This window comes from Cyprinus carpio, chromosome A18, assembly GCF_018340385.1.
Source record: "Cyprinus carpio isolate SPL01 chromosome A18, ASM1834038v1, whole genome shotgun sequence".
NCBI lineage: Eukaryota > Metazoa > Chordata > Actinopteri > Cypriniformes > Cyprinidae > Cyprinus > Cyprinus carpio.
In genome coordinates, this window is record NC_056589.1 from 14,401,680 (window position 1) to 14,473,768 (window position 72,089).

The 72,089-nt window shown below is 37.3% G+C and overlaps 2 long non-coding RNA genes across 2 annotated transcripts; both read left to right on the forward strand.

The window, feature by feature from the left end:
• Positions 1-4,865: 4,865 nt before the first annotated feature.
• LOC122148578 lies at positions 4,866-29,228 on the forward strand. Its single transcript, XR_006162465.1, has 3 exons — positions 4,866-5,589; positions 14,522-14,679; positions 28,733-29,228. It is a non-coding gene; the product is annotated as an uncharacterized LOC122148578 (long non-coding RNA).
• A 3,599-nt stretch (positions 29,229-32,827) lies between these two features.
• Positions 32,828-45,209, forward strand: LOC122148671. Its single transcript, XR_006162545.1, has 4 exons — positions 32,828-33,580; positions 41,365-41,430; positions 44,620-44,741; positions 44,903-45,209. It is a non-coding gene; the product is annotated as an uncharacterized LOC122148671 (long non-coding RNA).
• Positions 45,210-72,089: the final 26,880 nt, after the last annotated feature.

Consider the following 72,089-nt stretch of genomic DNA (forward strand, 5'->3'; position numbering starts at 1 on the left):
TTACCGATGATGCACCAGACTGTTGCACGACAGACAGCACAGTCTGCACTAAAGCTTAATGTATGGATTTATATTCTGATTTAATTCTCTTTAAGCTGCTCATTTCTGTGGTAATGAGAATCCAAAGCCTTCTAAATAGTCATGACCCCCGTGTGGATGGTGGGAAAGCATAATGGAAATAACAGAGACATCTGAAGTTGAATTTAATGTTTCGTGCTGCTCTCTCAATGCCCTTAAATAAGTGATGAAGATTCTGGAACAGGTCTCTCATGTCCTAACAAGATTGTAGCATGTGTAATTTCACAGACAGTATTGGGTACAGTGCATTCTGAAGCCAACTGTGGCTGCACCATATTTCAGCATGGCTGGTTCGTCTGACAACACAAGTGAGAACAGTACATTCTCACTCTTGCATCTCTGTGTTCAGCTGTGGCTCTGAGATTTTTTAAGGGATAAAGAATCAAAACAGCCTCATCTTTTGTTTCCTTTGTGGGGTGTTTGAAATCCTTTTTTCACAGTATGAGCAGAGACTCTTTAAGTATTTATGCTGAAAGGGTCGTATATCAGACATGTCAAGCTAAGAATGTTGATCTGGAAGCAGTTTTTGCCCCTTACACACTTACTTTCCCCATACACCCCATAAACTGTTCTGGCAATAGAGTTCTTTTAACATTATCCACCTAATTATCATCATCACCCCATCCCTTAATCGCTGCCCTTCACCAGGCTCCCCAGGCACACGTGAAGTGAATGGAGCCTCGTTACCGCCACTGTTAAATGCCGAGTGCGCCTCTCCTCGAGAGACCGGTCTCTTCCCCATGTGCATGTATGCTAGTGTCCTCGTGGGTCCAGGAGGGGAGTGTAGAGGGACTCCCATGTTGCCAGAGATGCGAGCTCCCAGACCTGCTGTCCAGAATGGATCCGCAACCATGACGCGGTCAATGGGCCAGGATGCCGGGCCGATATTCCCCTAATGCGTTGAGGACCAGAGAAGATGAGCCGCTGTGACGAAGCTGCCACCCCTCACGCCCCGATTAAAGAGGAGAGTGCGTGTGTCTGCTGGACTCCGCCCCCTACCTGCACCCTAGTGATTTTACATTTATGAACGAATCGTTCTTTTTAAACTAATCTTTTAGGTGAACAAACCATTCACATTTATGTAATCTATTGACTCATATTTCTTGTTCATGGAAACCTCTCCCTCCAGAGCAGCGCAACGCTATTAGCAGTACATGAGCAGCTCAGTGAACCGGGTTGCTCTGTGGACTGTTTCATCCTGTCAGTGAATGACTAAACCTCGAGCCAATAGCCTTCGAGTATGAGATGTGACAGAGCATGTGATTTGTTGAATGTAGTGAATGAATACGCCCTTCACTGAAGGAGTTTCTTTTGAGTCTGAACGAGACGAGAGAGATCTTCTCGTTCGTGAACGAGTTGAACGAACTGGTACATGTCGTTTGTGAACGAAATTACTTAACTGGTACATGTCGTCCGTGAATGAGCTGAATAAACTGGTACATGTCATTCATGAACAAAATGACTGAACTGGTACATCTCGTTCGTGAATGAAATGACTGAACTGGTACATATGTCCTTTGTGAATGAAATGAATGAGAGTGTAGGTCAGCCATTTAGCTTGTGAGTCAATCTCATTCAGCAATAAGCAGAAAACGGATGCAAAGCGCAGTTATAGGTACTGTGCACATACACTTATTTATATATTCATATTTAGTATATGGAACATAACTACACATTTAATCCCAGATTTATGAATGTGTAAATGTCTGACCAAACAATCAAAATGTTAATTATGCAAGAAAACCTTGTGCTTTTGTCATCTAAACCACTTATTTAGACTTGATTTATTTTTTTATTTATTTGAGTAGATTAGGCACACATTTTAATAAAGCAAAATCAGTTTTTTGTAACAATTAAATACATTCATCGGGCCTCATTCATGAAACTTGCGTAAATATATGAGTAAATTCTGAGTAATTTGTGCAGACCTTCCTGAAAACTCTCCTCCGGATTCACAAATGCTTTGTAAACGTCCGATTTGATAGTTAAACATGCGTATGTTAATGAATTCCAATCATTCGTAAATGTGCTTGTGCATGCACATTCACAATTAGCATAATCCCCGCCTATCAATTAACGTTACAGCTACGCAAAGTGCCTGTCCACCAGGAGTGGAATATTCTGGTCTATTTTCTCAGGTTTGGCTCCAGTATATTGCACGAATGCAGAAATACATGCATAAAAAAAAGACTAGGCCATATAGGGGAAGTATGGCCTAATGGTTAGAGAGTCGGGACTCCCAATCGAAGGGTTGTTGTGAGTTCGAGTCTCGGGCCGGCAGGAATTGTGGGTGGGGGGGAGTGCATTTTCTCTCTCCACCTTCAATACCAACTTAGGTGCCCTTGAGCAAGGCATCGAACCCCCAACTGCTCCCCGGGCGCCGCAGCATAAAATGGCTGCCCCCTCTGCTCCGGGGGTTGTGTGTTCACAGTGTGTGTGTGTGTTCATGCTCTGTGTGTGTGCACTTCGGATGGGTTAAATGCAGAGCACTAATTCTGAGTATGGGTCACCATACTTGGCTGAATGTCACGTCACTCACTTCACTTTTTTTTCACGTCACTATCAATAAATATTCAATAATGTATGACCACCCAAGTGTTTTTAGCCAGCTGAAAACATGTCAGGTGCTCTTCTTAAAACTACCGGCTGGTAGTGCTTGAGAATGCTTTGGTGGCACAGCGTTTTTCCAGCTAAGACACTTTAGTTGCTATGCTATGGTATGGAATATTAACAGCAGCAACATATTAAGGCCTGGGTATACTTCATTTTCCGAGTTCCGTTCCATGTGGATGAATGAGCTCGACACATGCGCAGTACCACCTTGGTACCAGCTTGACTTGCCCTCTGTCTCAACATTCACTTCGCGCATGTGTTGTTGTACGCACACTGTCCGCGCGGTCTCAAAAAAGTCTGTCTTTCTGAATGACGTAATGTGGTTGGTGCCCGGACGCGGACGACTGAAGTATACTTTGGCCTTTAGCCTACTAGTATCTAATTTTTAAGAATTTTACTAAATATATTAAAGCAGTAACCAGTGACTTCTCCATCGTTATAGGCAGTCGTTGTACCCATTGGAAGTTTAGGTATTTGTCCCACCCCTCCTCTATTTAAGGCAGGGTAAATAGTGACAGTGACGAGCACTGCATTTTACAATTATCAACTGCAAAAATAAATAAATGAATACAAAAAGAGGACAAGGGCATATGAGAACTTTTTACGCACCATTTACACGTGGTATGGTGTACGTTTCTTTCGTATCAACTAAAATTTAGAAAATACGATCACTTTCATGAATTCAAAATTTTACGTCAGAACGGCTTTACGAATGATTTACACAAAACTTTGTTCTGCTTGTGTTTCATGAATGAGGCCCATTGACTTAAGACATAAGACACTCTTTTTGCATCACCTGCTGGCGTATTTATGTAATATGAAAAAATGCTCACTGAACGAATCAGTGAACGAATCTGAACAAATCATTTTGGTGAACGAACTGAAAATGAACAAATCTCTTGAAAGAATCAAATTTACACCACTACTGGACCCCTCCTTTCCAAACACTGCCCTCATTCACAATTTTCCCAGCACAACGAGGACACTAGATCCCCTGTTTATTTTGAACCCCCGTTTGGAAACGTTATTCCCGTTTTGGACATTTTATGTTTTATTTTCTGTTAAATAAAAGCCTCTCTGAGGCCAGACACAGTGGGTGCCACGCCACAACACATATATTTATAATGTATTAGGAAATACTCAATATTTTTATGTTGGTAGGTAAGCTTTGTAATGCTTTTTTAAAAAGAAAAATATTTTTAAAAGAAGCCTTTTGTTCTCACAAAGGCAGCAATTATTTGATCAAATATACAGTAAATACAAAATATGAAAAAAATACCATTAAAAAAAAAAAAAAACTATTTTTGTATTTTATTATTATTATTTAAAAAAAGAAAAAATCTAATTTAGCAAACAATTTAATGATGGCAAAGGTGAATTTTCAGCAGCCATTTCTCCAGTCTTCTGTGTCATATGATCCTTCAGAAGCCATTCTAATATGCTGATTTGATGCTCAAGAAACATGTCAAATTATTGTGTTGAAAACATTTTATATATGTACATACATACATACAAAATACATACAGTGGGTATAGAAAAGAATAATCACATTACAACCCCCCCTTTTAAATAATTACATTTTGAGAAGAATAAAGAAAAAAAAAACAGAATCATTGAGTTGGTAAAAATTTCATGGTGTTATAAGAACATGTCTGCTCAATTAAATGCAGATTGAATCAATGTTGAAGTTATTCATTGTGGATGAACAACTTGTTGTCAGGCAAAGAACAGAATGCTGAGTACAGAATCAGCTCAGCAGTCAGAATGCTTTGATGAACAGCATTGAAGGACTTGTTGAATCATAATTCCATTTGAGACCATAGAAGTTTAAAGTAGATATCAATTTAATTAGAAGATAAGTGAATTTCTCTCAAAAACTAGTTTTTCAAACATTTTCCATCATAGTAGAGGGATATTAACTGAAAAAAATTATTGCAAGATCACAAAATAAGATTCAACAGCTGTCCAACACCAGCATGCACCAGAAGCTGTCCAAAGGCAAAATAAATTAATTAATTAATCAACATAATTAATAAAAATAAAAAAATAAAGTGTGTGCACAAACACTGGGGCTTTTTTCTGGGTTTCAGCTACTAATAGAACAGGAAACTAATTCATTGTTTATAGATCTGCATGCGTTCTGATTTCTCACACATACATACAGATAGTGTGAATCTGCAGCCATATTCGTAAGGCCTAAATTTATTCATACCCATGTCTTTTACCAGCACAAACACAAACGATGGCACTCAAACTCTCTCTCTCACGCTCTTGTTCTGTCGCACACAAACACAAGCCTGGATTAGTCACTTAAATGGACACACACAAACACAATGACAGACAATTACGCTTCCAGTGATATCACACTTATACATCAGCTATTACCTCAGGTTCGATAAACCCCTTTGTGTCAGGGATTTAGTCAGCCTTGGTGCGTAGTACGTACTCTCCCGTTGCTATAGCGACCTTGTCTGTGTGAGATCCGCAAAAGCCCATAATACTCTGCAGACCGTATATCTGCCCTACAGAAGTCTGTCTCTCATTTAGTCTCACACACTCCACACACACAGCTAGTAACGCAGCCCTCCTGCTCTGTGTCTGGACTGCTCTCCTGCCATTGAACTTTTATTGAGAGAAAAAGAAAGACTTTTTATGTTTGGAAAATCATCATGTGAAATGTTTCCACACAAACAATATTGTTCCATAAAAAAAAAAAAAAAAAAAAAACTCAACATAATAATTATTGTGCCATTGCTGCTTTCTGTGTCTGTCTCACTCTGTCTCTTTTCCAGCACAAAGGCCCTTGACCTGCAGCTGTGCATGGTCATGCGTGAGGCTGGAGAAGAAGACAGCAATTACAGAGCTGGAAAACGAGTGCACTTGCCGCCTGCACCTCAGGTAAGGAAATCAGGGAACAATGGCATAAGAGAGACAAAAGAACAAGCGCAGCAGATTGTGCAGATCTGATTGGGTCGTGACTGAGTGCGTGTGTGGAGTGCCGGCAGTAGCCACCTCAGCCACGGCACGACAGGAAGAGCTCTGCAGATGGGAAACAACTGTGTGCGTGTGTGAGAACACTTGTGCGTGTTTGCAGGCGCAAGTGTGAGAAATAAAAATACAAAGTGAAAAAGGAAGGAGAACTAAAAGGAGAACAAGCGTTTTGTTGATTTGAGCAGAATAGATTTCAGCGTAGCTGTATACTGGGATTATGCATGTGGAGAAAAAGACTAAATGAATCTCAAAATCCTTTGATATTTATTCAGAAAAGATTGTTGTTATGTCTGACAACTGAATTTCTTATTTCAGTCAGATTACCGGACTATAGCAGTAGTATAAATCATACACTTGTCTAATTACAAATCAAAATGATTGACATTTCTCTTCCAGTCAGAAGCAGTATATATGTTTTATTGGTATAGTAAAATAGGGTTTGTATTACCAAAAACATTAAAGAATATGAATAGCAATTAATTAAAACAAAAATAATTAAAGAATAATGAGAGGTAAACAGTTAATAATCATATGGTGTGAAGAGAAGCTGTCATGAATGACAGAAAGGAAGGAGGTCTTGGTTGACTGGCAGGCGACAATGCTGTCATGAGCTTTCTGACAGGCTTTTCCATCTTCTCCAACCATCTGTATGAGTGGCACACACAAAGGCCTTGATGGCATCATACAGCGTTCATACTGCGGCATAGCGCTTCCAGGGAAGGTGTGTGGCAGGGGATTGTATTTAAGTATAGGAATGTGTGACAAACATTTATTTGTGATTAGTGTGCATCAGGTGACGTTAAAAGCCTGGAGTGAGTTGAAAATCCATTTCTAATTTGCTTTTTATTTTTTTTCGTCTTCTCTCATGTTTGTTTTCTTTCTCTTTGTCCCAATTGACTATTTCAGCTGATGGCTGACACCTGTGCATGTTTTGGAATCTCTCAGTCATAATTGTCAGAACAAAAGTACAATGTTTAAAAAAATAAAATAAAATAGAAAATAAATAAATAAATAAAATGTGAACAATTTATTTTTTCTCTCAAATGAAAATATGCGGTCTGGGCCTGGCATCACACACAAGCACATAAAGACACGCAATGTCACACCCCATGACCACAAAGTCTTACCAGGCGATTCACTGAGTTTTCAGCGATAATGATTATATCATATTTCACCACCTGTAGAACAAGCAGCTTATTTCCCTGGGTTCTCTTATATGTCATGACCCATTATACAGGAATGTGTGGCGTTGTAGTCTATAGTGGGTGTTATTATTACATCTGACTTTCTCTGGATGCCTTTCACATTTCTCAAGAAATAATTAAAGTGCTCTGGGTGCAGTCTAACCTTGCACCCCATCAAAATGTATCCCTTGAAAAACAAAATGTTCGATTCTGTGTTCCCGTGCTGGTAAGGATAGTAATGTTTAATGGTGATTAAAATGTTTCTCTCACTCTATGTATTTCTTGGCTGTTCTGGGCTCTGCGGAGTGCAGCTTTAACACTAGCGATGTGTTGCACTCTTGTCAAACACTGGAATACAATACTCAACTTTCAGATTATTAAGTTTTGACCCCATTTGTGAAATTTGTGATATTTTTTTCAGCCAATGATTACTTAAAAAAAAAAAAAATCCATTTGATATGTACTGTACAGTCTGTATTCTCAAACACAGGTTTATCATTTCAAATGATTTTTTTTTTTTTTTTTTTTTTTTTTTAGCAATAAGAACTGGTTTTAAACTGTCAAACCCTCCTTTTACTCATTTGATAAAATACAACCAACAGCACCTCTTTCAAATCTACACTACACAGCAACCCTTTAAAAATCTGCAAAGCAATTGCCACCCTTCTACCAGTCATAAAAAAAAACCTTGTAAAAATCTTCTTTCTGAGATATTATCTAACATTTTTCACATATATGTCAAAGCAGATTATGATCCTTTGTGTTGAACAGCGTGTTGAAGCCTTGCTACTAGTCATGTTAAAAGACATTATGTAATAACTTTATCTTGCACCTTTTGTACTACAGACATGAATGTGACTTATCGAGAAGAGGTTTGCTATTACTTAAATCAGACAAAAAAAAAAAAAAATTCTGTCGTCGATCACTAAAGAATTCACTTCTGTGGAACACACACACAAAAAAAGATCTTGTAAAATTTCTCTCTTTTTTTTTCTTCGTCCATACAATGAAAGTCAATGCAGTTTTTGTGTGGACAAAAACAGTTGAAACATTTTTTTTTAAATATCTTCTTATGTTTCACAGACAAAAGAAAGTCATACAGGTTTGGTATGACATGAGTAAGTGATGACAGTTTTCATTTTTGGGTGAACTTTCCATTTAAGATTTCGCCTAATATGGGTGAAACTTTCATTGACAAAATGAATCAAACCATGTATCAGATTTGGGGATGAAATCATTTCACATGAGCCTGTAAGCAGTCACCCAGAAAACCCTAGCAACTGCTTAAAAACATGCTATAAATACACCTTAAACTCCATAGCTATGACCTTGCAACCAACCACAACACAACACCCTATTAAGGATGTTTGAATATACTGAAAATAAAAGTGATATTCAAAAAATGAAATGTTAATATCATGTTAATGTTACACGTACAATAATATAAGTAATGCAGTGCATGTAACTGGCTGACACTCCAAAATAGTAGGTGGCAGTATTGCACCTTAACGCTGGTTGCCACCAATTATAAAACAGAAAAAAAGGATTGAAAATACACCTGCGTCTCAATGTGCATACTATCCATTCTAAATAGTATGTGAGACTAGAATAAGTGTGTCCCAAAGCATAGTATGTTGAAAAGAGTGTGCCAAGAGTCCCCAGATGGTGTACTGTTTCCAGCTGATTTTCTAAGTGTGGATCTGTGCACACTCTAACGGCTAATATTGGAGAAGGATTTGGTTTAGAACTACAAACATACATACAAACATGGCGAATGTGCTCAACCAGCGGTTAAGTAGAGAGGTTCAGATAAAGGGGTTTGAGTTACTAATAATCAACATATATATCAGACTCACTGGCCACTTTATTAGGTCCACCTTGCTAGTACCGGGTTGGATCCCCTTTTGCCTTCAGAACTGCCTTAATTCTTCGTGGCATAGATCCAACAAGGTGTTGGAAACATTCCTCAGAGATTTTGGTCCATAATGACATGATAGCATCACGCAGTTGCTGCAGATTTGTCGGCTGCACATCCATGATGCGAATCTCCTGTTCCACCACATCCCAAAGCTGCTCTATTGGATTGATATCTGGTGACTGTGGAGGCCATTTGAGTAAAGTGAACGCATTGTCATGTTCGAGAAACCAGTCTTCGGATGATTTGAGCTTTGTAACAAGGTGCATTATCCTGCTGGAAGTAGCCATCAGAAGATGGGTAGACTGTAGTCATAAAGGGATGGACATGGTCAGCAACAATGCTCAGGTAGGCTGTGGCATTTAAACAAGGCTCAATTGGTACTAAGGGGCCCAAAGTGTGCCAAGAAAATATCCCCCACACCATTAAACCACCACCACTGAACTGTTGAGACAAGGCAGGATGGATACATGCTTTCATGTTCTTTACGCCAAATTCTGATCCTACCATCAAATGTCGCAGCAGAAATCAAGACTCATCAGACCAGACAACGTTTTTCCAATCTTCTATTGTCCAATTTTGGTGAGCCTGCACGAATTGTGGCCTCAGTTTCCTGTTCTTAGCTGACAGGAGCGGCACCCGGTGTGGTCTGCTGCTGTAGCCCATCTGCTTCAGGGTTCTACGTGTTGTGAGTTCAGAGATGGTATTCTGCATACTTTGAAAGTGAAAGTGAAAAAAGTGAAAGTCATGACATTTTGCCAAGTATGGTAACCCATACTCAGAATGGGTGCTCTGCATTTAACCCATCCAAGTGCACAAACAGCAGTGAGAAGTGAACACACCGTGAACACACACCCGGAGCAGTGGGCAGCTATATCCAGTGCCCGGGGAGCAAGTGGGGGTTCAGTGCCTTGCTCAAGGTCAGCCATGGGTATTGAGGGTGGAAGGGCACTTCATTCACCCCCACCTCCTGCCTGCCAGCACCTAGACTCAAACCTGCGACCTTCTGGTTACAAGTCCAATTCTCTAACCATTAGGCCACAGCTGCCCCATTTTGTTGTAACGAGTGGTTATTTGAGCTACTGCTGCCTTTCTATCATATCCAACCAGTCTGCCCATTCTCTTCTGACCTCTGACATCAACAAGGCATTTTCGTCCACACAACTGCTGCTCACTGGATATTTTCACTTTTTCGGACCATTCTCTGTAAACCCTAGAGATGGTTGTACGTGAAAATCTTTTTTGAAATACTCGGACCAGCCCGTCTGGCACCAACAACCATTCCATGTTCAAAGTCACTTAAATCCCCTTTCTTCCCCATTCTGATGCTCGGTTTGAACTTCAGCAAGTCGTCTTCACCACATCTAGATGTCTAAATGCATTGAGTTACTGCCATGTGATTGGCTGATTAGCAATTGTGCTCCAGAGCACCTTCCAGTGCCAGCAAAAGTTAGCGCTATCCTGATCCCCCGTTAAGCCCACGGAGTGCTCCTGATCCCCTGTTAAGCCCAGAGAGGGCTCCAGGCCCCAAGTTCCACCCTGTTAGTTCCCCCAAGAATTTTTTTTTTTTTGGGGCGGGGGGGATTTGGGTAGTTGGGCTCCAGCCATAGAGGATGGGGCCACGGCCTCAGAGGCTGTTCCGCCCTGGCCTCCTGAGTCCCCTGACCCGCCCTGGCCTCCCGAATTTCCTGTTATTTATCCTATGCCCATATTTGGTTAGTTTCCTGTTCCTGTCCTGATTATCTTGATTTCATCCCAGGTGTTCCCGTGTAATTTCTATTGATCCCAGTTGTGTCTCGTATTCCTATTATCATGTTCTGTGTATAAGTAGTGTTCCCTGTGTTTAGTCCAGCGCCCAGTATTGTCATCTCCTTGTGCTATGTGTGAGTCCCTGCAATATGAATAAATTTCTTGTTCCTCGCTCCGTGTTCCCGCACCGTAGCGAAATTTTGACAGACCCATGGCTGGCAGATCAATGGCTAATTTTTTTCTCTCTCTCCGTTATGGTAGAAAGTTAAATTAAATGAAGTATAGAGAATGTTAACTGTGACAAGATGGTTGACAGGCAAGTGTACAGTGCCAGGATCCATGTAACTGTGTGACAGAGAATCGGTTATGGCATCTGTGTGATGTGATATGTCCCAAAGCTTGCCTATTCTTCTGCTAGAAAAGAGTAGATAGTTTAAGGGTGTAGTATAAGTATGCAAATTGGGACGCAGGATCAGTGTGTAGCTATTACTGCCTCACAAACTCATGTGAGAGGAGATGACAGGCAAAAGTGAGACACTCAATCCTCAGTTAGCTCATTAGTGTGAGTTCCATAAAAAAGATGGGTTGTTAGACCCCAATGAACAGTTTTTTTTTTTTTTTTTTTTTATAAGTTCTCTTTAGACGTTATGATTGCGAACTTTCTCTTCACACATATTGAGTGTGATTCATTGGCCACACAGGAAACACAAACAAAGCAAAGTTTTCTATAGTCGTACACCCTAGCATTGTGGAGTTGCCTTTAGCATTGAAAATCACTACTCATATCTTCATCAGAATAGAAATAGAAACATGTTGTTGTGAAGAAGTCTTTCCCTGAAGGTCGGTATAATGAGCACTGGAGTATGCTCCCTTTATTCTCTGCTTCACAAAGATATGAAGTAGATTTCACATCTTTGAATTGCCTCAGTCATCAGAGCAAAGAATAAATGAAATAGTGTGATTCTTAGATGTCTACCCTCCTTAACCCCCAAGCCGTAATGTTAGCGTCTCTTTAAAGGCCCCTATTCATGTCTTGTGTGTGTGCATATTTATTTTTTGGAGTGAAGTGTGCGTGCTTCACATATGGGGCATGTGCGTGTGTAGTGCGAGTTCACTGTAGCGTGAGGTCTAGCAGTCTGTTCGGTCAAAAGGTTTTATAGCCTGATTATAGACTACGCCCCAGCAGTTCACATAAAGAGAAAAGGAATGACAGCAAATGAGACAGGAAGCATAAACTGTTTGATCCATGAACACCCCTAGGCGAGCTGAAGAGCACCAGAATGCTGAAAATCTTAATGACGATTATGATGATGATATGGGAGGTGATTTATAAAGACAGTTGTGATGGAAGTCATAGATTTGAAACCGGACAGGCTAAGAATGCTGAGAACCGGGTGAAAGCAGGTTAACAGCTGACCAGATGCACAGACACACTTCAGAAACAATTGAGCGAAATGAGAAAAAAAAGAAAGAAAGAAAGAAAGAAAGAAAGAAAGAAAGAAAGAAAGGGCAGGAGTGGGGAAAAATAAAGAAAAAAAGAAAGGGCAGGAGTGGGGAAAAATAAAGAAAAAAAAGACAAAAAGCATGAAGGGTCAGTCTGAATGGGGTCAGTCATTGCACTGCGGTCTAGTTGAACTGATACAGCCAGATGACTTCCTGGAACGACACACAGCTGTTGGTAGTACTGGTCTATCCGGTTTACTGGTGAGGGTCTCGTCTCTTCTCATCTCATCTCTTTTGCTATCATCTTGTGTCCTTTCCACTTGTTACTTCTCCTCTTCTTTTATGACCATGTTTAGTCTCATCTCTTCTCATTTCACCTTATCTCATCTCATCTCATGTCATCATCTTGTCTCACGTCTTCACCTCCCATCTCCTCTTCTCATTTCATTTCTTCTTTTCTCACCTAATCTAACCCATTATCTTCTTCTCTCTTTCCTCTCATCTAATCTCATTCTGTGTAATTTCCTTGCATCATGTTTTTTCTTATCGTTCATCTTTTCTAGACTTGTTTCCTCTCCTCTCTTTTCCTCTCCTTCCCTCTCATTTTAACTCTTCTTTTAGTCTCCTATTTTCTCGCCTTTCATTTCCTGTTCTTTTCTCATCTCAGCTTGTCTCTTCTCAGCTTCTTCTTAGTATTTTCCTATCATCTTGTCTCCTTTCCTCTTGTTTCACCTTTTCTTTTCTTGTCTCTTCCTTTCTTCTCTCATCTCGCCATGTTATCTCCTATTCTTTTCTCAGCTCATCTAATTTCTCCTATCATCTTCTGTCCTCTTATCTAACCTCGTATTAATTTGTTGTATATAGCATTAATATTTAATTTCATCATCTTTTCTTATCTAATCTCCCCTTCTCCCTTCTGCTCCCATTTCCTCTTCTTTTATCTCCTCTTCTAGTCTCCTATCCTATCTTCTTTTTTTAATTTCCTCTTCCGCTTCATTTCCTCTTTTACCAAAACATCTAATTAAAAAAATATAATACTGTAATATGTACAGTATAATAGTCTTGTCTCTCTTTTCCTCTTTCCTTGTTTCATCTCCAATTTTCTAATTTACCATTTGTTTCTCATCTCATCGAATTCCATCCCTTGCTGTCTTGTTTTTCTAATTTTGCCTTTATACTATAATTTTCTTTACTTCTTTTAGTCTCCTCTCCTCTGACAATAGACATTTTTTTACCCAGTGTTGTTCCCTTGTTATGAAAAATTAATTCCCATGGTTCTCTCCCACTGTTGCTCTCACTCTTCTTTTACTGTCTGTCTGTCTCCATGTCTGACTCTAACACTGCCATGTTTACCCGTTACCATGACTCCTATACAAGTGGATGAGTGTGTGCTTGTGTATGTTTGTTTACGTGGTGACAAGCTGGAATGGGGGGATGGATACACATATGGTTGGTGTGTGGTCGATGAAGAGATTTCATGCATGTGTGTTTGTGTGTGTGTGTTTGTGTGTGTGTGTGTGTGTGTACTTGGCGTCCTGTTTATCCACATAGAGACTTCTGGCAGCTCTTATCTGCCGCTGTCTCATGATGATGATGTAATGCTGGTGGGAATGAAAGGGGCGTGATGTAGGGCAGCAGGACAGCCGAACTGACACAGAACTTCATATGTGCAAACCTCATTAAATCACCCGGCTAACCACTGATGGTGCTGACACTCAGCCAGAAACTATGAGAGGCCAAACCCAAAGAGACACTGACAATTGATGGAGTTCTAAATGGAGCATGTTCATCTAATCCTGTCCATCACAACACTAGCTTATATAGTGTTTAAACAGCTGCTTACCAAACTTGTTTACCTTAAACCTATTCAAAGATTAAATGAAAATGTGAACTCATAACAAATGAGACAGCTTAAAATTAACAGGAGTACAAATATCCCACCCACACATAAAGTGTAAAGTTTATTTATCTAGGCTTATGCCTGTGTTCTTGAATATTTAGAGATTTGTGTTCAGGGACTCGACATTGTAATGGATCAAAACCAAGATATCCAAAAAAGTCAGTGAATCAGTGGTGAATAAACAGTGATTTCATTTATTTTTTTAAACCAGTATCAATTGTTCTTATTAATTCCACTATTAAAGAAAAATATTTTTATTATATCACTTGTTTTTCCTGGATAACGTTGAAATTGAATATTGAATGAATTTCAATACGAACTCAAACATCTCATTTCATCTATTCTGGTCTCTTCACTTCTCTTCTCAACTTTTCGTCTTGTCTCATTTCTTCAAACTGAGCCTAATCATTAAATGAATTCTCTACCTGTCTTGTCTTTGTCTACTCAATGTGTACTACACATTGTCTTTTCTACTCATCTTTTCTCTTTCCTTCTCATCTTCTCACCTCTGTTTATCTCACAATTGGCATTATACTGAGAAAGTGCTGTTCCCTTGAAATAAAGCAGTGTAAAAAAAATTGCATTCTTCAGTATCAGAATCTGAATAACTGAATTTAATAATTTGCTTTGTGTCTGTGTGTGCATCAGATTTGTGCAACAGCAGTGGCTTCTCAGGGAGGCATTAGCCCTGCTACAGTCGTCTCGTGGGGAGATGACGACTGTTAAGAACCAGTTAACTCACTTCCTGGAGACCTGGGAAAACAGCAAAGCACTGATGCAGCAGAGTTGCATCAGCGCTGATACAGGTAATTACACACACACACACACACACACACACACACACACACACACACACACACACACACACACACACAAACAGACACAGACACAGAGACACACACAAAACCACTGCTTCTGTCCTGTGAACTCTCCTGCTTCAGAAAACAACTTTTTGCTCCTTTCAGATTTGTACATCTGTTACAACTTATAAAACATATGTTTGTATGTGCATGTGTATTACACACATGCTCAGGCAGAATCTGAGCCTCATGCACAGAGCACACTCCTACATGGCGAGGATGACAATCATAATATATCTTGTCATGCTCTAAAATTAAAATAGGAACACACTCTCCCTCGGCCTCTGTGCACGTCGGTGACTATGAGATGTAGGGCACACTGTACCCACTGTGCTGAGATAATTGCAATATAATGATAATAAAGGATGTGAGACATTTACTATAAGTGCTGGAAGAGAGGAGAGTGTCAGTGGATTGTGGCGCTGAAATTTCTTAAATTCATGAGCATTCTAAAACCCTTTATAGGAGAAAATAAAGCATGAATGTCACACATTTTTTTCTGTAAAGATTTTTATACTTTCATTCATAAAAGGATGTATTTTTTTTAAATAAATTGTTTTTATTCAGCACTTTTGAGAAAAAAATGACTAAATACATAAATATATATTAAGCAGCACAACTGTTTTCTACATAGATGATACAGTTTTTTTTTTTTTTTGTTGTTTTTTTTTTTTTACAGTTGCAAACATCCTTTTGTCCAATCTGTAGTCACATTTTCAAAACTCTAAACAATTAGCACATCATCCGTCTGTTCTGACCATGCCATTATCACAATTCGTGTTTTTTTTGTTGTTGTTGTTTTCACAATATGTAGTCAGTTACTGTGTTTCTAAAATACTTAAATTTTCTTTTCACACAAGCTTACCCAAGTTCTTTTTAGTCTTATTTACAAATGTCAGAAATGAAGACCTAATGTTTCAAACTTTAAATATATTATAAAGCTTCTACTTCTACAACAACAGAAGCTCAAAAGTATATATATATATATAAAAAATTGTCGCTATATAAAATATTGCAACAACTGATAAACATTTTTTAAGTAACAGATCACAGAAATATTTAGAAATAGCTGATTCCAGTCTCAGTTGGAGGAATAGATGTTGATGCTCTTTCCATCAACAAAAAAGACCTTGTTGAATTGTTTTTTTGGATGCAGAACAACACAAAGAATCAGAGAGGGAAAAAAAATATTCCCTGGGAGAGGGAGAGGAATAGTTGGATCAGAAAAAGGGAGAAGGAGAGGAATGTGTGCAGGACTGTGCATTTTATGCTTGTTTGTTTGTTTTCCCCTTATACATGTGGAACCTATGAAAGCTTATTTCTGCCATGGAATATAAAGGGTAAAGGGTAATTGTTACTTTTTATCTGACATTTCTAACCTTTTTTTTTTTTTCGTGCAATTGTGAATTTATCTCAGAATTCTGATAAAGTCTAAATTGCAAGATGTAAAGTCGCAATTCCAAGAATAGAAGTCCAAATGTGAGAAAAAAAGTCACAATTACCGTTTTTTCTTTTTTCATTCTGTGACAGAAACGATCTTGAATAGTAACTAAAGGCCATGCATGTTGGAATATTTGTTGATCACTGGCATCAGCTACCATGGGGGCACCAACCACATCCAACCACAACCCACTGGAAAGCAGTTTCAATCAAGGTTGCAACTGAATTGTTGCTTAGGGGACCCTATTTTTTCTACTGTTTATTCTATAAAGGAATGACTCATTCAGTTTTAGACAGTATGTTGCAAAGAGTGAACACATTCAACACTTAAAAATGTAAAATGGGTTTCAGTTGAAGGTAACTAAATTACAAAAAACAATGGATTTTGATATTGTCTATATGCAGGTACAACTGAAACATGACCATTAATGCAGTTTTTGTAAAGCCATCAACTGTTAGTATTTTGACAGTCCCTGTGCTATGATTGACTATATTTTCTTGTTGGATGGAAAAGTAGTGCTAATGTTTTTACTGAATGACTCGATTTTGAATCGGTTTTGCTGTGTTTTGATAGACTTAGCATATGTAGAAAAAGGTATTCAGCATTTTAAAATATAGGGTTTGTATTTATTTAACAAAATTTTGGCCAGAAAATTAACTATTTGGCTAATTGTGTGATGTATGTGTGTTGCTGTGTTAAAAGTTAAGAAAGAAAGTATTTTAATATTGGTAAATGCTTGTTAGAAAAAAAAAAAAATTAACTGTAATACGATTTTTTATTTATTTATTTATTTTTTTCATATCAGCATATTAGAACGATTTCTGAAGGACCATGTGACACTGAGAACTGGAGTAACGGCTGCTGAAAAGTTTAAATTGTAATAATAGTTTACAGTATTACTGTGTTACTGTAGTTTTGCAGCCCACCCCTACTAACTGACTAAGCTTAAGAGATAGAGGAAGAAGACCATCTATTAAATATCTCAAGGGGAGATGGCTAGAAGAGGCTCAGGGGGCTGCCTACTTGAAAACCCTGATGGAGGGCAGCCTAACCACAGAGTACTTGAAAAAAGCCTACATCACAAGGGAGATACCGGACCTTCAGTCAATGGTTCGCCAACAACCGAAACACATAACAACAACATTAGTCCAGCCTCAAGCCCAATGTAAGCAGTGTCTATTAGCACTCGCCTGCCTCAGGACCCAACTCCTAAAGAAAGGAGGACTGCGAGTGACCACGCTAGTCTTTTGATCCTGTCAATTATCCTCAGATCGACAGGATTAGAGGAAGACTTGGGAGGCAGGGAATGAACATCCTGAAAGGCAGCACACTGCTCTTTTACCTCCCTGAACTTCTCGACCACTGCTTCAGTGGAGGTGCCGAAAAACCCGGAAGGTAACAGCGGAGCATCAAGAAGAAAGGCTTTTGCCTCTCTCCCGATATCCATGGGATTTAACCACAAATGCCCCTCTGAAGCCACCATTGCTTAGTGGCGTGAAGATCCAAGTCTGTGGTGCGCCGCAGTTCCTCAGCTGTCTCAGGAGACAATCCCTCTGAGTAAGCTTGGTAAGCTGTGTGCAAGGCTCCACCAGCTTGACCTGCTGTCACATACACCCTGCCATCCAGATGCGCCCTGAAGTGGTCTGGATGGCAGAGCAGGAATCTTAAAAGAAGTCTCCCCCCAGGAGAGAATGCTCACGAGTGTCCACTCCACCGGTGGGCATCTTCACGTATCCACAAACAGCTGCACCCTCAACATTAGCATAATACACATGCTGAAAAAGATGCAGCCAAGCCAAATGTGGTCTGTCCCATGATCTCACTAACTGCTTGTGGAGGACGGGAAAAAGGGGAGAACTAGGTAGGGGCTAGGTTTTGACCGGCCAGATAGCGCTCTTCTAATCCACCATGGCCGGGGAATCTGCCTTTCACGTGAACAGACTAAATCAAGCCTCTTAGTGGCGCTTGCCATTTCTCCCAGCATTTCCCCAAATGAGGAACTGAAGTTAGGTTGGGAGGATTCAGTGCTCACACTATCATTACCATCACCATCACCATCCACACCCTGACTCTCACTAGATGTGGGATCCGGCAACCCAAGAGAAAGAGTGTGTGGATCCAGCAGAACCCTCAAGCTCGAAACGGAAGCTTTCAAAAGTTCATACCCTTTTCAAACTTTTCTGCAAGCTCAACCTGCGAATTCCACAATCTGAGTCTTCGCTGTGCCTCCGCAGCAGCAGGACCCGAACCGAGAGATGCAGACGCTTGTCCCTTATCCCATTCTCATTGGAAATTCTCACAAGCACATTAGCCGCATTTCCACTGTCAGGCCAGTGCGAGCCAGGGCTTAAAACGGGCCGGGCGGGGCTAATAGCCTCGGGCCAGTAGCACCGAGGTCAGAATAGTGCAGCGTTTCCACAGTCGGGCCAGAAGCTCCGCTGCACATCACTAAAACCCGCCCTTTACACGCCTCTCAGGAACAACGTCATGCAACCCCATTGTTTCACCAACAAAGAGAAGTTATCAGAAAACTAAGAAATAAGTCACAAGAACTAGCGCGATCACAAAACGAACACGATAACAGTGGCCTTTTGTTTGCATGCTTTGTTAAATATTCAAATTCAAAAGCATCGATGTTTTACTATAAGTGATACATTGAGCATACTGAATCAGTTTATCAGGACTCAAAATTAATCACACAGAAATAAATGTATTTCTATTTTATTTATTTATTTCTAACGCTTATGAAAATAGCCTGCTTATTCAGTCGAGACTGTTTGTGTTTATTGTGTTAGCCACAGTGCCTATTTACGTCACATTTAGAATGAATGATAATAACTCTAGTTTTATAAAAGCTCCTGAACAAAAATCATTATTATATTTTAATGACATACTACGCGGAGCTAAACTCTCGAGACGAGACTTATGACAGATAAAATATGTTACTAAATAAATACACAATTGTGATAGAGAATAAGAGGCTGACGTCTGATTTCTCCAAGTGGTTGCATTTACCATTTATTATGCTAGCCTAACGTTAATGTTTAGCGTGCATAGTCTTTTACATCGCTTATAAATATTTTTGCCTTTTATGATGATTATAATCCACATCGGATCGCGTTATTTCAAACACTCGCTGCTGACTGAAAGTGAGTTTTGAGCTCAGCTTATTTTTTAAAAGTTTTTAATGTTGATGTTATGGTTGTTATCTTTGCTGACACTCTCCAGACGAGAAGAAACTCCGCCTTTGTTCATAACCACTCCTCTAGCCCCAGCTGGCCCGCTTTGGCCCAAGGTTTGTGTCGGGCCAAAAAACCCTGGCCGTTGGCCCCGAGGAAGCCCCGACGAGGCACGATCAAGCCCCGGAAGTGACAGTGGAAACGCAACTGACCCTGGCACGCACTAGCACGCCCGCTTTAAGCCCGACAGTGGAAACCTCACCAAGACACATAATTCCTGAGACCTGCAAACTATGTATTGAGCACTGAACCCGCAAGCTCCTCACCAAGACACATAATTCCTGAGACCTGCAAAATTTCATCAAAATTTTATATGACCACACCTAAAGAGAGAGAATAGAGCTTTGCAGTGTGGGCAAGTATCAATATTTTTCAGTTTTTACAGATCGGCTCTGTTGTGACTTGCATGTTGGTGCATATGTTAAAAGTTTTTGCATGTTTAAATGTGTTTGTTCAGTTCATACATTGACATGCAAAATTATTTGTGTGCCGTAGGGTGAGTTAACCTCTCACTCACCCCATGGGGTGTGTGCCTCCTCCCCACAAACAAAAATTTGAAACCACCTTCTTTCTGCCTGTTGCACATTCCTTAAAGCCAAATTCCAGCAAGTGTGTGTGTCATTGAGAGGTGAATGAGCACAAAAGGCTAGAATCCTTTGAACCGACGGATGGGTATTTTGTTTACAGTAGCCTAAGGAGTGTTTAGGCTTTGCTTTTCCTGTCTTCCTCTATACCTGTCTTTCAGCATACACGTGTAATGCATGCATATTTTTATATATACACTCTCTGCTCAAGTCAGTTTGATGGAAAGCACTCTTGGATGACATATGCTAGAGCCCTGCACAAGCCTTAAATCTAGGTCCTAGCCCTGTTTGACAGCTTATCAGAATTCTTGGCCCGAATCCGACTGGAGCACGTGTCTTTTCTCTCTCTCCCCAATTACACAGCTGCTGTTGCAGCCATTAAAATAGTTCAGTTTTGTTATTAATGGCAAAGTGGTTATTTTTGCAATATGCAAAAGATGCTGGAAAACTGAAGAATCTGCAGGACCTGGAGGATTTTTGTGAAGAACAGTGTTTAACTGTTCAGAACAATCAAGGGACTCATGAACAACTATCACAAAAAACAACAACAACGAAAAGTTGTGGATCATCCAGGTAACCACACACAGTATTAAGAACCAAGGGTTCCCAAACTTTTGAACGGGGTTATTTTAATAATGTCAACTATTTTTTTTTTCTTGTGGACTTTTTCTTTTGTATGATCTCTCTTATTTTGTTAAAATTATTCACATTTTCACAGATTCTGCAAGGGGTTTCCAAACTTTTAGCATGGCACTGTAGATATCAAAACACTTCAAACATATATCAGTGGAGATCACGTGACCCTTCGGCAACAATGCACGCATAGTCCTTTGCTCTATTCACTTTGTCGGAAATTATATATATCCTGTCAGTAAATTTGGAACACTCTTTACTTAGCCCACTATGAGTACCCCAGCAGTCAAGGACGATTGGAAAAGGGAGACTGAACAATCGCCAATAAAGAAAAAATTCAAAGATGCTTCAAAACAGACACGGGACCGGGTCAATTCTGTTCAAGCAGCTGCACGTGAGGATAGGAGGACAGTAACAAACGTAAGAAATCAGCTGGAACAATTCACCAAAAAAAATTATGGACATTGATGATAGGAACAGGAGAAATGACATATGACTGTAGGGGTTGCCAGAAGGGGCAGAGGGCTTCGATGCAGCTGGCTTCCTCAGAGCTTATCTTTCCAAGTGGATCCCATCACTGAAAAACTGTAACACATAAATTAAATGCTCCCACATCGATATTTACATGACCCAACTAAAAACTCTTATATGAATCAAGAAAAAACCCCGACAGACAAGAGAAATAGCTTGAAAGGTGCTCGACAGGCGTATCCGGTGAAATATACGCAGGACAATGTCACGCTACTTTTTTTTCCTGACTTTAGTCCAGCCACAACTACCAAGAGAAAGAGCTTTTGGGGGTTCAAAGGGTGGAAGGAAGAAGACAGGGTCGGCGTGACTGGAACTCAAGCAGTTGGGGATTCAGTGCCTTACTCAAGGGCACCTCAGTCATAGTATTGGCGGCCAGAGACTTGAACCCACAACCTTAGAGTTAGAAGTCAGACTCTCTAACCATTAGGCCACAACTTCCTCCATATTGTGTGAAACGACGAAGTGTGCAATACGAGGATTCTGTATATCTTTTTCTTCTGCTCTTGCCAAAGCAAACGCCCGCCAATTTACACAATTAGAAAATAAGGTTCAATTATTACAAAACTTACAAAAACAATATTCTTCTGATCAGCAAGCTACACGATTGTCCTCCTTGAAAGAGTAATATGACTTACTTTAACATTCAAAGGCAGAATTTATTTTACATAGGATGAGGCAAAAATATTATTTCGAACTGGAGAGACCTAGCCACTTATTGGCCCTCAGGGAATGAGAGTCTAAGGCATACATCAGTAACCACAAATCCTATGATGATTAACAACATATTTAAAGATTTTTACACAAATCTGTATAAAACCGAAACTGACTTTGATGAGTTAGTTTGTAGAGAGTATTTGGATTATTTAAACTACCTCAGATCACACTGATGGATAAAGACTCTTTGGAGGCCCCGTTAAGTTTGGAGGAGCTTCATGAAGCACTAAAAAGCCTTCAGAAGGGCAAGTCACAGGGCTTAGATGGCCTTCCTCCTAAATTATATTTAGAAATATGGGATGTGGTAGGGACTCTTATGCTTGACTAATTTCGCAATTGATCATGGTACATTTCATACAGACCAAAAAACATCCTTGATATCACTGGTTCTTAAAAAGGGTAAAGATCCATTAGATTGCTCTAACTACAGACCAGTATCACTCATCCCATGTGATCTAAAAGTTTATGCTAAAACTCTTGCCTCTAGCATGGAGAAAGTAATTCATAGTTTTTAATCAAAGAGGACCAAAATGGTTTTATTAAGGGGTGTCACATGTCCGATAATATGCGTTGACTGTTTCATGTACTCGATTTTCCAGACTCCGAGCACTTAGGATAAACACTTCATGTTACAAGGACTAAAAAAAGATAACAAACGTTTCACTTGTGAATGCACCACAAATCATACTGCACTACTTGCTTCTTAACCTTAAATACCTCTTTTGCACAATATCATGCACAGTCATTATGTAAAGTACTTGTATAGTCTGTCTTAGGTTATTTGTATGTATAGTCACTTATTTATAGTATATCTATAGTTAGATTAGCGCTTCAGATAGTTAGCTATGTAGGTTTAAAAATTGTTCTTGTGTCTAGTGTTGTATGTTTATGTTGTTTATTTATGTAGCACCATGGTCCTGCGAGACACAACATTTCGTTCCATTGTATGCTTTCTATTTCTATTGCCTCTTTCTATTAAACATATATGGAATCGTGAATTAACAAATTTTGACCTATCGTTGACTGGGAGAGGGTGTGGTCTAATCTAATCTTAACTTTTAAAAACTTAAAAAAAAACGTCATCCATTTCAAAGTGATCCATAGAGCATACATAACTCCTTAGAAGAGGTTCAAAACAAAACTGCAATCGATCTATTACTGCCATATCTGTAAAACTGTATCATCAGGTACTTTTCTCGACATGTTTTGGGAATGTCCAATTGTTGACATCCTATGGATTCTGTTTTATCCTTTTTACTACAAATTGATTACACGTCTAATCCAGGTTTATGTCTTCTCAATGACGTTGTGGAAGTCGTGGCCTAACGGTCAGAGTGTTGGACTTGCAACCCAAGCGTTGCGACTTTGAGTCTCGGGGCCAGCAGGAATTGTAGGTGTAGGGAGTGAATCTACAGTGCTCTCTCCATCTTCAATACCATGACTGAGGTGCCCTTGAGCAAGGCACCGAACCCCCAACTGCTCCCCGGGTGCCGCAGCATAAATGGCTGCCCACTGCTCTGGGTGTGAGTTCACGGTGTGTTTGTGTTCACTGTTTTGTGTGTGCACTTTGGATGTGTTAAATGCAGAGCACGAATTCTGAGTATGGGTCACCATACTTGGCTGTATGTCACGTCACTTTCACTTTCATAATACAAAACTGGTTTACTCCACACATGTGTGCAAAAACTGGATTCATAGCCTCCTTGGGATAGTGGCCTGTGAATGTACGATGGCACAAATTAACGGAGCTAAACCTGGGACTATTGATGCATGGCAATGTTTTTCTTCTGACATTTTGGACTATGTAAAGGAATGACCAATTTATTTTTTTTTCTTTTCTCTCTCTTTCAAATTGTAAATTATTGATAATGTGTTTGTTGCTCCCCTTTCCCTGTTTGTTTGTTGGTTTGGATGGATGTTGTTTTGTTAATATAAAAAATAAAAAGTTGATAAAAAAAAAAAAACATATCACAATGTTAGTTTAAATGTTTAACCTAGATAAATGTGTGCCATCCCACATCTGAGCTACAGTATGACGTGAAAATTGTCCCGAAGCCCGGCTCTAGGGGTGTAAATAAGTTGGACCTCATCGGGCTCAGGCTGAAATACAGGACTCTACCATATTTGTGTAGTTGTAGATTTTGCTCTGCTCGAAAAGACAGCTTGTTTATGTGCAGAAATGCGTGGGTAAGGGCCAAACCGACATGGGTGTGGGTGCAACAATTATGCGCTGCTACCTGTCTGTCTGCTTTCCACAGTAATGAGACATGAGGTGGGGATATGAGATGAGAGCAGAAAAGTAGGAACAGAGGAAGACAGTCAGAAAAAAGATGCACAGAATAGTCTAATTTGTATGTTGTTTTCCACTGCTGCTAGCTTCATGCTAACCATTAGTTCATACTAAAGGAGTAGGTTTGATGGTAGGGACGTTGTTAAAATATAATATTCAGAGAAAGCAGTTGAAGCTAAGCATTAAAGTTACATATGAGTCATTAGGTTTTTTTTCTGATTTATTGATTTCAAAATTACATTAATTTACATGAATACATTAATCAGTTGTTCACTGATACAATGCAGTTTTTTTTTTTTTTTTTTTTGCTTTTTTAAACTGAAATGAATTTGAATTAATTTTGATGTCAAGAAATAGTTAACGTATTTTAATAAAACTCCACTGCATATTAATATTTGAAAAAAGTTTTCAACAAGTTAGAACTTTTAGCATTTAACTTTTAGCATCATTAACTGGTCAGGGAATACTAATGGCCTTCATGGAAAGTCACCTTGCTGAACGTTACTCTTGAACAAGAAGAACATAAAAGGCTGACTTGAGTATGCTAAAATGAATTTGGATAAACCCGTGCAGTTCTGAAAGAATGTTTTCTGAGGTAGTGAGACCAAACTGGAACTTTTTGAACCAGTGGATCTGCAAAACAGGCAAAGCTTATGAGCTTAAGTTCTCTGTATATACTAGGGTATACACACACACAAATAAATAAATAAATATATATATATATATATATAATATATATATATATATATATATATATATATATATATATATATATATATATATATATTTATACATACACACAAACACACACACACACACACTCACTCACCGGCCACTTTATTAGGTATGCCTGTTCAATTGTTTGGTAACACAAATTGCTAATCAGCCAATCAAATGGGAGCAACTCAGATCATTTAGGCATCTAGATGTGATGAAGACGACTTGCTGAAGTTCGAACTGAGCATCAGAATGGGGAAGAAAGGGGATTTAAGTGACTTTGAACGTGGAATGGTTGTTGGTGCCAGACGGGCTGGTCTGAGTATTTCAAAAACTGCTGATCTACTGGGATTTTCACCCACAACCATCTCTAGGGTTCACAGAGAATGGTCCGAAAAAGAGAAAATATCCAGTGAGCAGCAGTTGTGCAGATGAAAATGCCTTGATGTCAAAGGAGAATGGGCAGACTGGTTAGAGATGATAGAAAGGCAACAGTAACTCAAATAACCACTCATTACAATCAAGGTATGCAGAATACCATCTCTGAACGCACAACATGTCGAACCCTGAAGCAGGAAACAGGGGCTACAATTCGCACAGCCTCACCAAAATTGGACAATAGAAGATTGGAAAAACGTTGCCTGGTCTGATTAGTCTCGATCTCTGCTGCAACATTCAGATGGTAGGGTCAGAATTTGGCATAAAGAACATGAAAGCATGGATGCTGGTGGTGGTGTAATGGTGTGGGGGATATTTTCTTGGCACACTTTGGACCCCTTAGTACCAACTGAGCATCGATTAAATGCCGCAGCCTACCTGAGTATTGTTGCTGACCATGTCCGTCCCTTTATCACTAGAGTGTACCCATTTCTGATGGCTACTTCCAGCAGGATAATGCACCATGTCACAAATCAAAAGCTCAAATCATTTCAGACTGGTTTCTTGAACATGACAATGAGTTAATTTTACTCAAATAGCCTCCACAGTCACCAGATATCAATCCAATAGAGCAGCTTTGGGATGTGGTGGAACAGGAGATTCGTATCATGGATGTGCAGCCAACAAATCTGCAGCAACTGCGTGATGCTATCATGTCAATATGGACCAAAATCTCTGAGGAATGTTTCCAACACCTTGTTGAATCTATGCCATGAAGAATTAAGGCAGTTCTGAAGGCAAAAGGGGGTCCAACCTGGTACTAGCAAGGTGGACCTAATAAAGTGGTCAGTGAGTGTGTATGTGTATATTAAAGGGGTCATATGATGTTGCTAAAAAGAAGATTATTTTGTGTATTTGGTGAAATGAAATGTGTTTATGCGGTTTAAGGTTCAAAAAACACATTATTTTCCACATAAGGTACATTATTGTTTCTCCTCTATGTGCCGCCTTCTGAAACGCATCGATTTTTACAAAGCGCATCAGTCTGAAAAGCGAGGTGTGCTCTGATTGGCCAGCTATCCAGTGCGTTTTGATTGGCCAGTTGTTTTTAAGTGTCTGACGGAAATGCTGGGAAACTAACCAGGTCTAAAGCAGGCTAATTGTCAGGCAAAGCTAAGCTCCTCTACTGACCAATAGGAACATAATGATATTACCACTGTCTCACATACTATTATTATTATTATTATTATTTTTTTTTTTAACAATTTCTAGCCATGAAGCCTTTCTCTCTTATTTTATTAAAGCTGTACCTTTTATAGTTCGCAGAACAGAAAGCATAACATTAGAACATTATGATCTAAAATTGCTCTTTAAAGAATTAAAATAACTAAATTAAAAGTTAAAATCACTGAATTAAAAATGAAAATAAATAATAAAGAAAATGACTACATTTTAACTGCTATAAGAAACACACATTAACCCATTTGAGCTTAGTAATTAGTACTGTAGCCTACTAGCTTACATTTTATTTACCTATTACAATAGTCCACTTACAGTTACTGCTATCATAAAAATTCACTTTATATGTAGGTTTAAAATTCTACAAAAGACACATTTAATGTCCAAAAACAATAATGACAGAACTGTTATTTTTGCGTGAACTTTCCCTTTAACTGATAGTAAATTGTTTATCAAATAGAATGAGTAAACAAAGTTCAGCAAACTAATTATTTTCACTGAGGATTCTTGCAAGTTGGGCTGATATTTCTCCACACTGTTGCCTGTTGTCTGTAGAGAATAGTGCAGCTAAGTTCATAGTATAAATGCCTCCCAGTGCCTTTGAGGTGCACACAACATCTGCCGTGGTTTGAGCCAGAGCAAATGCATCAGACTTCAACAAGATTTAACTTGTCCACATACTGCACCAGTCATATACTGTACCACTGAATCTTCAGATTAGTGCTCGATCAATGACCAAATCTTAAACTTTTACATTTGATCTCCCTTCCAGTCTTAAGTACTTGGTTACAGTTTGGTGCTAGATAGCAAAGTAAATTATACTTTAATTTTCAAAATTGTATAGGCAGTATTCAGTATTCTTTGGTACAGACGTGTCATACAGCCTGGGAAAACCAAAAAGCAAGTTCAGACATTAACATTGGGCAGGACTTTATATTGCACCCCCTATACACACACACACACACACACACACACACACACACACACACACACATTTTCCAAATTGTTCATTGAACCCTAACCCAGGCTGGGTCAGCACTAGCAGCTGCTGTTCAGGTGCTTAGTCAGCTGAGAGAGACAGGTAGGGTTTGAATGTGTTTGAATGTGTATTCATGTGCATGAGACAGGTTTGGGACCAAATACAGCAGAGCTGATGGTAACCGCCCCATGACCCGAAATACATCAGTCAGCAGGCAGAGACTTAGCCTCTCCCTCTCTCTCTCTGTTTTCTGCTCTTTTTATGTTCAAGCACTTCATTGGTCTGTGTTGTTGACGTGAATTACTGCACCCACTGCTGTTGTTAAATGTTCTCTGGTATTTTCTCATCCATCAGATAATTTGCTTTGTTGTTATCTTTGTTACGCCATGCACAAGAACTTGTAAGAGATTTTTTAGCATTACACATTTTACCGTCTGGGATGACTGATTTCTTATGTGTTTCAGTCTTGTCTCACTTTATGTAGATGGATCTCCAAGGATTCACAATTTCATCATAAAAATGTACTTAAAGTGATGGGATGATAACGTATGTGAGGTAAATCAGATTAAGTCATACTTTTATCTGTGATCCAGTGGCGGCAAAACATATTAGGACACTTGATTGATTTCATTCATCTTCTGTTGTAAAGTTCAATGATCATCAAGCTTCAGTTCATGCATTTCAATGTATGTATCCAAATCTACTGAAGTTTGGTTCAGGGATCAGTTGTAGAATGATTATGTGGCCAGATTTAAATCTCATTAAAAAAAATATTTGGTATTATAATAACAATACTACTGATAATAGTAATGGTTTTTAAGTGTGGCTTCCAAACATTTTAGCCCACTGTGTTTATGTACTTAAGCTCTGCCCCAAAATAGTCTGAAACTAGCCTACCAGCATCCATACGAATGGCCTGTTTACTGTGTCATTATACTGTCTGCTTTAGAGGGTGGGAACCATGCTGACTGGATTACCCTGCACCTCAGTGAACTCATTGTCTCTCCAGTAGGTCAAAAGATTTGTACGCTTGGACATCTTGTATTTATTGTACATTTTTCTCCATTTGAATTATTCTCTGGAATACTGCACGTTAAATATGATATATACAGTATATATATATATATATATATATATATATATAATATATATATTAATATATATATATATATATATATATATATATATAATGCAAAACGCAAGGAACCAGAGATTCCTCTCTCTGACCACTTTAATAAATGTATTCTTTTTCAGAGTGTGCTTGTCTGAAGCAGGAAGTGGACAGGTTACAGATGGACCTGAAGAGGCTGCAGGTGGAGGGGCCAAACCTGAAGTCATGTCTTGATGCTGCAAAAGAACAGATGCTGCAGTTGGAGAACCGGTCCAGACCCAGAAACTACTGCAGAACCAAAACCAAGAAGCCCAGTTTCTCTTACAGTGTTTGTATTCCCAGAGTTTAAAGGTGAAGTGTGTCATTTTTGCTATTAGCAGCAAACAGAATTGCATTAATAATAATAATATATTTTCAATGCTCAGGAGGTCACCCATCCAAATGCCCAGCAGTTTTTGTGTTCATTTTCTCTGTCCTCCATTGTTTGTCCGGCAGGTGTTTTGGAGTTGCAGTCTCACACCTTGTCAGTATCCAGACATTTTCAGTTCTTGTCTGCATATGTTTGTGTGGTGTTTAGTGTGTGTATTGTGATGTTTTTCTTAGGCAGGTTTTTAGGGTTAAACACAGCTTAATGTTTAAAGCAAGAAACATCACAAATGTATTAAAAAATAATAAAATTAATAAAATTAAAACAATAATAATACTAAATATCAAAACAATTTAAAATAATTTAAATTAGTAATACTGTGAAATATCTTTACAATTTAAAATAATTGGTCTGTTCTACTCAAATATATTTAAAAATATAATTTATTCCTGTGATGGCAATGCTGAATTTACAGTGGCCATTATATGCTGGTGTCACATGATCCCTTCAGAACTCATTCTAATATGCCAAGTTTGTGCTTAAGAAACATTTCTTATTATTATCCATGTTGAAATTTGTTCTGCTGCTTAATATTTTTAAGGTTTCTTAAATAAATAGAAATATTAAAAGAACATAATTTATTTGATTTAGAAATCTTTTGTAATATTATAAATGTCTTAAAGTATTTTCTGAACATTTCTCATCTAGTTCTTTCCAGACCAAATGTTCTGAGCTGTGCCATTACCATTAATTTTCAGCCTTTCTACTCCGAAAATCTGTGATTTTTATGTATTTTAATTGTTTTTCTTCTGAAAAATTTTAAGAAACCTTCTGTGACAAAATTGATATATAAATGAAATGCAGCTAAAACTCCATTAAATCTTCTGATCTAAGAGCATTAAAATTGTCCTTGGAGAAGTACTCATGGCCCTAGACTTGTAGACGGTGTGAATGGATTTTTCCTTCCCATGCAAGGCAAAAGAAAGAGAAAAAGGGAGCAAAACAAAGAGTCTATACATTTATACCTTACTCTCTGTCTAGCCTGGTTATGTAAAATTGACCAGAAAGCAATTATCAGTATGCTGCTGAAGAGACGAAGCCCTCCTCCTAGGCACTCTTTTACCCCCATCGAGAAAATGTCAGACTGACACAAGCAGCGCAGTAGAGAGCACTTTCACCAGAAAAAGCACGACATCACCTTAATCGTCTCAGCCTCTCAGAGCCAGCCAGCCAGCCAATTCACCAACAAACAGACAGAATAAAACAGCCCAATTTTCCTCTGAATAAAAGCCCCCTGGACCGACCGTGTAGTGGAACGATCCCGTCAGCCTTTATCCAGTTCTGGAATACATCCTGTTTTGAGTTAGCAGACCTGCTTGCCAGCACAAACAGTTTGAGAACAGAATGACCACTTCCTTTGGACTGCGGTTTCAGGTGTTTGGAATGGCTTGCCCCCCAGTTCCTTTAGAAACAAACACATTTGTTTCCCATATTTACTGTGGTTTTCCACCCTCTATCTCTCTTTCTGCAGCTGCTGTTTTCACAGAGATGATGCAACGACCTTATTATTGTCTCTTTATTCGGTAAAGACATTGTTGTGCTTTCTGTGGTGCTTTTCCTCAGGAGATGTGCTTCAAAATTAGACCAGTGTCTTACAAATAATTTCTCTCTTGATCTCTGAAGTCTCGCTGCCTCTCTCAGGTATTTCTTTATTTTTGGTTTATGATTCTAATCATTAGAACAGAAGGAGGAGAGTGAGGCAGAGAGAGAGAGAGAGAGAGAGAGAGAGAGAGAGAGAGAAAGAGAGAAAGAGGGGTCAGAACGACTTGCTCTGGTCAGTGGCGGTAAAGGGCAGCCTCTCATCGACACCATCTATTCAAACACTGCCAGGACCTGTGTGTGTCTCCTCACTGCTGTTACACGTGACAGTGTGTTCTTGCTTGTTACAATAATATATATACAAATGTCCTAATTCTACATGCAAATCGGTTGATCTTATCTCTTGTTTTTTTTTTTTTTTTTTTTTTCATAGGTAGATAGTTATAAAGGCACCTGAAAAGAGCTGTTTATCCATGCATTATTAATAACCATTGACAGTCATAACTGTAACTCTAGATATAGTTCAAATATGCTGAAGGAAAATCATAATTTCTTTAAAAACGTTAAAGGTTGATGGTGTTATCTAATGCAGTCAGTTTGATTTTATTCATATTACACAATATATTGGACTTAAATAGTGAACAGTACATTTGATAAACCATGTAATTAATATAATGTGAAGTACATTTTCTATAATTTTTAAAAAAAAATTTCATTTAATAATTTTTTTGTTTTTTTTTTGACAAGAGCTTTTTACATGATGGACTTTAATTAACATTTATTTATTTATTATGCATTTCAAATAGTATTTCCATTTTAAGTGTGTTTAAAATTAAGGGTGCTTACATCACACTTAAATTGCATGTATTTCATTTAATTAAAGAGTTGCAAAGACTAAAGTCTCAAATCCAAAGAGATATTCTTTATGAAAGTTGAGAATCGTCCACGCCCCCTGAAATGGCTTGTTCTAACACCCCCCCACATCTCTACGTCAGTATGTGGGAAGATTTGCATAATGCCGCCCAGATGTTCACGCAAAGAAAGAAGGTACCCCAAAAGTACCCCACCTTTTATTCTCGTTGTAGTATTGTTGCTGCCGCCGCCATTTTGTATAGATGCTGTGTGTTTCACTGTGCAAGCAAAACTACTTTGTTTGGCATTCCAAAAGAGGATGATATCCACTTCATCATGCCTGGGGCTGATCCATGCTGGTCAGTGTGCGCTGGCTGAGAAAGCGAAACTATCCGTGTTTTGCTGGTCACTGAGGAAATACATCACTTTGCACTGTGGATCGCAGAATGGGCTTTCATACAAATCATTGCAAAGTGGACAGAAAATTAAGTTTCGGAGTCCAGTAGTATAGCCCGGGTGGACCGTCACATGTGGTTGCCGCAAGCACAAGGTACGCTCCTTCGTAGAATCCGCCTCCAGCCTCTGCTCACTCAAGGCCACGGTGTGTGATGCTGTTTCACTGAGAAAGCGAAACTAATTTGTTTTGCCTTCCAAAAGAAGACACGACTAGAAAATTATAAGTTTATAATCACGTTTAATAATGGGTTTTATTATCAGTTTATGTCTTGTTATCAAAAGCTCGTGGTAGAAGACTAGGCCAGACAAGGCATCACAATGTGTTAATAGAGGCGTAACATTTTCCGTCACACCGCTGCATTTTGGACTACCTGCGCTTGAGGCATTCGGCCAATCACAATGCGCTGGATAGCTGGCCAATCAGAGCACACCTCGCTTTTTAAGAGGTGTAACATTTCCGTCAGACGCTTTAGATGACCTCGACGTGTTTCAGAAGGCGGGGCATAGAGGAGAAACAATCGTGTACAGTATGTGGAAAATAATGTGTTTTTTTTTTTTATCTTAAACCGCATAAACACTAAAATATGAGACTAAAATACCATTTTCATTGACTAAAACTAGACTAAAATGTCATCAGGTTTCGTCGACAAAACTAGACATTAAAACATAGCACAACATTTTCACAATATCAACTGATTTCATAAAACCATGGTTGTTAAATGTTAGCATAACATTTTCACAGTGTCCTGTGTGTGTTTGAGAGGAACTGATTTCATACAGCCAATAAAAATCACCTTGACACCAGCTTGTTAAAAATAACTGCAAACATAATTAAAAGTGGCATTAATTCTGAGAAAAGCTCTAACATCATTTGTTTGTAAATGCCTCTTAGGTTTGTTATATAATTAAATTACATAGATTTTAAGTGTCTGAATACATTTTGAGGCTGTTGAAGATACTGAAAGCTGCCATTATAAAAACCAGATGAAGATAGGTTTGTATGCCCATAATTTGTGGGTTAGATGTCCTGCATGTCGGGTGACTGCAGTAGTACAACTCTAAATGTGGCTAGTCTGACTACTACAGTTTCCTTTTGTCCTCTTCTCCCTCTTGTCTTTAAAAATGTCTCCTGTTTCAAATCCTTGGTCGTTTTTCTCTCTGCCACCTTCTCAATAATGAGAGCAGGGCCGAGTGAATATGGCCTCCTGAATGCTGCATCGGATGTCACCAAGCTGAGATGATGAATGAGAATGCTTTCAATGGCCTGTGTATGGGTGTAGAGTTCACCCTCAATTATGGCTGCTGGCAGCCAATAGGTTCCATATTATACTTCAGTGCTTCATGAGAGTTACAGAGCAGGGAGAGCGAGGAAAAAGAGAATTACATTTATTGGCACAGGAGGAAATGAATGTGGGAAGAAACCCAGATGAACATTTATAGCAAGTGACAAAAGTGAGACTGTTTTTAACTTTTGCCAACAGTAGATGTTGAACCAAGTTGGATTTATTATCACGCACATATCTTTCAACATTTGTTTCCTGAAGCATATCTTAGTCACCTGACCAACACGTTTTTGACTTTTAACGGGGTACCTGCATGTCTTTTATTTTATTTTGTTCTTGATGTTTTACAGGCCTGAAGGAGGAGATGAAGACTCTGAAAATAGATCTCCAGAAAAAACACTGTATGATCGAGAGCATGTAAATAAACTCCTGGAGTAAGTTATCATCTACACTATCAACACATTCACATTTAGACATGTTTTGAATATACACTAAAATTACAGTGCCTCCTATCCATTACAGTGCCATCTATCCATTTACGTTATTTCCAGACAGTATATTTAGCTTTTGACCCAAAGGTCTTCGAATCCACCTTTTTCCAATCTCACTTGTCGCCCTATTCCCACTGCATATCAGCTTGGAGAGCCATTTATTTTAAATAAAAAACGTATTCACAAAGTGGAAATAAAGTGTCTAACAGATGTGTAATAGTGGGAATAATGTGCCTAATGGGTATTTAATAGGCATATAATTTAAACTGGATGTGGTGTCCTTGCATTGATCCAATGCACTCACCACCAACTGTGATGCGTTAAGTTAGGAGCCTTTAAAAATATTGACAAGTAAGGTCCCATCCATTTATGATTTTAATAAATATACACTGAATATTTTGTTTCTGCAAATTGTTTTATAATGTACTACATCAATACACTGAAGTGCAAATAATGTCTTCCAGTATTTGCACTATACATAAACGGCATCTAACACTTAGTCAATCATCAAAAAACATCAATAACAACTTCATTCCATAACTTAACACACAAATACGGTTGCCCACACACACATTTTGATTATTCACAGGAGTGACAACCGCATTCTATAACCAAACCCACACCCGTACATTTTCAGGACTCAACTCTATTTTTTGGCAAAGCCCTGCTTTGTGAACAGATCAATACTGGACAACTAGTTGTCTGTCACATTATACAGTGCGAGAGAACAGCTCTGTGCTTCATATACGCATCTCTCTGAACATGCACATGTCGCAAGTTTTCATGTGTGGCTTCAGTACCTTGCAGAGACACAGATATGAGCTGGGTGTCAGAAGGTTTAGATCCAGTCGTTGTCCTCCACCAGAGCTACACCAGACAGTTTTGTGGTCAGCTTGCGACTCAAATGCTTGCACTTCATTGTGGTATAAAAGCTACCATGGATTCATTTAGATTTGATTAATGAAATTAAATGTGCCTCAGTTGAACTTTGGTTGTGTCAAATGGGATGAGACTTGGACAAAGAGTTTTAGACTGTGACATTATTCATGACACACACACACACACACACACACACACACACACACACACACACACACACACACACACACACACACACACACACACACACTATGTGCTAATATTATTGTCAAAGGCTGACACACTCCAGGAGCAGTACTCTGACCCAGTATTTTATCCTGACTTATCTAGGAATCAGCATTCTACTTCTGATAGCTCTTCATCATACAAACTACATCCAAACATCTCAGCATAGCTCACATTACAGCTCAATATAACACCATTATCTATAAAACACCCCCTCCACCCTTCTAAAATGATTTAATGTGTGTGGGGAAGGAGAAAGAGGAGCATTTTATGATTTGCTCAGTTGGGTAACAGCCATCCATCTTTCTCCCAGTCTGAGAGAAACTGTTTTGTATTACATTTGCATGCCAATGCCCCACCAAACAGTATAATTTATATAATCAAAGCAATGAGGATATCTTCCCTGCACGATGTGATGAATCTCCTTATGAAGGGAGTTTATTTATTTATTTATTTTTTTCTTGAGGTGCAGGAGGAGTGAAGACTTGTAAGCTCTGTGACCTGGCAGCGTGTGAGGAAGAAACATTTTTGTTGAGTCTGAGGTGTTGTTTCACCTCCCTCCTCTGAGGTTCATCGCATTACACACACTGACTCAACGCTGGCTCATACTCCTTTTATAATCTGTCACAACTTCTGTTTTTCTGGCTTCTTTTTCCATTTTGTGAGTGAAGGAGCCTCTCTCTGTTTCTCTGTCATTGAGAGCTGTCAGAACACTCCGTGGCAGGACAGTGTATGTGATGTGACAGTGGGAGAGCTGTGGTTGCTGTCAGGGCCACTCTGGCATTGACAGCTGTGTATGTGTGCGTGGGATGGGGCTCGTTGCATGCTGGTCCTTCCTGCCTTCTGTGCTAATTTACTTTGGTAGGTTGATAAACATATCTGATGCAACTGACAGGCCTCCATTTTTGTAAAAAACACACAGTATGTACATTCACGTAATTTTGGAGTCAGTAAGATTTTAATTTTTTAAATAAAGTTTTATTCAGCAATGATTAATTTAATTGATCAAAAGTGATGGTAGAAACATTTCTATTTTAAATCAGTGTAGTTGTTTTGAACTTTCTATTCATTAAAGAATCCTGATTACTGAAAATTAACACTGTAAAATAATAATATTAATAAAAAAAAACAAAAAAAAGGATCAGAAGTATCCCCATCTTACTTTTTTTTATAACCAAATGTTGGCAGCGGTGGTTGCCAGAATAATTTAGTAAAAAAAAAAAAAAAAAAAAAAAAAAAAAAAAACATCTGTAAAATGTAAACACTACATAAACAAACTGTTACATTTACAGTATAATACTATACTATAATAATGCCAGTGGTTAAAGAGGAAGCCTCATGATGAATAATGAAAAAGGTCATAGTAACACATAAATAATGAATTATACGTTGATTTGTTCTTTTTAGCTTCTAAAAACTGTACAATTTACAGTATTTTACTGTAAAGTTACATAAAATGTCCAGTTAGATTTTTTATAAGTTTTCCTGTATATGCTATGGGAATTTACTGTTAACCTATTAACAGTTTTGCTTTGTTTTGTTTTTTTATTTATTTATTTATTTTTCTGCAGGGTTTTTACAAGTTTTTACAGTTAAAATTACACTCTTTTTTTTTTTACATTGTATCATGGTTTTCACAAAAATATGAAGCACCACAATTGTTTTCTACATTAATAATATAAAATATTTCGTGTGAACCAAATCAGCATCATAGAATGATTTCTGAAGGATCATGTGACACCGAGACTAGAGTAATAGGTGCAAATACATTCAGTTTTACCATCAAAATAAATAAATTACATTTTAAAAATAGATGTTTTATTTTTATTTATTTTTTATTATTAAATAGAAACCATTATTTTAAATTATAATAATATTTAACAACATTAATGTTTTTACAGTTTTTTTTTTTTTTTTTTTGATCAAATAAATGCAGCCTTGGTGAGCGTAAGAGACATCTTTCAAAAAAATTAAATAATCTTACAAACCCTAAACTTTTAAATAGTAATTTATGAAAATATAATATATGGATCTCTATATTTGTGTTCTGTGTTCATGATCTAACCTTATTTAAAACATCCAAATGTCCCTTGATGCAACTTCTCATCAGGATAATTTACCCAAAAATTTATTTACTCACTGACTGAAAGTTGTTTTGTCTATAAATTGAAAGTCAGTGGGATCAGATGTTGTTTTGGACCCCTTTGGCTTTCATTACATCAACAAAACCATTCTTTAAAATGCAGTATCTTCTTTGGAACAACAAAAGGGTGAGAAAATGATGACAGAATCTACATGTTTGCCTGAACAATCCCTTCAACCTAATTTAAGTGATACAAACAAACAAGCCAAGAATAACACTTGAAATATTCAGCTTTCTCACTAAAGGCTCTCCAGTGACTTTGCTTTTTCAGGAGGAAACTTTAGATCTTTTGAATTAGATTGCACTTCAGCTTCTCTGAAACAGCATGACATGTGTGTGTGTGTGTGTGTGTGTGTGTGTGTGCAGATGTGTGTGCCAAAGCTTTGATATCTCCATTTCATGGAAGAAAGAGCAGTGTTTGAATGGAGCATGTGTTCCCATGACAACCACGCAAATTCTAACCCTATTTTAGACATGCATATCACATTTGCTGAGCTGGTTTGTTTCCGTGGCTATGCTGATACATGTCAGAAATAGTTAGGGAGTATTTAATTTACACCTGGGGTGACACAACACCAATGAGTTCAACCTGGGATAGAGAGTTGAAAAGAGCAAGACTGAAAAACATAAAGAGGATGAACACTTTTGTAAATGACCCTGACCTCCATCTGGTGAGATATGAAGTGATATAAAGTACAGTATGTAGCTAAGAAACATGTTGATATGCAAAACATTTCACTGGAACTTCTCAACTGAAGTACTGAACTCCTGGAGTTCAGATGTCACACTTATGATTTTGTCAAGATCCAACTGTATAGTGCTTGTCATGGTGTTTCTATGCAGTTGCTAAGCATGCTGTTGTGGGGTCGCTCAGGTGTCCTGGGTGGTTGCTAGGGTGTTGCTATTTTGTTTTAAAGACTGGGTAAAATATTGATATCTTTTGTTTAATTAATCACGATTTTCATTTAATTGGGGGAAAAAAACTTTTACTCTTTCATTTGGGTTTGTAAATAAACTGTTTGAATTTTATGTCTTGTAAACTCACTCTGAGCTTCTTTGATGTAAGATTTGGTAACATAAGTTGGTTAATGCATAATCTAACAATGAGCTATACGTTCGTTACTATATTTATTGATCTTTGTTAACATAACTTAGTAAAAATACAACTATTCATTGTTAGTTCCTGTTAGATTAGGTCCATTAAATGATATTAACTTACAACTTTGGATTTTAATAGTGTACTAGTAAATGTTGGAATTAACATTAAGATTAACTAAAGATTAATAAAGTGTTTTTCTTTGTTAGTTCGTGTTAGCAAATGGAACCTTACTGTAAAATGTTACCTTCGATTCTAAATGAAGTGAACACAAGTTTACTTCAGTTGGCCTCTGCATAACTGTTTTTGGTTGTGTTGACTATATCTGTTAAATAACATGCAATATACAAATTTTATAATATTTATTAAACTGTATATACTGTCACAAATTACATTTTCCCTCACACATATCAGTAGATGTGTTATTTTTGTCTGTACTTTGGGTATGTATATACATAAATTATATATTCCATTAACTTAATTTTCTACCTTTTTTTTGACTTAAATTTAAATCAGAATTGATTCAATAAATCTGTATCATTTCTCAACCATATTGGGTGATGCCTACTTCCAAATTTGCATTATTGTTATATTGTGGAAATTACTTTGTTCCCGTTTTCAAAGTCTGTGGGTATGTTTAACATTTTAGGAAGTGAATAGAAAAATAGCACACCTAGTACACAACAAGGTACATGATTTGGGGGATCATTCATATATGTAGCACAAATGGTGTATGCCAGAGTTCAGTGAAGTTTGATGAAATCCCTCACTCTAAGTATGAACAAAAGTGATTTATTTCCTTCAATTCTAATCCATTCTTTGGTAAAAATCCATTGTCTAGTGAGCATGTGAGAGTTACAGATTGCATACTTGTTTTCAGGTCCACTTGACCTGACAGCCATCATGTTTTTTATCCAAACAGAGACATCCATCCTTAGCATGTTAATCCCATAATAACTTTCTCTTTCTCTCTCATTCCCTTTTCCTCCCCGCCTCTCTCTTATCTCTAGTGTCACAAAGATCCAGGGGAAATAAAAGGTTATCTTGACCCACTGTCAGATAGCAGTGTGTCACAGAACTCAGCGAAACGTTCAAGCAACCATAATAAACAAAGGAAGAAAGGTCTTCACCAATCCTCTAAACACCATCACCTTCATGCTCGCTAGGAGATACCAGCTCAGCTGGGAGACACATACTCCCCTGATTTTCCTGATAGACTGGCGTTGAAGGAGCCAAAGGGGCTGTAGGGGAGTGTTGGCGTGAGAGGGTGAAAAATATTTGTGACTTGGGGTGGGCCGATGAGGGGATGCAGAAGGCTTAACAGTTGACAGACCACACCCACAGAGAATCTATACCATGCTGACCTTGAGAGAGAATTGGAGAAACTGGAGAATGAGGGAATGAGATAATGAGAAATGAGAATGACAGGCTGATTGCTATTTAACTTAGCAATGCAAGGATTTCTCTGCTATGTTGTTCTTAACATTTGACCAGGAGCTTGGTCTGGTATAGATGTTTTGCAGAGGGCAAGACAAGAAGAAAGAGAGAGTTTCTGTTTATTAGAAACCAGGCCAAGACATGCAAGGTCTTTGCTTATGTCCTGATCGACAGGAAGGTTGATCTGAGAGCCAGAGAGAGATTTTGTCTGAAGAGCCATGTGTGTGAAGTTATCTGGGTTGAGTGCTTGTGTGTGGGTGTGAGTGGATCAGATTTGACCTCCATTGCAGGGACGAGGAAAGCACCAACACATTACTTACCAATACTAATAATTATTTGCATGTTAAGGCAGATGAAGGCAGAGTTCTATACAATTTATAATATTTTGTCTACGTAAGTTAAACATACAGTCTAAAACTGAAATCAGTAATTTTAAGGCAAGACAGTTTAGGCAAAAACATATTTTTGGTCATTGTTGAGATTTGGGCTATTTTGCTTCTGTAACTTGTCTTCCTTCAGACTATTAAAATGAAAACATATAAAATACACATTTAAGTGTTTTTTATTTTATTTTATTTTATTTTATTTTATTTTATTTTATTTTATTACACTTTATCTATTGAGTCTGTAGATGTCAATACATATTGCTTTCTAAACATTTTTTAAATTTTTTTATCATAAACGGTGACAAAATTCTCAACTTGAGTAGCTGTTACTTACACCAAACTTTCCAGTTTTATTCACAGAATAATAAATAAATAAATGAGAATAATTAAAATATAAAAATAAAAAAGCAACACCAAAAAACTCCACTAGATCACAAAATAATGGTTTGTTCATATATCATATTTCTGATTTATATACAATTTTATTCCTATATATATATATATATATATATATATATATATATATATATATTTATTTTTTTTTTTTTTTTTTTTTTTTTTTTTTTTTTTTTTTTCTGGTTACATGAAAGAAATGAAAGAAAAACGAGCATGTACATGTGTAGCAAATGTGTGGATGTTGCATGACACAATTGCTAGACTTGAATGCAGAAATTGAGAATGTCATGGTGAATTAATGAGTTGAAGCACTGACAGAGTGATAGACACTCATGTAAACACTGTCTGGCACGCATTAAACGGATGCACGCTCATACACACACAGGCACACAAAAGCCCCCTGTTAGCATATTAATAGTTTCACTTAGCCAGACTTTGACTTGTGGCAACAAAGTTTGATCCACTTTGCAGATGATTCTGTTATGACATGAAGAGCCAGTCTATCTGACGTGTTTATGTATGAGTAAATCTGAACAATAATATAATTACGTGAAAAAACTTGTCTGTAAATGGTAGTGCATAAAATACTTGAGGATTAGTGGAAATGTGTGAATACCATTCAAATAATTGAAGCCACAAACTCCAGTGATTAGTTCTTCCTTACTGGCACTGATCATAATAACATAATATCACTTGGTGCCATTATTGCTTTTATTCTGTGTTTTATTAGACTCCCACATCCACTCTTGTCACTTCTGTGCTCAAGTTTCACATTATTATTCAAACTAGTACAAAGGGATATAAAAAAATCACTTAATATCTGTATGTCAGATTGTGTTTCCATCTCTTTTCCACCTGCTTTCTTTCTTTTTCACCTTCTCCCTCTCACTCAGTGAGATTTCAACACCCATTATACCCTCGATGGTACCTGTTAACTTCACACGTGGACATGCCCTTGGCTACACTCGTTTACACATCATTGTTTAGCTGCTCACGCTGAGTTGCTGGTGTTAGAAGAGGATGCCAGAGGGACATGCTTGGGTGACTTTTTTGGGAAAGGGGAATTTTTTTCAGTATCTCTCGCGCTCACAGGCAATAGAGGAAAGAGGGAACAGATGTTAGCGGCCGCTGTTTTAAATAAAAACACATCTTTGTTGTCTTGCAGGATACAGTCCTTGGAGAAGGAGGATCTGCGAGTATTGTGGAGTGAACAGACGGCTGCCATTGAGAGGTACAACCATAGGAAAGAAAAATCACAAATATCTCAATGTCACAACACAGTTGATATTAAAGTCAAGATATTAAAGTCTGCAACCATAAGCAGAGGTCGGAATTCTGTTAACAAATATAATGGGGAAAAAAGAATAATAAATTATTTATGAAATAAAATTGTATAAATTAATTAAGTTATTTTTATTAACTTAAAAAAAAAGAAAGAAAAAAAGTAATGTTAGCTATAATAGTCACTTTCCAAGTTTTATATGTTGGCAGCTAATTCTAATTCTATTTTTAAGTTTTCAAATTAAAACATCAGAGACAAAGTTGAAGTAAATAAAGATACAATGACAAAATATAATTTTCCTCTGAGAAGAGAAAAACAGTGGTTTCTCAGATTTGCACAAATACTGAACTCACATGGACCAGTAAGATATAAATAGAGGCATGCTGAGCTTCTTTGGTCACATTTGGTCTGTTTTGATTGATGTCAGGGTTCACTAAACTGTGCACAACCATGAACTATTGTGTATTTGTTTGAATAGGGTGTGTTCATGAATTTGTGTATGTATAGACAAACACACAATATAGTGTGGTGTATGTGTGTTTATGTGTGGCGGAGACAGAGTTTGTTAGTGTCTCGTCAGTCATCTTTAAGTGTCTCAGTGGATTGATGCACATTCCTGGATGTGGTTTGGAGTGCTGTGTGCTGTTATGCTGATAAACAAAGCCTGAAAAGACCTGAAAGTGGTCTCTAAAGAGACCTCAGACACAAAGAAACACTGGCAAATTCCACAAATTCCATTTTCCCTTTGCAGGCATTAAGCATGTTTTTAAAAATATCATCATTTGGACTGGTTTCTACAGCATGGATAGAAGACAAGTTAAATTTCATTTGATACACATAAAGCTACAAATTCTTTTTCTTTAATTTATTGGGAATATGTGTTCATGAGTGCTAAAAACTGTGTCCGAAACTAGCTAGCCCTACTGATTACCTGTTTTTTTTTTCTTTTACTTAAAATTTAATATTTTTTCCCCCTTTTTTTTATTATTATTATTATTATTATTATTATTATTATTATTATTATTATTATTATTATTTTAAACGTACACCATCCTTCAAAAGTTTGGGGTTAGTAAGATGTTTTATGTTTTTAAAACATCTCTTATATTCTCCAAGACTACATTTATTTGGAATTTCAAAAGAACCGTGCTCACTTCAAATGGAAATCTTTTATAACATTATAAATGCCTTTACGAAATAATATTATTATTAATAATAATAATTAAGTTATTTTTGTAATAAGGCTGCAAAAATTGCAACTTGGAAGTAAAATTAACAGGAAAGAGAAGTTTGAAGTTTGCAGCCAGTTTCGGGCTTTGCTTTGTACTTTATATGTGGAAAGTGTCTGGTATTACAAAAGGAGGATAAAGGAGAAGACAGAGATGAGAGAAAGGTGAAAGAGGATCTGATGCCTTCAAGCTTAGAAAGTAGCATGTATGTGAGTGATGTTCTGAACTCTGAGGTCTTATGCCCTCTCCCTTCTCTCCATGTATCACAGCTCTGTTTCAGACGGAGTGATATTGTATAGATATTAAATTTTGTAATGTGTCAGCAGGCTTAAGCTACGTTTGAAGCTCTGTAATGGCAGATGGAAGCACTTCCCACTCACGTGACTTCGGGTTTCAGAGCCTCACATACACACACACGCTTCACATCTCGGTTTTCAAAGCTCCTTTAATTTTTACCATCCCTAAGGAGCCACGATATCTGCGAAGTAGACTCATATGTCACAGGCGCTAATGATTTATTCTGATGACAGATATCAGACTGAACCAACTTTAAATCTGACCCCTGTCATCTTTAGCCATGGTTCTCACTCTTCCATACTTAAAAAGTATGAAAGAGTGAACCCCACCGCATCCCCCCCCACCCCAACTCCGCAACGCCCACAGAGAAGCCCATGTGCTCCCCACATTGCTTTCATTTTGTATATGACTTTATAGTGAACATATGTTAAGCTTCAGCATTTCATTTATTGTTTAGGCATTCCAAAGCAGCCAGTGTGTACTTTGGGAAAATGTTTTATCCACAAAATTCAAGCATACAAAAAATCCACAGATGTGAGCATGCCTGTGGAATGGCGCTTATCTTTGTCAGACTTAGGGACATTTTTTTGTTTTTCTGTGCCTGGTTCCTCTTAGAGGAGCCCAGTCTTAGGGCCGCCGCAATCTACATTTCTAGGACCCTAGTTGTTTTGTGACAGCATACATAAGGCAGTATTCCTATCAAATACTAACAACTTATATTCCACCCAAATAAATACTTTTTTTGGAAATTCAACTTGATTGTTAAGAGGTTAGAGTAAAGGTACGGTCAGTTTTTTTATGGTACATTTGCCATTGTTCAGTGATTTTTTTTGCTGGACAAAATCCAGCCGTTCCAACGGGAATACATGCAATCTGAAATTTATTTGAGAGTGAAAGATTATCCATGCATATATTGCATCGGGTCCAAGTTGGTCATCGCCTTTACCAACAGAAACCTGCTGGGTTTGAAAGTGACTAATGTGTGAACTGTGCTTCATACAGTACATTACTACACTACTGACAATAGACAATGGGCCTTTTTTTCACCACGAACATTTATAAGAAACAAAGTGACTTGTTAACTGATGCAGGTTAAATGGTTTCATCAGTAGGTTGCAATAAGTGACTGTCTTTATGAGTTATTCATTGAATAATTTTATTTCAACCAGTTAATTCAGAAACATGGATTAATTTACAAGTGAAACAAGGGACTACTATAATAAACCAGTCACTGAATGTTTAAATTAACTGATTAATTCAAACAAGTAAATTATTTCAACAATGAAACAACAAGCTTAGAGATTGATTGAGCAGTGGTTGATTCAGCTTTTACATATTTTGTAAACTTTTTCCTTGGGAGAGTAAAAAAAAGAGAGTAACTGCCAATATTGTATATAGTAATATTGTATTTTATTATTGTATATAGTAATATATTGTGTATATAAACTTCTTGTATGTTAGTGTAAATGTAGGCCTATATTGCTGTTGAAAAGTTTGGAGTCAGTAAGACTTGTATTGTATTGGTTTGTATTGTATTGGTTTCCACAAAAATATTAAGCAGCACAACTGTTAACCCAATGTTTGTTTGTGCTCATGATTTGTTTTACCATAGCAACATGTGCTAATGCCAACTCTGTTGGAAACAACTGTGAATGTTAAGAAATGAAGAATGAAGATCTGCTTAGACAACCAGCATGTCATCATCCAAAACACAACATTTATCTTTTCAGCAAGGTAGGGTGTATGTAGGCAGTTTGCATTGAGGCAGCACTCTTGGTTTCGGAACAGAACTATTTATTTTGTGTGAGCGCAGATGTGTGCAGATATCTAGATTTCATGTGGATGTAAATGGTTGCATGTGTCATGAGTCATTGTGTTCATACTTTCCCCTGAAGGCTGTCCCAGAGACCTGAGGGAGAAGGAGGAGAGCTGGTTGTCATGTCAACAACAATGCAAGTCCATGCAGGAGCAGCTGTTGTCGTGCCAACAGAAACAGGAGGTGGTGACCCAGAGACTACAATGGGCAGAAGGTGAGATGAAGGACCTGAGAGTGGCCCAATCCACTTTACTGCATGAGAGGTCTGTTAGACAAACACACTCAATACTCACACTCTACAGCAACAGAGAATAAAAAGTGTTGCTTGCTTTACACAAATACATGTGTGCAGCCACACTATAGCTATTAACCATTTTTTTCTTTAAATTGCAAGAAAAATTGCATCCCTCCGTCCCACCTGCTCCTCTAAATAGTCTGTAAGCATGTTGGGACCTGTAGGATATGACTCACTGTTTGCTACGTTGTTTCCTCTCTATCTATCTTCATTTGTAATGGTAAAACAAACCACCAAAAGCTGTAACCCAGAAACTCATGCAAGAAACATGCTAACAACATGTTAATCATGCTAGCAAGATGCTAATCTTATCTAAACAAGCTAGAAACTATCTAAACTTTCAAACTTCAAGCTTTTACAACTGCTTCAAACTTTTTAGCCAAGGCTTTTTCAAGCCAACTTCAAAGTTTGTTTGTAACCTTTACTCATCTAGCTTTAGGCTATGTTTACACTAGTGTGTTTTCATTTTAAAATGCATAACTTCTGCAATATGCCTTTCATTTACACTTCTCCAGGGTTTTTGACCCTCGAAAATGGAGACTTTCAAAAATGCTGCAGACCCTGTTTGAGTTTAACAACTGCAGAAGTGTAAACGGACCAAAACTGAAACTTTTGAAAATGATGGTGTGGATGCCCACATTCGCTCTGCTTATCTTTGATGACCTTGTAAAGGTGTGCTTAGAGCAATTGGCAACAAAGATGTCCTTGCTTTTCCTCTGCATTATGCTCATTGTTGTACCTGCCAGTGACTAGCAACCAACTGTATACACTTTAACGCGCATACCCAGTGTGCATGAGTGGTCATGTGACATGCTTTTTTCAGTTGTGTAGTGTGGAGATTTACTCTTCTCCAGGGTTTTTGACCCTAATAAATGGAGACTTTCAAAAATGCTGTGGACCCTGTTTGAGTTTAACAACTCCAGAATTGCGTTTCAGTGTAAACGGACCAAAACTGAAACTTTTGAAAATGATGGCGTGGCTGCCCACATTCGCTCTGCATATCTTTGATGACCGTGTAAAGGTGTGCTTAGAGCAATTGGCAACAAAGATGTCCTTGCTTTTCCTCGGCATAATAATCTTTGATGACCGTGTAAAGGTGTGCTTAGAGCAATTGGCAACAAAGATGTCCTTGCTTTTCCTCTGCATTATGCTCATTGTTGTAACTGCCAGTGACTAGCAACCAACTGTATACACTTTAATGCGCATACCCAGTGTGCATGAGTGGTCATATGACATGCTTTTTCAGTTGTGTAGTGTGGACGGAGATTGTTTCTGAAATGCAGAGAAAATTCCTGTGAAGATGAAGATAGTTTTCATTTTAAAATTCCATCATTTAAAATGCACTAGTGTAAACAGGGCCTTAATTTGAGCACCACATTTTTAGAACACAGTGTCATGCATGAGATGCTGCAAAAGACGTGCGAGTACATGTCATTCTAAGAATGCATTAAGTTGGAAAAAAAAATCCAAAAAAGCTTTTTTTTTTAAATGTCTTTTGAAATAGCATTGATTTTCATTCCACTGGCCTGCTCCTCAAGTTATCAAATGCAAAAGAACCTTTAAACCATAATTTTTTTTTTCATACCAGTTCCCTGCATCTCTTGTTTTTACACTGAAAAAAGTGTTTTTCATTCCACTGCGCTGACTTTCAGTTGTTTTTTTGTATGTTAACCTGCGCTAGACTGATGTTTTTGACTATTGTGCTTTTGCAGCATCACACACTTTACACTACATTAAAAAAACACAACACTCAAGTTTAAAGTATTTCAGTATTTTTTTTAAAAAAAGAAAAAAATCCCATATGTAGACCTTGCATTTTTTTTTCTTCTTCTTCTTTTCTTTTCTTTTTTCCTTTTTTTTTTTCATTCCACTGCCCTGCATCTTACATTCTGTGTGAATGGCCCCTTAGGGGTTTAGGTCTCTAAACCCCTCTTCTTCACAAAACTGTTTTCTATTTCACCTTCTATTGTTCTTTTCCACCTGTTCATCAGTAATTGCAACTCAATCCACATTTGTAGTCTTATTTATAAGTGCCTAATTACATCAATGGCCACCTGTGTCTTGAGTTTATGTGTTTTTCTCCCTTTCAGTGGGCATTTGTTACATCCCAGCTGTTTGAATGTTTGGATGTCTTATGTTGTTTGTATATAAGCCTCTGTCCCGAAGGTCTACCTGTCTGTTAGCAACCAACAGCACAGGCATTTCTTCCTTTCGCTTACAGTGTTACGTTTAACTGTTTACACCTCAGATGTTGTATGGGCTAATAGTCTTGTTGCCTACCTTGTTGCTATCTCACTGAATTCTCACAGCTGGTTTGATCAAAAAAGTCCCTATTCCTCTTTATAAGCCTGTGTATTTCCAGTCTGAATACATTGTCAATCCCTTATAATCAACTGTGAACTAAATGTGAATAGTGCTTGATTGTGCAAAAAAAAAAAAAAAAGATTCTGGGTAATTTACTAGGATGTTTGTGGTGGTTGCTATGGCATTCCAAGGTCATTTCTAAGGTGTTCTGAGTGGTTGCTAGGATATTGTTAGATTGTTGCAAGGATGCTAAGATGTTCTGTGTAATTACTCTGGAGTTTTGGGAGGTTGCTATGGCATTGCTAGTAATAGGTGGCCCATATGACACATTAGGCTCACGAGAGTCAAATGTCTGGCCCACAGCCCTGGGCTGAAGTCAGATGTTTATGTCAGTGTAACACCACTGTAACCAAAGCAGCATCACTGTAAACATGCACCGTGTCTACACCGGACACAAGAGGCAAAAGCAAATAGAACCCATTATAATCAGTGAGGATGTCTACACTGGATGTGGTGTGACATATAATGATGAGTCTCAGATGATAAATTGATGCTCTGTTATGTTTCTGACACACCTCATGCATTTGTGCTACTTTAGCTTTGGCATGTCCAGTGTAGAAAGCTGGACTGAACAATTTGGAATGGACTGTTATTTTTCCACACAGTGTATATGCAGCTGTTGTTTATGCACACAGGCTATGACAATCTGTAAAACTGATAACATCAAGCATCATATCAGTGCATTGAATAACAACTTTTTTCATTGAATTATGAGTAGATTTTGTGTGTGTGTGTGTGTGTGTGTGTGTGTGTGTGTGTGTGTTCAACAAGCAAAGTTGTGTAATGTTGTGTTCCTGTATAGTAATAACATGTTCATAATACTGTTCATAACACTAACACTAACAGTTATTATTATGAGCTCAGTCTTTTTTGTATGCTTTTGTGAACACAAAGAACATTCAATTATACAAGAAATAATACACCAGACCTGAAAATACATGAGAGAACCCCAAACAGGCATGAATTGTTGCTTATCCGGTCACACAAATCATACACCAGAAACCAAAGAAATGCAGCAGATTCCACATACATGTTCATATACATTAAACCCAATTATTCATCAGTAGTGATCTTCCTATTACTCCAATATGAAATAAAAGTGTTTTAACACATTTCTAGAGGGATATATTTGACTTTAAAGGAAAATAAAATTATATCTACCAACATTTTACAGCCATATGACGAGATAGATTTTAATCTGTCATTCACCTCAACAGCTCAGCTGGAGCTGACTAGAGAATGGCTGACATAACTCACTCATTCTAACTCACTTACAACTAGAACTCTCATCACCTGTAGGTCTCCAAATCCACTCTTCTTAGGCACATTTATTACCTTTACATTTAGCAGATGCTTTTATCCAAAGCGACTTACAGTGCATTCAGGCTATACATTTAGCCTTTAGCGCTGCAAACGCAATGCTTTACAACTGAGCTACAGAAAAACACTGAGCAACAGGAACATTATTACACATTAACAATGAACATACTGAAATTGTTTTACAACTAGAACAGGCATTTTGGCACAGTTCATAATTAATTCCTTTTTCCCATGCTATACTGTTAAAAAATGGCCCTTGGTAAAAATAAATAAATAAACACAAATTGAGTATTGCTAGGTGATTCTGTGTGGTTGCTAGTGTATCGCTAGGTGGTTCCCAGGGCATTGTTAGGGTGTTCTAAATGGTTGTTAGAGTGTTTTAGAGGATTTATTGGATGTTCTGGGTGATAAATATTCAGATCAGATATGGGCAAGAAAATGCTGGTCAGCTCATTGGTCACTGATGAGAACAACTAGAACCTATCACAGCAACAGTACAATATTATCTGTCTTTGCAAGCATGCCTGTTTATGAATGTTTTCTAGCTGCACAGCTGCAGCATGCAGTGTTCTTTACTCATAGTAGTCCACTCCTACCACATTCTTGTTTATTATTGCAAATACAGTTTATCAAAAATCGTCCTTCAGTTGTCAAGTGCTCACCTAGTCAAGTTCTATTCAACACCTTTCAATATCAGCCCAAGGCAAACACTTGATTTTCTAAAAAATGTTTGATTTAGTTGTTGAGCAGCCAAACTGATTTTCAGACATGGGCTTTTTTAGGCAGCCTCATACTTGTGCTGCAGGTGAGGTGGGGTCAGAGGTCACAGGTGTCTGAGTAATGAGATGGAAATGAGCATTTAAGCTGTCATCCTTTGAGGAACAAGGATGTCAGACTGAGCGCAAAAACAGAGCTTGATAAGATAGTTTGAGGGGAAAATGCAGGTTATCCTCAGAAGCAGTAATAAATCTCAAATACCAGCAGAAAAAAAGTAAAACTAGATGTAGACAGGCACAATCATTATAGCTTTCATTTTGATTGTATATAAACTGAGCTGTTTCTGTATTATGTTTGACACTGATTCTAAGCAGGGGTGTTTTTTCCAAGGAACTGGGAGGCAGTGCAGCCTCAAAAATGTGGGGAAAGAATTACATTGAAATCTACTGCTGTAAAGGCCCCGTACTCTATCTTCTCTGGACTGCTACATAAGGATGAAGCTGATGGTTCAGAAGCATCAGTGATAAAATAAGAACAAACACAAATTACAAGCACAGATAAACAGAACAAACAGGTGCTTCAGAAGAGCTCTTCAAAGGCTTTTGTTTAGATCTTGACAACAAGAAATAGGTTGTGACAAGTCAAACCATAATCACAGTTTAAAACTGATGACAAACAAGAAGAGAGAACAATATTGGGAGGTTTTTCTGTTAGCGATGTCTACTGCCTGTACATGGCAAAAATTTTCTTAATTCGTAGTTAAAATGTCTAGTCCTTAAATTATTAATTGATTAGAGAATGTATCTTTAATAAAAACACATTTTGTTCTCTTATATTTTATTCATACATGCTGTTTTAAAGTTTGGGGTCAGTAAAATGATTTAAATGATTTTGAAAGAATTCTAAAAGTACATTAAAAACAATATATTATGATGATTTAAAGTTACTGTTTTCTATTTTAAAATGTAATTTATTCCTGTGATGACAAAGCAGATTTTTCAGCGGTCATTACTTCTGTGTCACGAGATTCTTCAGAAATTGTTCTAATATTCTGATTTGCTGCTTAAGATACATTTCTTGCTGCTTGATATTATTATTATTATTTTTTTTTTTTTTTCAGGGTTCTTCGATGAATAGAAGTTCAAAAGAAAAGCATTTATTTGAAATCGAAATCTTTTATAAAGATGTAAAAGTCTGTATTGTTACTTTTGATGAATTCAGTGTGTCCTTGCTAAATATAAGAATTGAGTTCTTTAAGATAAACATCTTACTAACCCAAACATCTGAATGGTAGCATATATTTTATTATTTTCTCTTCTCACTGATTAAAAATATTTCTATGAAAGCTAATAGATAACTATTATTTATGATGGGAGCCTTTTTTTTTCAGGCAATTATCGGAAAGACACCCTTAAAGGCCTTTACAGCTCGTTATAGTTCAGTCAGGGCACTGATCAGGGAGTCGGCCATTTTAAGGGCTGTCTCAATCACAATATCCTTCCAGTGCATTGGAACGTTCTTCCTGAAAAATCCCACAATGCACCGCAAAAACCATGGCGCATCAATGCCCATATTTCTCAAGCATAAAACACACAAGACAGCTCAGTGTATATAATGGCTTGCAATAAACCATTTATTATTATTATTATTATTATTATTATTATTATTATTATTATTATTATATGTAAGCCTTAACACACATCGGTAGACAGGTAGTAAACATATTAACATTTATGATTAGTAATTGGATGTAATGTTGTAAGAACATGTAACAGAACAATGTATATAACTATTTAACTAACTTAACTGTCCCAATGTGTAGTGAGCCACTGTTACCAGTGCCTGAATTTGTGTACATGATATACTGATTTGAGAGCTTGAGAGATTGTCAGCTCATTGAGATGCACACCTTTATTAAGCTGGTTCAGTTGTGTTCAATCAGGGTTGGAGCTTAACTCTGCTGGACAGTGGCCCTCCATGAACAAGTTTGGACTCCCCTGAATATCCGGTCAAAAAGTCCCCAGGCAAGTTACCTCTCCTCTCACTCTTAGAATGGGTTCTTGGAACAAATGCAGAGTTTCTTTGGGGAATGCAAAACTTTTTCCAAGAGAATGCAATACAATACAGATAAGCAATACAATATTTGACAACCAGAATGTGTTGAATACATGGTTTCATTTTGATCAGTTTATCTATTATTGTATCTTGCCATTCAAATTCTTATCCTTTTTGTAAAATGTTATGTTTGACAAGTGTGTTTGTGGAAGATTTATATATTTAAAATTAATCCACTTGTTTTGATGTTTTGTTATCTAATGCAGTGATTTTCATGGCTTTTGGACCCAGTGTATTTAAATTTTATGTATTCCCTTTGAACACTGAATATACAAATATAGCTTTTCTATTCAGTCCATAGCATTGCTATCCCAGAGAACCACCAGCACATACTCTTTCTTTTCATTCTGTCCGAAGTTTAGTATAGTTATTTTTTGTTTGTTTGTTTTTTATTATTTGAATTATTATTTTTTGTTTTTTTATTATTATTATTATTTTTGGGGGGGAGGGCTGAGGTCTGCCCTCAGCATGCTAGTATTAAGAGGAATGCTGTTTTATTTAGTGCAAATTACAATTAAGACCCGCCGGTTTCCTGCCATTAACACAGTCATGCATCCAATTCTAGGTGGAAGTGGTCTCTTACTGTCAAACACACACACAAACTCTCTTTATCACACACACTAAGATGCTTTCTTTCTCACACCCACACACACACCGACACAAACCCTGCTGTGTTCTCTCACACGCATTTTGTCTGCACTCTGGGCTCCATGAAAAACATGGTGGCCTTGGTCATGCCCGACTAAAAATACGTGGCATGCCACCATCCCCTTCTTTGTTGTCTGTAATTGCTCTAACCATTTTATTCAACTGCTGACAGTTCAATATTTCACAACACACAGCATCAGGGGCATTTCCTCCAAGGAGGCAAGGGAGGCAATGTCTCCTCAAAATAATAGATGAGAAAAAAATAAATAAACAATACAACATTACAAAATAGAACAATAAAAAGTGTGTAAATCACTTAAAGAACATTGTCCAACAGCGACACCAGCAGGCAGGGCACATTAAGACTGTAAGGGGCCTCTGGGCTTTACCTCATGAGGGACCCTTCATCCACCAGAACTGCAGCCTACAGACCTAGGTCTTTCATATAAAATATACAAAATATCATTAACTACACATGTGCACACAGTACGACATATTTTACTCAGATATCTACATATAAAAACGTGTAACATTAAATTGTACTTGTTAACGTTGGTTAAATGCATTATGAACTAACATTAAATAAGGAACATAGCAGGAAGGTAAATTACTGAAGGTAAAAGGTTCATTGATTCACGCCTTCACATAAGGTTTCTGTGCACATTGATTTTTTCCTTCACAAATATGGCTTTCACAAATCTTACTTACACATGGATTTTTTCTATCATTAATAGGAATACTTAAAATCACAACAACCAAGATAAATAAATGATGTAAAATACTGTTAATCATGACAGTTATTTTTGACAGCTACTGCAATAAGCAGGCTAATATTAATGAGTAAAACCTTTGTAACATGCTTCAGTACTTTTTTAAGTGTTCATCATCAGAATTGTATTAATAATTTTTAATTAAAATTAAGGCCACTGACTGGACAATAAGACGGATTTATTTTGAAGTAATGCAGTGTTGGGTGCTGTCTTAGAGAGGCGACTTTTCGTGTGCATGCTTCAGGTGTCAGTCAGCGTGAGTAACGCATTGAGATCTTTTTCGTGGTTTAGACTATTGCGCTTAAAAATCTAGTTTTAACATCAAGCATGTGCTGCATTATTTTCTCATTAATGCATGTTCTTTTTGAAAAAAAGAAAATGTGCCAAAATATCTTGCTTTAAAGAAGAACAGTCACCTCATTATAAAAAAAATTAAATATTTTCAGGCATCACCGGGCCCCCCTGTGCACTTGTTAACATGTTTTTTGACCTTGTATGCATGTAAACCTGTTTTAGGAGACACATAAAACAATATTAGCTACCTTAAAAATGGCATTATAAGGGCACTTTAATGAAAAAACAGTTGTCCATTGTTAGTTCATGTTAATTCACAGTGCATTAACTAATGTTAACAAGCACAACTTTTGATTTTAATAATGCATTAGTAAATGTTGAAATTAACATTAGCTAAGATGAATAAACGCTGTAGAAGTATTGTTCACGCTTAGTTTTTGTTAACTAAAGTAGTTAACTAATGAACCTTATTGTAAAGTGTTATCTTTAGGTTTAGTTAACAGTAACAACACTGCTCTGTTGTGTTAGGTCAAGGATGCATTACAATTTCTGTAATTAATAAATTCAGTAGACTGAATTCCAGTTCATGGATTAACAGCACAAATACTAATCTGATTCTCAGTAGAACTTTATTTGACCTTAACCCTTATTTAACCCATATACAGATAAAGGCTTTTCTCCAGCAGAAACAGACAAACAAATAAAAAAACAAGAAACAGCAATAAAAAGAGAAAATAATATAAAACTATACATAAAAAAAAAAAAAAAAAAAAAAAAAAAAAAAAAAATATACATACATATATATATATATATCTCAGGAGCTGATTAACAAATACCAGAGTGAAAAACAGCAACTGAAAAAGGTACAAATGACTGACCATGTGACATCTACGTCTTGATCATGGATAAATTAGTTATTGGGGTTTCAAATGGTAAAACCCCAAGAAAACATCATGCATACTTATAAAAATGTACTGACAATCTTTACAAACTTTAAAAAAATAATTAAGATGTGTATTTTCAAATGTATGTGGTAGAGGAAAATATGTGTTTTTGCTTGGTTACACCACATTTAGAGTGATGAAATCAAACCTTCTCTTGAAAAATAGATGTGGTACAAAATATATGAGGAAAGTTACAGATGGAGTTTTTATCACCTTGTTTTTTACCATTTGAAAAATTATAATATCCTTTGGAGTGCACAAACATGAGACTCGACTCAAGCTCTCAGTTTCCCAGTGGACTAATTAATTAACCCTCTGATGCATGAATTATTAAACCACAAATATAAACATAATTTCTTATAACAACAAAACAAAAATATAAAAAAAAAAATAAATATTAAAAAACTTTTTACATTAAAACAAGAATAGAAATAAAAATATATATTTTCAGAGAGTTACAGATCTGAACTCTACAATAGAAAATAAGAATTGTCAATAGACAAAGATAAGTGGTCGTTGACTGAAATCATTAGATTGAGTCCATTATTCATCTTGCAGCACTGTATCCCCCCTCCCCCACCATATCCACACACACACACACACACACACACACAGCCACCTGTGTCTTTTTCCACGTCTTTCGAGTGTTGAGATTGGTGGAGGCAAGTCTACTGGTCCAGAAGTGATGTTGAGAGGTTTTGTCTGCCTGCATGCCACAGATGAGGGGTTGCTGGGCATGGCCGAAATGGGGAAGAAATTTGGGAGTGAAGGGGTTCAGGACACATTTATGTGAGGAAAAAAATATCTATATATAGTGGTCAACAGTTTGGAATAATAACATTTGTAAAATGTTTTTGAATTAAATTTCTAAATATCACCATGATTGCATTCATTTGATGAAAATTAAAACATAAATTAAAATAGCAGTATTATGAAATAATATTGCAACTTAAAATAACTGTTTTCTATTTTGAATATATTTTAAAATGTAAATTATTTCTGTAATAAAGCAGGCATTACTCCAGTATTCAACGTCACATGATCCTTCAGAAATAATTGTAATGCACTGATTTGGTGCTATTATCAGTTATTATTGGTGCTCAATTATTAATAGTGGTTTTTATTATCATTGGTTAAAATAATAATAATAATAATAATAATAATAATAAACCTTTTTGTGGCTTAAAATTTTTGTGGAAACTAATTTTTTTTCATGATCCTTCATGAATAGAGGTCAAAATAACAACATTTATTTGAAATATATTTAAAATTTATTATAATATAAAAATATATTATAATAAATAAATGTCTTTTTTATATGGTCACTTTTAATTAATTTAATGTGCCATTGTTTAATAAAAAAAAAAAAGAAGAAGAAGAATTTCTTAGATTTTTATTTATATATCTATTTTTTAATCTTACTGATCCCAAAGTTTTAAATAGTAGTGAATCATGGTTTTCACAAAAATATTAAGCAGCAAAACTGTTGTCAACACTGATGATAATGAGAAATGTTTCTTGTGCATCAGATCAACATATTATAATGATTTTTGACTGACTAGAGTAATGGCTACTGAAAATTCAGCTTTTCCATCTCAGGAATAAATTACATTTAAAAATATATTCAAATAGTAAACAGTTATTTAAATTATATATAATAGTATATATATATATATATATTATATATATATATATATATATATATATATATATATATATATATTATATATATATATATATATATATAATCAGAGAGAGTTTTCAAAAGATACTTCACAAATATTACACATTTCTTAAAATAATTTTTTTTTTTTTACATAACTTTATTTGACAGAACGATGATATAAAAATACAGGCTACATAACTAGCAATAGTCATCAGCACAACTATTTTTTTATTTATGTGTATAAGTATTTATGTGCGTGTGTGTGTGTGTGTGTGTGTGTGTGTGTGTGTTTCAAACTATATTTGTATGTCTGTCCATCTCTCTTTCTCTTTTGCTTTAGATTCCTGATTTCATTCATTCAGCCATACAGGAGCTCCATGATGAGTTGACAGTGCTGCAGAAGTGCATTAAAGAGCAGGAGAAAGAGATGCAGCATGTTGATGTGAGCACCTCCCAGAGGCAGAAGCAACTCCTGCAAGAGCGGATGGGAGAAGCACAGCTGCAGTCGGCCCTGCAGGACTGCGGCAGAAGACACAGGAGTAACATATAGCAGCTCAAAGACGAGAGGTCCACCCTAGAGGAAGAGGTGAGGGACATCATTCCACCTGTCCACTTACAGGTGGTAGTTTTAGAAGGGTTTTCAACACACACATGAGCCCCAGCCAGAAATGGATTTAACAGACTGCACATTTACACAATTTCTGAACACTTTTTAGGAGAAACTAGCTGCTAAAGATACTACAGTTTTCATTTACATAGTCTAAGGTGTGGTTATTGACAAATGCATGCTGGGAGTGCACATTTAATTTTAACATCAAACCAGAGTAATAGAAAACAGTTATTTTAAATTGTAATAATATTTCACAATATTACTGTTTATATTGTATTTTGATCAAATAAATGCAGCCTTGGTGAGCATAATAGACATTAAAAGAAAGTTAAATGTAATTTCTCCGTTACTCATATACAATTATATTTCATTATGCATTTTATCAAATCATATAAGTTTGTAAGAAACTGTTTAATTTTCCAAAAAGATTTTTAATTATAGTAATATAATGTAACACATGCTGATCAGAGGGACGTGAGTGGGATGTAATAGCAGGGTAAAGTAAAGCCACAACTTACACAACATTGTTCAGATCATCTTTTTTTTTTTCCTGACAAAATCAATATAGTGCAATATTTCTATCTGCTGAATGTAAGCTTTTCCATATCCCAAGCTTGCCTGCTGCACTGGGGACATCACAAGCATGTGAAAGTTGTGAATGTTATGAAAATAAATCTAGAAATTATTTGATTGTTGGATTTTAAATCAGCGGGGTTGAGGCAAAAGTTATCAAAAGTAACAAATTAACTAAGCTGTTTTATGGATGGTAACTGAAATATTATTACCGAAATCTTATTAGTAATTAGTTACACTACTAGTTACTGCAAAAAGTAATATTATTACTGTAACTAAGTTATTAGTAACTAGTTACTGCCCAACACTGACAGCAATACACAATAAAGCGCTATATAGATACATCATTTATTCATTCATTCATTCATGTTAAGAATATTGAAATTCTGCTAAAACTATAAATTCTACTTCTTGTTACAAGTATGGTAGAACCATCACTTCTTGTAGGTAGAAAACCATCACATAGAGAAATGTTCTATTTTTGTACAAACACCATTTTAACTAACCTCACATTCACACCTCACCTCACATACATAAAAAAATCACCTGAGTGACGCTAAAACACGGGTTCAATATGTGAACCCTGGCCCATTTTTATTATGTTGATATAGGTACGTATTGCTGTGTTTTTATTATGTAGTCTTGTGGGGATTCAGACAAATCCATGTAAAAGTTAATGCTCTATCATCTGTTGGAAATATGCCTACACAAACCCCAACCCTCTACTCATTGTTACAAATGATAAACTAATATAAAAATTGCATGGTAGAAGATTTGAACTGTTTTGTCGATCCGTGGTTACACGGGATTCGATCCAGAGCTCCTCGCTTCTCAAGTACGTCTCCATACTCCATGAGCTACTGAACAAATCTACCGTCTATGAAAATCCATAGATATGAAGCTGGGTATGTGTCATACGAATGTTCAGAAGCATCCGTTTTTAAATCTCCCAGCATATTAATATTGTTTTTAAGTCATAACATAAGGAAAAACAGTTTGACACTGTGGTATAATGAGCACACTCGCACCCTAAAGAAAGCAACCTGGAAAATGGAGCGCAGCTGGAGGAAAAGAAAACTAGAAGTATTTCATGCTGAATGGCAGGAAAGTACCCTATCCTACAGAAAAGCATTAAAAACTGCTAGATCTGATTACTTTTCATCTCTTTTAGAAGAAAACAAACATAACCCCAGGTATTTATTCAATACAGTGGCTAAATTAATGAAAAATAAAGCACCAAACAGGCAATGACTTTAATGAACTACCTTAAAAGTGTAACCATGCAGCTGTCAGCTACAGTATTGCATCAGACAGTGCACTATAGATCCACTGAGGAACAATTCCACTCATTTTCTACTATAGTATAGGGAGAATTTTATAAATTTGTTAAATCATCTAAACCAACTACATGTATGCTAGACCCTATTCCATCCAAGTTGCTAAAAGAGGTGCTTCCAGAAGTCATAGATCCTCTTCTGAATTTTATTAATTTGTCATTAGGATATGTCCCCAAAACCTTCAAACTGGCTGTTATTAAGCCTCTCATTAAAAAACACAACTTGACCCCAAAGATCTAGTTAATTACAGACCGATCTTGAATCTCCTTTTTCTGGAAAATGTAGTATCCTCATAATTATATTCCTTCTTGGAGAAAAATGGTATCTGTGAGGATTTCCAGTCAGGATTTAGACGTATCATAGTACTGAAACTGCTCTTATTAGAGTTACAAATGAACTGCTCTTATCATCTGATCATGGCTGTATCTCTCTATTAGTGCTACTGGATCTTAGCGCTGCATTTGACACTATCAACCAAAACATTCTTTTGAATAGACTAGAAAACTTGTTGGCATTTGTGGAAGTGCATTAGCATTGTTCAAATCATACTTATCTGACCGCCAGCAATTTGTAGCAGTGAATGAAAGAGGTATCATATCGATCACAAGTGTAGTATCGAGTACCTTAAGGCTCAGTTCACAATTTACATGTTAATCTTGGGAGATATCATCAAGAAACACGGTGTTAGCTTTCACTGTTATGCTGATGACACTCAGCTCTATATTTCTTCGGGCCCGGCGAAACATATAAATTGGAAAAACAAACAGAATGCAAAGTCGATATTAAAAAAAATGGATGACGAGTAATTTCTTACAGCTAAATTATGAAAATAAAACAGAGGTGTTAATTATCAGGTCTAAAACCTCCGCGTGTAATAATCTAGAACGCTGTCTAAGACTTGATGGCTGCTCTGTCAATTCTTCGTCATCAGTTAGGAAACTAGGTGTGCTATTTGATAGCAATCTTTCGAAAGCCACGTTTCTAGCATTTGTAAAACTGCATATTTCCATCTCAAAAATATATATAAATTGCAACCTATGCTCTCAATGTCAAATGCAGAAACGCTTTGTAACACAGTTCGCAGATCGGGAATTTAATAACAAAAAAGCAAACAGAACCAAAACAAAATAAAGTCCAAATTTAATAACAAAATAAACAAAAATTAAAATAGTGCACAGCCGACTGCCACACGCAAACAGAACCAAAACAAAATAAAGTCCAGGCCTGTTCCTCTCTCATCTTGCACTGTCGTCACTCCTCCTTTTATCCTTCCGGAGTTCCTCCGTGGGACTCGAGACTGGTGAGTGGTGCAGGTGTCATGCATTATCACTTACTCCACCGGCCTTGCTCCATTCCCACATCTCTCAGCCCCGCCCCACTCATCACACAGCCTCATTGCCCCTATCAGCCCGGGGGTACTCCCGAGACTGCGCTCTACCCCCCCGTTCCGGTTCCCAGTCACACTGCCTCTCTGCCCTCCACCAGCTGGGTAAACTCTTCCACGATGCCTGACAGCAGCACTGGATAGCCCTCGGTGGACGGCCCAACACTCCTCCGCCGCACGGTGGACGGCGACGGCTCCTCCAGGTTCGGGGCAGGCTACAAGAGTCCTCAATTCCCTGCTAGTCCCCATTATGGCAAATGGCAGCAGGCTCCGGCCTCAGGTGAATGGCGGCAACTCCTCCGCTCCCTCACAGATGGCAGCCATCCCTTCACATCACAGGTGGTCGGCAGTGAGTTCGTCCCCCATCTTAATAAACAAACTCCAGCTGGTCCAAAATGCAGCAGCTAGAGTTCTTACTAGAACCAGGATGTATGACCATATTAGCCCGGCTCTGTCAACACTGCACTGGCTCCCTATTAAACATTGTATAAAAATTTAAATCCTGCTTATTACTTACAAAGCCCTGAATGGTTTAACAACACAGTACTTGTGCAAGCTCTTATCGTATTATAGTCCTCCACATCCACTGCGTACAAAATTCTGGCAATTTGATAATACGTAGAATATCAAAATCAACTGTGGGTAGCAGATCCTTTTCCTATTTAGCGCCTAAACTCTGGAATAATCTACCTAACACTGTTAATTTAAATCTAGATTAAAGACCCGTCTCTTTAACCTGTCTTACACATAACACACTAATACATTTCTATTACTCAAATCTGTTAAAGGATAGTTAGGCTGCATTACTTAGGTCAACCGGAACTGGGAACACTTCCAATTATATACGGTATACTTGTTACATCGTAAGAAAAGTTTAGTCTGTTTCTTTCTTATTCCCAGGTCCCCATAGCCACCAGATCCAGTCCGTATCCAGCCCAGATGGTGGATCAGCACCTAGAGACGACCTCTACAGACATGAATTTCAGCGGAGACCAGGACAACTAGATGAGCCCTAGAAACAGATCCCCAGTAAAGACCTTGTCTCCTAGATGGCCATCGGGACAAGACCACAGAACCAGATAAGCCCTCTGCACAATCTAACTTTGCTGCAGCATGGATACATCTGTTGGTTTGTCTGGCTGGAGGAGAACTGGCCTCCTGACTGAGCCTGGTTTCTCCTAAGGTTTTTTTCTCCATTCTGTCACCAATGGAGTTTTGGTTCCTTGCCGCTGTCGCGTCTGGCTTGCTTAGTTGGGAACACTTATTTTCCAGTGATATCATTGACTTGATTGCACAGATATTATTTAAACTGAACTGAGATCAATGATGAACTGCCTTTAACCGAAAACTGAGTGTTTACTATTGTCCTTTTGCATTGACACACTATTTTCCTATTTTGATACTGTAAAGCTTCTTTGACACAATCTGTAATGTTAAAACTGCTATATAAATAAAGGTGACTTTACTTGTGGTTTCAGTCACTACACTCTTGTCAGTTCTCTCTCTCATATTCTCCCACTCCAAAAACCCTTTCCTCCACACCTCAAGGCCCAACATTCACCCCCACCCTCGACGGCCCACTCCCCCCTCTCTCTCTCTCTCTCTCTCTCTCTCTCTCACACTCTCTCTCTCTCTCTCTCTCTCTCTCTCTCCTGCATGTCTCGGCAGTTCATTTAGTTCATAGTTCCATGACGTGAATTTTACAGCTGACATATTCTTTTATGCCGGCCTCAGAGCATAGTGCCTCTCCGGCTCTCACCTCCCTCCCTGCTTTCAAAGTAAATGGCTTTCTTTTGTGGGAAAGATTTCACTGCATTTTAAGAATCCATTAAAGCTATCTAAGATCCGACTGTGATATAAAATCGATAGCTAAGGGCATTTAACACTTCACCTTTCATAAGAAGCACCTTCTTGATGTTCTTTTCCCTTCCTCCCCATCTCGTGGTGCTCTGTTTTTCTCTCAGCCTTTTCATCTAGTCTTTGAACTGAGCCTGCTCTCTTCAGAGGCATGTGAGATATTTCAGACTTTAGTTGATATTTATGAAGATTTATGAGGTTGTAGGTTCAAGAGCAAGTGGAAAGGACTGTAGCTCTCTTCCTAAATTATGTATGCTGCCAACCTAGACAGTATTTTAAGACATCATAGACACAGTTTTGATGCAAAAGTTGTTCTAAAATGCTCCCTTCAAAGAGACCTCATTTTGGTTCAATTTAAAGGCAGCGTTATTTTTATCCTTAGCAAATAAGCCAATCCCAGTGATGGGGGAAACGAATAATTCAAGAAGGGGTATGAGTCTTGAGAAATGTGATTAAAATTAAATTATATTTCAATAATTACCTAAATAAGTAATTAAATCTAATTACAAAATGAAAAATTCTACTTAATATTTCTGTGTGCTATGTATTTGCAGACATATTAGATTATTATATTTTAGCGTATACAGTATATGTTATTTTTTGTATTGTTACAGAATGAATTAATATTATATATACAAACAATATTGTTAAAATGTTTGGGATCAGTACTTTTTTTTATTTATTTATTCTTTTATTCTGGGAGAACAAAATATTCTTATATGTTACAAAATATTTCTATTTTAAATAAATGCTGCTCGTTTCTGTTCATCCTGAAAGAATTGTAGCACAGTTTGCATAAAAATATTAAGTAACACAACTAATAATAAAAGTTTCTTCTGTTTTATGAAACAGGTATTAAGCATATATATATATATATATTATTGATAAAATGGATAATCAATGGTTTTCACCCATTCAGACAAATTTTGCGCTGTAAAGAGTGATACTAGTTTTATCTTGTCTATAATTTGGCAAATAACTATTGAATAATCTGGATAATCAATGGCTTTCCATGCGTTAAAGGATTTTAAAGGGGTGGGTGACTGTTTTTTTTTTTTTTTTTTTTTAGGCTTGATATGTTTATGGGGTATCTATACATGTTTTCATGCTTTGAATTTTTTTTTTTTTTTTTATTAAAAAAACACATAATTATTCACATAATTTACCTTTATTCCAGACTGCCTTTGTCGCTTCCATAGTAAAGACACAGCGACCCCGTTGGATTCAACTAGTTCAATTATTCTGGGGGTCTAGTGTACTGCGCAGACTCAAACTTTGATTGACGTAAATCAAGCAACCTGTCTGACAACTGTAAGTCTGGATAATCAATGTGTGTCAAGAAAATTCCAATCACCCACCAAGCAGATTGTTGAACAATTTTGTCCCGTTGCTTTATGGACTCTCTATGGGCTTTCCTTTGATTTCATGCCTCCACGTCCCCCCGATAGCCTCATAGACAGTAAAAGATTGCCTGTGGCTTGGTATTGTCTTTACTGTGCGACAGAGAGTCGCAGGTTATGAACGCAATCGTTAGCCTATTTTTACAAAAAAACTGCTTCTACGGGGCCATAACGTAAGATACAAGGTAATGGAGCTTTTATACATTTTCGTGTTTCTTTAGAAATAATGAATGGACAATTGAGTCTTTAAACACCTCAGATGTACAGTTATTCGCTGTCAAAGTGACGTCAAAATGAATGGTATTGGGGGTCCAGCCAATGGCGGCGCCAGGGATGCGTCAATAAAATATGAAAACCCTCCCCCCTGGTCCCTTCTCTGACAAATGCCTCGATTATTTCCTGTTTTTATGAAGCCCCTCCCTCAGAAATACACAATGGGCTGAGATTGGTTAGCTGGCTCAGTGTGCTGTGATTCGCTAAATTACTGAGTGTGCGTCTGAACTTCTTGCCCCTCACCTTAGCCGGATGTGCTGCAGTTGTATTGTAAACAATGGCGTTGTCTATATTGCTTATCAATGAGAGCCCGATTGAGACGCAGATGATTTTAGCGAAGAGGATCGTGCAGAACCTGTGCAAGCACAGTTTTTTATGGTATGTTTGTTTGTTGTTGTCTCATACTTTTAGATACGCTGTTGTTTGTAAATGCTACTGCTTCTGATATCTTAATATACGGTTTTATTCTGATTAAAGCTTTAATACAGCAAAGCAACCGCACACACACACAAAACACCTCACATCTATATGAAAAAAAAAGTATAAAATAAAAACATTTTTGTGAACCTAACCTAAAATGAGAGTGAGAGAGAGAGAGAGAGAGAGAGAGAGAGAGATGTAGAGCATGTGCAGAGCGACGCAAAGAACAGTATTGAGCATATATATGAATACATGTACCCTTCTTTACATGTTCCCGGGGGCGGGGTTTATCTGGGTCTGACACGAATAAGAACACATAAATAAATAAAATAACCACCATACAATCAGCATATGTATTAACCAAAATACCCAAAAACAGCAAATCTTCATATATTCTTTAAACTCAAACATCAACAACTCACAATAAATAACTTAAAAAAAAACAAAAACACAACAAAACAAACCAACTAAAAAAAATCCTAAATCCCAATCAACCAGCCCTTTAACTGCACTCGGGAGTTTCTTTACCTCCACATCATGCATTCAAAATCCCATTAATACACGGCAAATGGCGGTTATTTTCGTCAAAAATGCTTCCCCTAAATTCTTTAACTGCATGCTTTAAATCAGACACAAAGATAAATAGTTAGTTTAGGGCTGTGAATCTTGGGGTAGACAGTGGTTCGATTGACACATGATTCATAGCGATTTAAAGAATGGTTAGAGAATTAAGAGGTTACAGATTCCATCACAATCAAATTGCAATTCGGTAAACAAAATTCTGCAAACAAGTGCATTCCAGGATGTTAGATGATAAATTTTTAAATGAGTGGAGGCAAATTATGGCATGACATGGTAACAAAACACTTCTGGTCCATAGATGATAGTTTAATGATGTTATGGCATGACATGGTATGGTATATGTAGAAATTTATGTAAGACAATATTTAAAAAAAAGAGCTTTAAAAGTAGTTATAGGCTAACATTTTGTCACACCAGGGGTGTAGCCATCATTTCAGAAGTGACAGAAATGTCAATTACAATAATTTTATGTATGTATATATTATTATTATTAGGCGCCAAGCACAGAAGGTGCGATGGCTCCTCTATTGTATTTGTTGGCATTCTTCTTCTTCTTCTTCTTCTTCTTCTTCCGCTCTTGAGTCTATGGCAGTCTATAAAACCGCTTGCAGGATAGTTATGTTATTTGGCACACAGATAGAGGACAGTAAGAAAAGTCACCTTAGCAAATTTGGAGTCTCTAACTCAAACTCTCTAGCGCCACCACTTGTAAAAAATTTTAACTCATGTTTATGCTAATAACTTTTGAACCATAAGGCACCGAAGGATTTCTTCTGAATCCTTGGCTCATGCTGAGTCAAATGAACACAAAACTAAAAAAATCGCAAGGTTTAGTTTTTTTCGCTATTTTTAATTGTTTGTAAAACCTACTTTTTCGAACTCGTCCTAGACGGTTTGTCTGATTCTCACTAAAATTGGCTCAGATCATCTTCAGACCATCCTAAAAGTTATGGAATTCAAGTTGATTCTTCAAACTGTTCTGCAATAACATGCAAACAAATTCAACGAAAAGCATGCAAAAATGGTTATGAGGCTATATCTCCGCAATGGTCCAGTAAAGTCTGCCGCATTTTAAGTACATTGTAGACAAACAAATTAGATTGAGATCTATCAAACAGCTCCATATAACAAAGCACTGTAAAGACTAGATACCTTGGCAGCAATACGTAATCGTGAATAACCTTTTTGTAATGCAGATTATTCTCCAGGCTGTCACTTAGTTGGACGTGTATGGACTTGAATGCTTTAGTTAGCATGATCAATCATAAAATCAGTAACCTACTAACAGTTCGCAATTAAATCCATATCCTACCTTTTCTTGTAACCTGATAAAATCAATCCATGGTGCATGAACGTCATCTGAGATGTTTAATCCACAAGCATTCTGAGCATTATTCCTGCTTGTTCTGGCACCTTACATAACCTTTTACTCTTTTTAAATCCACTTATCGTAGCAAGTCGTTTTCAGATTTGTTCTTAACTTTTAGTTTAATCTGGGCTATTTAATACATTTTATGTCTTAGTCAACTTTAGTAATCTAATAAAAAGCAATTACCGTCATAAATGTATATTTAATAGCAATCTTTTACTTTATCTTTTCACGGCCTTAGCAAACTAATAAATTGGTATCCACGGTATAATATTAATATATTCACATTACTATATGCAATAGCCTATATGAGATAGCCCATGATCACTAGATTTTATACAGGTGTTACTTTAACAATTTTAATGATACTTAAACACAAGAATGTGCTGTTTTCTTTCGAATCAAAGTGTAAATATACATAGAAAACGTATTCCTGTCGCTTTGTTCATCCAAAATATCTTAAATTGTAAATAGAAAACAATTCAACCCGGCGCTCCGGTGAGATAAGAACTCGTAGTAGGTGCTCTGGGAATGGGGAAGCAGAATAAAATGAAAAAACCACAGGTCCCAGGCACTTTTTTTTTTTGTCCTTTACTTTTTAGTTTCCTGATCTCATACACCTGATTACCCATATGTTGATATCGAACTTAATTAGTCCACTAATTGCTTATTGATGATGGGTTGTGGTTTGCGAGTATTTTTTATGTGTGAGCACACTAATTGTGATTATCACTTGCCCCCTGAGGAAGACCATTGTGGTCGAAACATGTCGGCTTTTTAATTTTGATATTGGCCATACCACAATAAAGGCTTTTTAATGTTTACCTTCTCCACCTGAATTCTTTTTGAGTGCCTGGGACCTGTGGTTTTTTCATATCTTAAATTGTATTCCGAAGACGAACGTAGCTTTTACAGGTTTTGAGCAACATGGGAGTAAGTGATAAATAACAAAAGTTTAAATTTGGGGTGGAGTATCCCTTTAAGTTCTGTGAGTGTGAGATCCATTCTCTTTCAAAAACGAGCGAAAACTCCTGTATCTTATTTTCATAAAATAAAATGCTATACATACAATCACAACTACCTCTATGTTTGTAGTTTGTACTGCAATTATACTAAAAGTGAACTTATAGGTATACTGACAGTTTACTAATTAAAAGCTTTTTGCACTTAAATACTCTAATTGGCATGAGTTTTTTTGGGCGACCGTTATTTTAGAATGTACCGCCTTATTGTTTCCATGGTGACGCGTCATGCTTGTCATGTGACACAACGCAGCCACAATAGATCTATATGACACATGGATCACTTTTATTTCATTTTTCATGTTTTATTCACAAACATGCTCACTATATTATGAAATAGCTGATATTCTGATTCTGAAATATGTGCAAGTAAATTGTTTGGTAGTTTAAACACTTTTATATCGACCGTGTTATTTGACCTATACCGGGTGATGGGCGCCGCCATGTTAGTTCGCGCTGAATCCGAGCTGTGGGATTTACAACAAGCAAATTCATCCTCTCCTCCCGAAACACGTTAAAGTAGGTCTCCGGTAAACTGGGAGAAGAGCAGAGTAACCTTTACAAATACCTACACAATCTGTACATGATATTAATAAAAACATTTAGTCATATTTGTAAAGATGCTGTTTACATAGTGTATTTTACAAACTGTAAATGTATTAGTTTTGCTAGTACTTTTGTGTATTTAAATATCTGAAACCTAAAAAAAGCATTATATGGTTGAGAAATCTGAATATTTGTGATAATATGACAAGCGCTAAGCGTGTCCGATCTGGCTCGGCGCCAGCTAAAGCGGATTTAAATTCAGCAGTTGATGACGTGATGCACTGAAAGTTCTAATCACACTGGTGTGATCGTACGCGTTAAAGGGTTAAATACTTTGTACACTTTGAAGTATAGTCTCAGTAAACTACTAGTTTAGTAGTTTTATACTGCAAGTTTTATACTCATACGTTTTAAGTATCATACTTTAAGTATACTACTATGTCCCCATTTAGGTTTTATTTTGTAATATTTGTATATATTTTGTTATATGAATATCTGAACATACAAAACATCCAAAGTAAAAGAACAGGGTATCTGCTTGTAAACAAAAAAACATTTTATTCTAGCTTCATGCATTCTTTTTTTAAACACTTTAATGTGGTTAAATTTTATAAAAAATAAAGAAATAACATTTTGAACAAAAAGCTGAAAAAAGACTTTGAATTGGATTCAGGATGATAATCAAAAGTCGATCAACACCCCAAAGCTTGACTATAATTATAACCTCTTCATCAGTCGACATTTTATTCCATATTGTTACAGTTTTGATGCTGTTTCTTGTCAGATGATCCTGTTACATGTGTTAGTATCTGTTGTTTCTTTTTCTTCTTCATGTGTGTTTTCTTGGAAATTCTGTACAGAAGATGTGTACTAGCGCCCTCTACCATATAACAATGAAAACACGGATTCTAGGAGCACAAGTATAGTTCAAATATATTTAGACTTTTTGTAAGTATAAGTCAAGTATACTTAAATGTCATTTTAAGTATATTTCTGAGAAGTTCATTAAGCCCATTTCTGAGAATTACATATAAAGTAAACTATTTCCTATGCAAAGCTATTTTTAGTTTAAAAGAAGTATACAAATAGCACACTTGAATAAACTTCTTTTTCGTAAGGGCGGACCATCAAGAACTTCAAGGAGAAAGGTTTGACTGCAGTGAAGAAGTCTTCAGGATGTCCCAGAGTGTCCAGCAAACACCAGGTAAAACCATCCATAAAACTCACCATAAAATTGTACGTATGCACAAAAGCTAGATTCTGCGTACGCGCAAAAGTTTTCATATTTACAAAACCATGTGTAAACCAGAACCTGCGCAAAAATCCCTTTGTAAATCTCAGTCAGGGGAAGATGTGCGTATGTGCAACGCCTAGTTTTAATATGCATAACCTTATCTGCATATCATTTCCATGCATATTCCCATCCAAGTGACACCATATTTAACACTGTTAAAGGTACAAGACATCAAGGAAATATGAGATAAAGAGAATAAATGCCATTTTATTCCTAAAAATCATCTAGTATTATTATGTTTTAGCATAAATATATCAAAATCCATAAAAACTGTTTAAAATAGTTCTCAGATAAATATTTTAGAATAGAGTTGATCTCGTTCCACAATCTAAGAAGAAAAGGTGAACGCTACCATGAGTCCTGTGTTGTGCCAACAGTCAAGCATCTGAGACCATCCATGTGTGTGGTTGCTTTTCAACCAAGGGAGTGGGCTCTCTTATAATTCTGCACAAAAACAGTGCCATGAATAAAGAATGGTACCAAAACGTCCTGCAAGAGTGACTTCTTCCAAAGGTCCATGAGCAATTTGGTGATCTGTGCATTTTCCAGCATGATGGAGGACCATGTCACAAAGTATGAGTGATAAGGTAGTGGCTCGAAGATCATTATATTGAAACTTTTGTATCCGTAGCCAGGCAACTCCCTGGATCTCAATCCCATAGGGAACCAGTGGTCTGTTCTCAAAAGGCGAGTGGACAAGCAGAAGCCCACAAATTGTGATCAACTTTTTCCTTTTTTTAATGTATGTATATATATATATATATATATATATATATAGTGCCAAACTCAAATCCTGGAGGGCCGGATCCAGGAATTGTAAAAGCCTTTTAACCTTATGATACGCTTATTATTGTTTTTCAGTATACCATAGAAATGTGGAAAAATCTACAAATACGGAAACGGCAAACTTTGCAAAACACAATGTATGTCACTGCCAAAACTTATGGCCATGAATGTACTCTCATAAATGCAGATTATATGATGTTTACGTAAGTGTACAGGAGGCAATCATCCTCTAAAGTAGATTTTTTTTTCTTTCTTTCTCTGAATCCCTTCATAGACACATACAGCATTTGCTTTATGTGTGAGGGGAGAAGTCCCTCATTGGTGATATTTGACATGTAATATAGACTCTGTATTGCTCTAATTTTCTTTAATCCATTTCAGTAGAGATGTGTGTGCATCAAAGTCTCTCCTCTTTCATTTGCTTTAATATCTTGTGTGTTGTGTAGGCATCTGTGTATAGTAAGGCAATTTTTGTATTCCTCCTCACGCTCCATTCCTTTGACAAAATAAACACTAAGCTGTTTTATTTATCCTTTTTCCAACACACACTGCTGCATTATGTTTTTTACATGCCGCACAAACAAGCAGTGCATAAGCAAAACATCGCCATTCAAAATTTTGAGGTTGATAATATTTTATATATATAATATATATATATATATATATATATATATAGGTGCTTCTCAATGAATTAGAATGTTGTGAAAAAGTTCTTTCAGTAATTCAACTCAAATTGTTAAACTTGTGTATTAAATAATTCAGTGCTCACAGACTGAAGTGGTTTTAGTCTTTGGTTCTTTTAATTGTGATGATTTGGCTCACATTTAACAAAAACCCACCAATTCATCTCAACAAATTAGAATATGGTGACATGCCAATCAGCTATTCAACTCAAAACACCTGCAAAGGTTTCCTGAGCCTTCAAAATGGTCACTCAGTTTGGTTCACTAGGCTACACAATCATGCGGAACACTGCTGATCTGACAGTTGTCCAGAAGACAATCATTGACACCCTTCACAAGGAGGGTAAGCCAGCCAAAAAAGCTGGCTGTTCAAAGAGAACTGTATCCAAGCATGTTTACAAGTTGAGTGGAAGGAAAAAGTGTGGAAGAAAAAGATGCACAACCAACCGAGAGAAAACCTCTTCCCCCCCAACTACTGAGAGAACTGCAGCCTTCTGAGGATTGTCAAGCAACAATCGATTCAAGAATTTGAGTGAACTTCACAAGGAATGGACTGAGGCTGGGGTCAAGGCATCAAGAGCTACCACACACAGACGTGTCAAGGAATTTGGCTCCAGTTGTAATATTCCTCTTGTTAAGCCACTCCTGAGGCATCTTACCTGGGCTAAGGAGAAGAAGAACTTGACTGTTGCCCAGTGGTCCAAAGTCCTCTTTTCAGATGAGAGCAAGTTTTGTGTTTCATTTGGAAACCAAGGTCCTAGAGTCTGGAGGAAGGGTGGAGAAGCTCATAGCCCTAAGTTGCTTGAAGTCCAGTGTTAAGTTTCCAACAGTCTGTGATGATTGGGGTGCAATATCATCTGCTGGTGTTGGTCCCATTGTGTCTTTTGAAAACCAAAGTCACCTGTACCCGTTTGTACCAAGAAATTTTGGAGCACATCATGCTTCCTTATGCTGACCAGCTTTTTGAAGATGCTGATTTCATTTTCCAGCAGGATTTGGCACACAGTGCCCACCCACTGTCAAAAGCACTCAAAAGTTGGTTAATGACCATGGTGTTGAGTGTGTGCTTGACGGCCAGCAAACTCACCAGACCTGAACCCCATAGAGAATCTATGGGGTTTTTTAGTTTGTCAAGAGGGAAAATGAGAAACAAGAGACCAAAAAAAATGGTGTGCAGATGAGCTTGAAGGTCACTGTCAAAGAAAACATGGGCTTCCATACCACCTCAGCAGTGCCACAAACTGATCACTCCATGCCACGCCGAATTAGAGGCAGTAATTAAAGCAAAAAGAGCCCCTACAAAGTATTGAGTAAATGAACATACTTTCCAGAAGGCCAACAATTCACAAAAAATGTTTTTTTTTTTTTATTGTGTGGCAGGGGAGCATGGTTTTGCGAAGTCGGCAGCAGGAGAGAGAATTAGGAGACGAACGGTGAGTGAGTGGTTTGGATGGAAATAATCAATACCTGTGTCTTGTTTCAGTAATTGGCGTGGAGAAAGTATATAACGCCAGGAGAAACAGGAGTAGGGGAGAGAGAGAGAGAAGGACTGCTGACGAGCGAACATTGACCTGAAAGAAGGAACCCGGAAGTGATTACGATAGCGTGTTTATGTGGGTATGACAGACACCGTGAGCTGTAAAATTTATTTTGACAAATAAAGATATCGTCAGCAGTCAAGCCGAGCCCTCATCCTCTTCCTTTCCACCCACGAACCCTCTACACTGGTGCCGAAACCCGGGAAAGGAAGAAGGAATGCCGCCGCCATGCAAAACCCGTCCTCCACGCCATTTGTGGAAGTCATCTCGTCCCTCGCGGCCCTGCATCAAGAACAACATCAGGCCCTGCTGGACTTAAGAACCGACCAGGAGAGGCTGTTCCATGGCATTCTGCAAGCCCAGCAGGGGGACCGTGAGAGGTTCCGGAGCTGGATCGACCGGGAGGTTCGTGCGGAAGCCACCGGACCACCCGCAGGCCCCGCTTACTTGCCCCTACAC